General features: G+C 39.6%; 2 protein-coding genes and 2 long non-coding RNA genes across 7 annotated transcripts; 1 reads left to right on the top strand and 3 right to left on the bottom strand.

Moving 5' to 3' along the window:
* Positions 1 to 6,966: 6,966 nt before the first annotated feature.
* On the bottom strand, positions 6,967 to 10,139 carry LOC141578467 (uncharacterized). Its single transcript, XR_012508853.1, has 3 exons — positions 9,877 to 10,139; positions 9,282 to 9,418; positions 6,967 to 8,335 (listed from the first exon to the last, which is right to left on the bottom strand). It is a non-coding gene; the product is annotated as an uncharacterized LOC141578467 (long non-coding RNA).
* Positions 10,140 to 14,409: 4,270 nt separating this feature from the next.
* On the bottom strand, positions 14,410 to 32,160 carry IL22RA2 (interleukin 22 receptor subunit alpha 2). Its single transcript, XM_010965829.3, has 5 exons — positions 31,784 to 32,160; positions 28,103 to 28,238; positions 25,526 to 25,704; positions 17,374 to 17,543; positions 14,410 to 16,392 (listed from the first exon to the last, which is right to left on the bottom strand). Exons 1-5 carry the CDS (start codon positions 31,842 to 31,844, stop codon positions 16,243 to 16,245), a joined length of 696 nt encoding a protein of 231 aa, XP_010964131.2. The 5' UTR covers positions 31,845 to 32,160; the 3' UTR covers positions 14,410 to 16,242.
* Positions 32,161 to 39,163: 7,003 nt separating this feature from the next.
* Positions 39,164 to 58,272, bottom strand: IFNGR1 (interferon gamma receptor 1). Of its 4 annotated transcripts, none has more exons than XM_045524455.2 (7): positions 58,073 to 58,272; positions 49,499 to 49,613; positions 48,671 to 48,834; positions 46,968 to 47,140; positions 45,067 to 45,256; positions 42,111 to 42,193; positions 39,164 to 40,230 (listed from the first exon to the last, which is right to left on the bottom strand). In XM_045524455.2, the coding sequence occupies exons 1-7, from the start codon at positions 58,155 to 58,157 to the stop codon at positions 39,688 to 39,690; spliced, it is 1,353 nt and encodes a 450-aa protein (XP_045380411.2). In that variant the 5' UTR covers positions 58,158 to 58,272; the 3' UTR covers positions 39,164 to 39,687. The 4 variants fall into 4 exon arrangements, with proteins under 4 accessions (XP_045380411.2, XP_010963937.2, XP_010963936.2 ...); XM_010965635.3 differs by having other exon boundaries at positions 42,066 to 42,193; positions 58,073 to 58,268; XM_010965634.3 differs by lacking the exon at positions 58,073 to 58,272 and adding an exon at positions 56,190 to 57,949 and having other exon boundaries at positions 42,066 to 42,193.
* Positions 58,273 to 58,405: 133 nt separating this feature from the next.
* On the top strand, positions 58,406 to 62,698 carry LOC141578342 (uncharacterized). The gene is made up of 2 exons (XR_012508574.1): positions 58,406 to 58,667; positions 61,492 to 62,698. It is a non-coding gene; the product is annotated as an uncharacterized LOC141578342 (long non-coding RNA).
* The last annotated feature ends 9,391 nt before the right edge of the window (positions 62,699 to 72,089 follow it).

Genomic DNA, 72,089 nt, shown 5'->3' with positions numbered 1-72,089 from the left:
AACACAAGAAAGTCTCTTTCTTTTTTATCTTAATTATTCAAGGCACACATGACATTATTTTTATCTTATTCTAGAAAATCTATATTTTAGTATAAAAAGACTTTGAGGATTATTTATCTATGTCTGTATCTATATCCTTCTCATCTACATGCAGGCATGTTTTCCTCATTTGGCCACTACTCACCTTCTAAGCCTTGTGAAAATAAAACTATCTTCCAGGTGAATGAGGAACTTACATTTGTGATACAAAGGCCTTGCTGGGTTAATTCTTTGGCACGCTGCAAGTTAGGACCTCAGGAGGGCATCCTGATTGAGACTGAAGCATATACGTAAATAAATCCCCAGCCAATGCTTGATTTGAATAGATATATGGGAGTTGGGGATGGAACTGACCAGATGCTGGACCATATGATAAACACAGAGGGTCATGGTGTGGTGTAAAAACCGGGCATTTATATGGTACAGCTGGCTGTGCATAATCTTCTACTAATTTATAAGGCAGGAGCATCTGCTCTCTAGCTGCCACTCTTTCCAATTTTCCAACAGCCTTCTCCTTGAGTCTTTTGTTTAATAGAGTCCCCCCCTCCCGCCCCCCCGCGCACCTACATGCTGTAGGAAGGAAGGGAGGGGTCACCACCAGGGGAAAACAAGGAGGTCCTGAATCTGCCTTTCAGAGAAGACTGGGAGAAATACCTCCAGGAAGCCTCTTGGTCTCATTCTGAAAAAGACTTCTTTGTTAGATGGCGGCATTTTGAAAAGAGCCTTTTAAATGGAGAGTCTTGGTTGCCATCATCGGGCTGGGTCTTTCTCTTACAGGGAGAAATTTCTCTCTGCCCCTTAATCTACAAGAGGCACCTTTAGGCCAAATTAAAGCTTCACGTTGCTTTCAGTCACAATTAGTATTTCTACTTAATTTGAATCAACTAGCTTTGCTGGGGAATACGCAGGCAAAATTGGGAGGCAGGAGCCATGATGCCCTCCTTACCTACTCCTCCCCTCAAAAAATGCCTCCCAACTCAGTGTTCTTTTCTTCTGTTACCATTTTTCTTTCTAATTCTTTGTCAGGGCAGGGTAGGATTATGGTGGCGGCATGCTTTTTGTTATTTTCTAGATAGACTAGCCTCGGCTTTCCATTACCTCTCTATTAACCCCGCTGATATATTTGTTGATGGTGGCTTAGAATATTTTTACTTTAAAAGGGACTTCTATCAGTGATATTAAAAGATGCAAAAGAATGGACGTCTTCATGACCAAATTTTGTTTTCTGGGATACATGGGTAATATAGTTTAAAGAGAAGGAGCACTTTACCTTCAAATAATACTATTTTGGAAGAAACCCATTGGTCTAGACTTTAGAAGAGGCTTGTGTCCTTATTCTGCCACTAATAGCATTGTGATGTTGGTGGTGTCACTTAGCGTCTCTGAGTCTGTGTTTCCAGAACTTCACAGAGGGGATAATAAGAATTTCAACTGATTTTACAAAAATGCCTCTTAAGATATAAGACATTAGACAACTGTAAGTGACTATGATTAGATCCATGGACGTGTGGAATATTAGAGCTATATGTAATTTATCTACTTTATGTAAGTAATATAATTTATCATCCAAGCCAGGATACTTTTGAGAGAAAATGGGGGTGAAGACTGCACAGGAAGCTGATATAATAGAAAATTGTCCTGGGAAAACCTGGGCGTATGGTCTCCATTGCCATAAGACGCTCTAGAAGCCATATGCTCTAATTACTCATAAGACCAGCTTTGTCCCTGAACGCTGTACATGGATGGAAGGATGAATGAATGAATGAATGAATGAATGAATGAATAAATAAATAAATAAATAAATAAATAAATAAATAAATAAATAAATGTCTTTCTGTTGATGCGTTGTTATATGTTAGGGAAAAGCAAGTACATTCAAAACACTCAATGACTGTTACATTTGATGACTTTCCAATATTGCTTTTTGATCCAGTATCTCCCTGGAGCCTCCTGACCTCCCCATCTAATAGTATTGATAGAGTGGTAAAGAAACATGCCAGGTGGTTGAGATGATTTCTGCAGTGCTTTGCGCACAGTGGGCAGGGGTCAAGGCAAAATTGTGCCTCCTGATGATCCCTTCTCACCTCCTCCTTCAGCTTTACCCATTTCTTCTGAGGCTACGTGCTGTCCTTGAATGCCTTTGATCTCCCCACCATGTGCTGCTCCAACCTAACAACATCTTTGCTGATGGTTCCCCTGAGTTTTGAGATAATGAAGTTTCTTAAACTCCTCTGATGGTAAGAATCACCTGGAGTGCTCTCTTGGTGATTTTGAGTCAGTAGGTTTAGGGTAGGTCTCATAGATCTGTACATTTAGCCAAGTTCCCTTGTGATTCTTATGATCACATGAGTCTGAGATACGTGGATTTAATAAATATGAAAGTAGAAAGATACCTTTGAGACCATTGAAGCCAGTGGTTCTCAAAGAGTGGCTTTCCGACCAGCAGCATCAGCATCACCTGGGGACTTGTTAGAAATGCAAATTGTTGGCCCTCTATTGAGTAGGAACTCTGCAGGAGGACCCAGTGACCTATACTGGAACATAATTCTCACCTAGCTAAAGTTCTAGACCAGTGATTTAGACCAACAATTTCTTGTTGTCCTTCATTTTACAGATGAGAAGTGTTGGCACTCTCTTCTTTCACTTTGGAACCTTGGGTGTTGAGGGAGGCAGACTGCTGTAATCCCTAGATGATTGTGAGCAGGGTGGAAAGACTGATGGTACGGGGCTATTGAAGATGGGGCATCAGTGAGTATGGCCCTCAACACCTCTCCCTGCTCCCAGAGTGAGGGGTCTTGTCTGTGTCCTGTTGGCCAATGGGACTGCTGAAAGACACAAGGCTTCTGAAGAGCACTCTCCCATGGTAAACCAGAGCCTGGTGTTAGCAGTGACGCCCCACCTAAGAAATCCCCTGAGAACCCAGACACCAAGAAGCTCCAGTTCCTCTAGAGAAAGACATGCTTCACTCTTGGAGAAGTTTCAGCTCTGCTTTCGGTGGTTAGTCTCTGCTCATTCTCAGGGTGGGTGATGAGAGACTTCTAATTTGTGCTGCCCAAGAATGATCTGAAGTGTAATCTCTGGGTGGATATTGATGCCGTTTGACCACACATCTTACCATATCCCACTGGTGAGAAAGAACGAGTGTGCAGCAGGTAGTTCAGACATCCCTGGTGAGCTCAAAACCAGTGTTCCCAAGCCTCAGCCGTTTTACTACAAGTTTCACTATATTTTCAATATTTAAGTACAATAAGTAGTATCATTTATTTAATATTTTTCATTTACTCAACTGTGAAAAACTGTTTTAAAATCATTCCACATTTACAAAAAAATTTATGAAGACAGTACAGAGATTTCCCATGCACCTCTCACCTAGTCTCACTTACTATTATTATTTTACATTAGCAGGGTACACTTGCCACAACCAATGAACCAATCATGAAACATTATTATTAACTAAAAGTCCATACTTTATTCAGATTTCCATAGCTTTAACCTAATGTCCTTTTTTTCCTGTTTCTTGATCCCATCTAGGATACCACATTGCATTTGTCAAAAGGATATGAAATATGTTAAATTTATAAATATTCAAAATAATTCAATTAAGTTACAAAAGCCCTCTTAAAAGTGATTGTTAAAAGTGGTCAGATTTATACACAGAGTAATAAGGTTTATGAGTCGAGCTTAAAAACAAGGAGTAACAAGAGATTTGGGTCCTGACCTAGACCCATTAAACTGTGAACTGATGCAAAATGATGATACTTTGGCTCCTGCTTCTGACCCAGGAGTCTCATGCTTACTGTGAGCATAGAAGAAATGTTGACAAGCCAACTTGTTAGCTTCCAAGTAGGGTAAGATATCGGACCTCTCACAGCTCTTGATAACCTGTGTATTCAAAAGGATATGGGATAATTAAATTTATAAATATTTAAAATAGTTCAATTAAATTGTAAAAGCCCTCTTAAAAGTGATTGTTAAAAGTTGCCAGATTTATAAACAGAGTAATATGGTTTATGACTTGAGCTTAAAAACAAAGAGCAACAAGGGATTTAAATTTGCAGTTTTCATAAATCATGTATTAATTAAAAACAATCACAGTATCCCTTGAATAAATTTTTTTTTCTGGCACAAAAGCCATTGCCATAAAACTCATATAAATAATCCTAAATTGTGTAATGTTGGGTTGCTGTCTTGTGAGAACCCATCCTAGAAATGAATTTACCCTGTTTATGGCCAAGAATGACAAAGGTCTATTGCCCTCGAGGGTATTTACATTTTCGCATAAGACAAACATCTTTATCCAAAGAGTGAATCTCTAACAGTGGAATTTGGGAATCAGCGTGGGACTAGCACTCCTCAAATCATGTTATGAGGCAAGCATCTATTTTGCAGATTCAAAGAATAAAGCTAAGGCCTCTCACTGTGGTCTCTGCTGAATCCTCGGGAACTAAAACTGCCACATAATTGGTGCTCATTAAGTATATGTTAAATGATTGTGGTTGAATGAATAAATCATTCTGGCCAAGAAGAAGCCATGATCATATTTTAGTTTTAGAAAGTTCATTGTGAGTGTCACGTGAAAGTCAGACAACGGGAGGCAATGCTAGATAGGAGACCAAGAAGGAAGTTTGTGGGAAGTAGATCTGATAGACGACACACAACAAAAGCTTCTAGGATTTTGAAACAAAATCCTACCCTCCTCAGCAAAGAACTAGTCAAGTTCTGGAAAACAGCTATTGGCTTATTCCTGGGCCCAGGGGGAGGCTGAAATCTTGACCCTGGGATGCCGTGTGACCATGTGATGGGCTTCCCATCACTGATGGGTGTTCTCAGGATGATCAAGACATGAGGCAGGAAGGGCATAAACCAGGCTGAACCCAAGAATGTTCTTACAGCACAAATATGTGCAGGACCTTGAGAATCAATAGACAAGCTGATTCACTCTGAGAACATGGGACCCTTCTTTCCCAGATACACCAGCCTTCTCCATGTGCTCTAGAGCAGACGTGCGTGTGTGAGGATGGGGTTACTATACATGTCTCAAAAGCATGGGCTTCCTCTCACTGAGGCTGACCTGGCTGCTGCCACTCTGAGTGCCACGGTCAGGGATAGCAGCAAGCAGTCTGGGATACCTTGTATGTTACCATATCTTGGAGGAGGGAGTGCTTTGTCCCCACTGGACTGGATACAACTAGATTTGGGTTTCCTTTCCCAGCCCAGCATGCTTCTATTTGGCCCAGCACCTGTGGATTTATTGTGTCTATTCACCATCAAGTTTTACCATACAACACCGTTCTAACAAAATAACTCTCTTTACAGGGAAAGAGGTAGAGTCAATACATCCAACAGTCTACTTGACATCTCTTGGGATGTTTTAAAAGCAATTTCTGCTCAACATATCCAGCACTAACCTCATGATCTAACCTGCAACACCAGCTGGCCTGCAAAGGCCTTTATTTTCTTTTAGGTCCAGTAAGGCTATTAAAATACTAAATAAGTTATAGAACAGTGGCTGGCAGGATTAGCGAAACCCCAAGAAAATGTTAAAAAATGAAATGCTGAGAATGTGAAGGATAAGAATAAAAAGTAATGCTTAATCTATGCTATTGATAATCATTTTCCTGTAACAGTTTTAATCAGTTTTACAAACTTTGTAATATTTTGTCTTTGGTGTATTTCTTAAGGGATTTAGAGCATTTATGAGTCTTTAAATATTAATAGTCTTTGATTAAATTTTCATAAGTAGTTAAATGTCTGGATAAATCTAATTGGTTAAACTCAGATTTATTTTATTACTTGTGAAAGTAATATGTGATTACTTTGGGAAATGTCGCTTTTTAAAGAATGTCAATTGGTTAATAAATTTAAAGTATTTGTAAATTGAACACAAAACAATGTATTATCATTAAAAACGTATTTTTCTCATATGTTAAAGCCCCTCAAAGATGAAAGAATCCATCAACCCCTTTCTGCTCTGAGTTCCACGCCTCACCAGCACTGGATCCCTCTCAGTTAAGGTGACCTAACTGCCCAATGGTTCTTTGATTCAAAGCAAATATATTGAACAGATTCTGTGCACCACATCCAGTGTGCTGACACAGTGCCACCTGTAGCCTTAAACATCTGTTTTCTTGACCAATACCATTTAGACCACCGGAAACACATCTTCACACAAAATAGCGTGTGGAGTGGTACGTTCTACTCTTTGAGTGTGCCGAGCAGAGGGCTTCAGACTGCAAGGAGGACTTGAGAGTTAGAAATATTTAGTAAGAGACAAGACAAACCGATAGCCAAATCTTCCTTCCATTACACTAATTAAACTAAGTTTAATTAAATGTTAAACTAATTAATGTTTACAAAGCATTATTTTCCAAAAGAATTTGTTTTCGTTTTCCTGCTTCTGTTCACACTTCCAAATATGTTTTCAAAAGCATTTGCAAATTAGTGTAGCTAAGAAACATTTTGCAAAATTGAACACTTCATTTTCTTGCCCTTAACAGTGTACTTTGTAAGTCTAGATGTGATATCATGAAGGGTAATACCTGTTACTTATCTAGACAATTAGAGGGAGATGGAACATTGAAATTGTGAGTTGTGTTACTTAATGTGGACTACTACAAATTTACTGAGATTTCAAAGTATCTGTTTCACCTTAATTTAAATAATTTTGATAATATCTAAAAATCCAGTAGTCGTAAATAGAATTTTATTAATTAAAATGACCATTAATTATCATTTTATTTTACCTTTTATTTTAAAAGATATTCTGAATATTTTAGTGGAAAACAGCTTTTTGAAAACAGTACAACAATAATTTTTTATTTTATCTTAACATTTATTTTAATATGTATAGATAAAATATATTCAAATTCAAGTTTGAACACAATTAATTTTTATTTTTAATCCTTGATTATTAAGAATAGCCACAAGTCAAGAATATGGTAGGAATTTATAATATACATTTCATAACATAAATATAATTTCTTCATTGGCCTAAAGATGGGATAATATGGTGAAACACACAGTAATAGAGGAAAAAACGTGAAAAGAAAAAGATAATAGAAAATCTTCAAAGAAATGTTTAGTTTAAACCTAAGATCTGGAAACTGAGAGAAACTAGACTTCACAGACTCTTTGCTTAATACAATTTTAATTATTGGTCGAAACAATGAAAACGAACATACAAGCATTCTTCCCACATATGTAGCTTAATCATTTCACATTAAGTGTCTGTGACTTCATGCTCTTTATTAAGTGAAGATTTAATAACAGGTTTTTGCCTGGGATTGTAATACCTGCAAGTAATGAGTCTAAATAGAAACTTGTACAATTTTGTGGGAGAGATTGGAAGGTCTTAGAAATTTGTTGATGCCCTGGCTGTCTGTACACTATTCTTTTCTTCAGAGGAAACACTGATCAAATTGGCAGGGAACTATATCTACCTCCATTCTGGTATTGTTAGGTAATATAATAAATTAACTGCAACTAGCCTGTCTTCTTATAAACAAATGGTTTGGACCTTCCACCCATATTTGCTCAAATGTTCTGCTATAAGCTACATTCTAGAAATGGATCTTTAATGAAAAAAATGGTAGTTTCTGAGACTTAGTGGAAAGAACTCTACCAGATACTTCTGCACCTATTGTCACTTCAGAGACTAGATTCATGGACACATGGCTTCTGAGCTAACATTGCTTGGACGACTGTCAGATTACACCGTAGGCCAGGATTTCCAGAGCTCTTTTCAATCCAGAAACAGCTGAACTCCTGAGCACGAATTACTCCCCCATATCTAGTGGAACAAGAATTAAGTAAGCAAAACATAATGAACTGATGGGAAATATCAAACTGATTTTTTGATTGGAATAATGTAAGTATTTGTTTCAATGTTATATTTTGATAAGTATATGATAGATTTTGCTACTTTATCTCTAACTCTTCTCTATCTAATTTAGTAGAACATTTTAAAAGGGTATCTTATTCTCGTTGCCCCCTCAGACTTCAGGAGAACCTTAAAGAGAGAATTCACCCACATTTATATAGCTGCAGGTAAAGTCTGGTGAGGATGAACTTCTTGGGTTTTCTTCTCTAATCTTGGAATAGAAGAGCAATTTGAAAATATCTTTGGAGTGTTGGAGACTGTTGAATGTACAGCTTCTCCAAAATCTTTAGACAGATGTTGATCTTCTGGCCTTGGAGAAACTTCAGTAGGAACACTTTAGGTTTGCTGATTATACCATAAGTTGGTTTCTGTGCATTAAATAAAGCTTCTTGCTGCATCTGGTGCAATTGTATTAGGCTAAAACACAAGAATATTGATGTTACCAATGAAGGAACAATTAATAAAAAATAACCATAATTAGCAAAGGGAAAAGAATGACTCCAAGTCACCTTATTGTCAAACAAGCCCATCCTTGACCTAGCAGGTCATCTTTATTAGGATATTTTACAACTCCAGCTAGATGTTAACTTTAAGAAAACCAAATTAGATATAAATCATTCTCTCTAGGGCAATGCAAATGATTTTTCTTCGGTAGAGATGTGAATGATTTCCAGTGCAAAAGATAAACCTAAAGATTGTAGTTTTATTAACCTTTAGGACATTAACCAAGTTTGTATATAAATTAACATTCTTTCTTTCAATGACTATAAACACTTCTGCTTCTCCTACAATCCTCTGAGTAAGTTTTATTATTATTCTAGTTCCTTCATTCGTGAGTTAAATCTTTAATACGTGCTCAGTTAATGACACACATATACAGACACACACACAATGAAATATGACTAAATATCGGCTAAAATTAAAAAATATTAACAGTGCCGAATATTTGCAAGGAGGTAGACTGGGCACAGCCACTGCAACGCCCACTGCCTGGGGCTCTAATACCAGACATCAGATGCTGCAATCAAAACTACAGCCACAGCCGCCTCTGTGTCGCTCTCCCACCAACCTGGCCGCAGTGGATTCTGCGCAGGACTGCTCACTGGTGACCTAGCTCGGAATTCAAAGTCTGGGGTGAGGTATCAGATGCTTACTCGTTAGTTAGCCTCAGTACTTGCTCCTTAGTTGCAAGGGAGTTTTGGAGAGAACCCCTGCTACTATTTTGTAAACTGGAGGTGGGGGAGTTCCTCAAACATAAAAGAGGGTTCTGATATGAAGCATCTGGAAATAATAACACATGTCTGTACAAGGCAGGTAATTCAATTAGCCAACACATTTGAAAGCATGTCCATGTTGTACCTACCACTGTGCTAGCAGAGGAGAGCCTTGGGCTGCTTTCCTATTCGGTTAGCTGTTACTCTTCACTTACTTGGTGGAAGGGAAAGGAAATTGTGCCCATTCGAGATGAAGCTGCTGAGGCTCTCAGACACAGAGAACAAACTAGTGGGGAGAGGGAAGGGAGGAGAAGCGATAGAAGGGTAAGGGATTAAGAGGTACTAACTATTCGTGCATAAAGTAAGGTACAAGGATAATTATACAACACAGAGAATACAGCCAATGTCTCATAACTATAAATGGAGTATAACCTTTAAAAATTGTCTATCACCATGTTGTACACCTACAACTTATATAATATTGTACATCAACTATAACTCAATTAAAAATAGTTAAAAATAAAAAACAAAAATAGAAAATATAAGTATTCATATATTCATATAATGGAAAACTATAGAGCAATGAAAATAAATTATAGCTACAAGCAACACATAGATAAATTTTACACATTGAGCAAAAGAAACCTGGTACATATGAAAACATGCTGTATGATCCATCTGTACAAATTAAAAAAAAATATGCAAAAACGTATCTATGGTGTTAGAAGTCAAACGAGTGGTTACCTTTGGGGAAGAAGGAGGGCTAGTGGTTGCAAAGATGCATGAGAATGTTTCCTTTGTTTAGATATGGCTGGCAATATTTTTCAATCACAATTCCAAAAAGCTTTTTTAAATTAAAAAGATGAAGCTGTTGAAAGATTAAGTTCAGATCTCAGTATTAGATTAATTCTTTTCCTTCCAGATCAACATGGGATCACTTTTCCTTTTATAGTCTGATAAAAAGCAAAAGTAATGATCTTAACTACATTTCCCTTAAATGAAAGAGATCTATTACTTTTAATAATGAACTTAAGCCATCAGAATACTATTCTTATTAATGGCAGTGGGTCCTCGCCTGCGATTTTCTTGGCAGACTCTCAGCATCAAGACTCCCCAGCTCCAATCTTGCCATTGTTGCAAAACAATTGATGGCCCAGGATCTGGGGTGTAGCTACAATATCAAACATGAGAACTCGGAGGCTATTGTTCTGATGGGAAGTTGACAAGCAATTGTGTCTGGAAACATTCTTCTTTGCTAAAGTTATTTTGAGAAAACAAAAAATAACCTTAATTTTAAACAATGCAAAATGCTGCTTCCCACACGAATATAAAGATTAGTGGTGATGTCTGGTATTGGCTGGGGTTAGATGGAGAAGAAAGCCTGTTCTCAGTGGACATTTTGATTAAGGAATCATCCAGCTTCAGTCTCCCTTATGATCACTTTGAGAAGCAGAGCCATGTTTTTTCACAAAGCCCTGTGGCAGCTCCAAACTCAGCCAATCCTTACAGCACATGATGCCAGAGGAGAGAGCAGGCTTCTCTCCCCCACTGTCGACATCAATATTTGAAAAGAACAGACTGACTTACCTGAGTCAAATCCCACCATGTGACTGTGCTCTGCATGTGCGTGGGGGAAGTGGGACAGATCCTTTTGAGAAGGTGACAAACAGGGACAGGGAGAGGACACAGTGCTCTGGGTGCTGTCACGCAGGCATCTTGGGTTTGGTGGATGAAACAAGGGGTCAGTGTGAAGACAGGACAGGCCGTGCAGTGGGCCATGAAAGCCCACTTCCCACCTCCCGCCCTCCTAGACCTCCAGAAAGATTAAACAGATCCATCTCCAGGATTATCAGCCTCGGGTTCAGTATGATTTCATTGGCAAGGTGAAAGGTCTTTCTGCCCAACATATATATTTCCAATTGCACATCGTGTCTGGAATATTTCACTCAGGGCAAAGCATTTTGTTCCAGATTAATCTTTTATAGATTAAAAAAAGCCCCAAATGCAAATATTTGACAGAGCTGGTTCATTGGTGACAGTGTCAGTCAAGCATAACCGCCTGTTCTCTGTATCTCCTTGGGGTCAGAAAGCAGAAAGGCCTAGGGCTTTTGAGAGGGGAAGGAAGGTCCAGGAGACCAGCCCCTGCCCACATCAGGCCCGGAGTTGTGGGTACTGAGAGACTAGCAATTGCTGAAGACGTGATGAAAAGGACTGGAGTCTTAGCTTAAAAAAAATCTGCATCTTTGGGGCTCTGGGGTCAAGGTCCCTCTCCTTGGACCACCCCTATTCTGTAGAGATCAACTTTGGTGGTTTAGTGTAGGCAATGTCAAACACTTGGCTATGGACTGAGTTTTGTCATTGTTTAGACCCAAAGGCTGACTTTCCTTTAAAGGGAACATGGATCTAACCGGCAGGAGAAAATAAACAAAAGGAAATCCACTGGAACAATAAAAAAAATTTCTATTCTCCAAGTTCACTTATGTCTCTGGATAAATGGCATGTAAGTAAAGGGAGCCATATAGTTTGATGTAAGAATTTTGAAGTAGTTATAATTTTTAAAGGCTTGTCTGGAGTTCATTCTAAATCAGATTTCAACTCATCAGGTTGCTTTATTGTTGCTGTTATGGTCATTGTGGCTCTGCGTGGAAAACACTGGAGCTTCTGTTACAAAATCAATTTCAGAATAGTTATTTGAAAATCAAGAGACCATAGAAATGGTTGACACTTGCCTTCAAAGCATATTGGAGATGGAATTTGCCAAATTAGTGAATGTTTACTAATAAATGTATAGACTTAACGAGTGCTGTCAGGGAGTACGTACCTGCCAACCATGCAGGACAAATAGATCTTGTTGGGCCCTGCTTCTACTTGTCCCTGAAAGCAGACAGCCCCCCCCTACCCACTGCCCAGCTGTCCTATCAGATCTCCTTGTCCCCATGCTCTCTTGCCCCAAAGGTCAACACTTGTCCTTCAATGTATTGACTGACATTAAAGAAAAAAAGAAAGTTCTGAAGTTCAACAGGGCAAAACTAATATTTAAAAGAGAAATTTTAACTAAGGGACTAAGCGGAAATCCATATGTACAAAAACCCAGAGGAATTTCTAGACGGTCTGATAAAAAGTGCTTAAGTTGTTGAGTTAGATATGATTTCTGACCCTACAAATCACAACCTCTCAGAGGCTCACCTATAAAACAGGTGACTGTCTATTTCATAATAATCATGACCTGGTGGGCAAGTGTGAGGGTTAAAGAAATAACATATATGCAAGCGTAGCCTGAGGATAAGCTGAAGCCGGGACCTGCTGAGGACTATGGCTGAAGGAATGACCGTTCCTTTGTCCACTGTCACGGCCAGTTCTCAGGGCTGGGCTGAGACTGTCGCCATTTGCTTGCCCCTCGTCAGCAGGCAAGCCTTTAGCCAGTCTTCTCAAAAGACAGAGGAAAGGGGAACCAGGGGCTATCAAATCCTTGTGAGAGTGGCAAAAAGGACCTCTTACCTGGGGAAGCTTTACTCTGAGCAGCTGGAAGAAGCTACAATCCTGTGTTTTGGTGGGAAAATGTAGGGATCTGGGGAGGTAGGAGTGTGGGGAGCTCTGGTCTGGGAGCCCTGTGTTCTCCTTCGTTATTTAACTCTCTCCCTAAGTTTCTGTATCTTTTGCTATTGAAGAAACATTGCACCTTGTGTGTCCATTGGAATCTTTCCTTCTTTCTCATCACTGTCATATAGACAACCTCTCAATGAGTGTTTACTTTAGAAGCAAGTAGAAGTTAGCTCTTACCTGTAGCGCACTCCATCAGACAACTCAGCCGACCCGAGATGAAAAAGGCTCATCTGCTTCTGACGAACTAGTTTCTCATTGTTTCTTTCACTCACCTCAACCCTATCTTGAGAACACTTTCTAAAATTCCTTCTCATCAGAGTGGATATGTCATTTTTGCTTTCCTAATTTTACCCTCTATCGCCTTTTAAAGGAAATCTGGGACAGGATTTCTGGACTTGACCGTTATCCAAGGAGAACAAACAACACCTAGGAAATGACACTCATTTGGACGAAGGAACAATGACTCTAGGATAGCTCTCTGCTCAGAACTGCCCAACACCAAGGCTCTGCTTGTTTCCATTGTTGCCTCTCTGTAAAAAATGGCTTGTTCTCCACACTGACCTGTGGAGGAAGACAGGCAGCAGACTGCACAAAACTGTAAGAAAAACCTTCCTTCCTCCCATACTTCCAGTGGTTCAACTCTTGTTTCATTAGTTTATCCAATAAATATTAATTGAGCATCTGCTATACAGATATGAATAGAATGAAGATAGAGCTGTGGAAACAAAACAGAGCAAAGCAAAACACGAGGGCAGACCTGCCTTTACATTCTAGTGGAGGAGGGGAAAATAAACAATGAGCAAGATAAATAAGTAAACTATAGTATATCAGCTGATTCAAGTGCTGTGGGGGAAAATGAGGGGTAGAGAGAGTCACAGGGTACAGTTTGTGATTTTAAATTGAATGGTGAGGGAAGCCTCACTGATAAGGCAAACTTCCAGCAAAGGCCTGATGGAGGTGAGGGTGGGAGGCTGTGGATTTCTGGGGCACAGCTTTTCAGGAAGCAGCTGGTACACAGGCCTAGAGGCCAGTGCATTTGTATTTGAGGGCCAAGCAGCAGGGTCAGTGTGCTGGAATGAAGTGAGAGTGGCCAGAATTAGGGAATGAGGTCTGAGAGATTATGAGAAAAGGAATCAGGTCATCCAGGGCCTTGGAGGCCACAGGAAGAACTGTGGTTTTTATCCTTATGAGACAGGAAGCCATTGTGCAGTTAGGAGCAGAAGAGTGACGTGATCAGATTTACGTTCAAAGGATCACCCTGGCGACCCTGCTGAGACCAGACTAGAAGGAGGCAAGAGCAGAGTAAGGAGACCAGCCAAGTGGCTGTAGCAGTTAACCAGATAGCAGCCTGGAATAAGCTAGTTGTGAGAAATGTTATATTTTGGAGCTTAGATCCAAGAGAATTTATTGATGGATTGAGTATAGGATGTGACTTGTAAAGGAGGAAACAAAGATGGCCCCAAAGTGTTTGGCATGAGACCCTGTAGGAGTGGAATTGCCATTTGATCATAGGGCCACATAAATGAAGGCCTTCAGTCCAGCTAAACATTGTTTGCTCCTTTCTGGCCGATGTTTATGTGGGTCTAAGAAGTCTAATGAGGATTTCATCTGATATGCTTCATAAGTCTTTCCTTTGAAAAACCCAAATAACAGATATTTCAAAAAGCAAAGCAAAACAATGAAAAGATTTATTGAAATAGTATGACAATATATTCCTTACACAATGAAGAATGTGACAATTTTCATATTTTATGTGAAGTATTTTATTCTTGCCTAAACATGCCAAAGCAGGAAAGCAGAAATGAAGTAAAAGAAACATAAAACAAAACTTGATGTTACCTAATAACTTTCATGAGGCAACCAAAACCTTTTATTTTTTAACAATTTTTAAAATCAGGCTTCAGGACTATTGAATTTCAAAAACTTAAATGCTGTTGACCACACACAATCCTTATTCCCCACACATCCCACTGCTCTTAATTTCTCAAAAGAATGAAAGGCAAAATAGACAGTAAGCAAAAAATAAAGCATAATTCAAAAACACAGATTAAAGTAATTTTTTATCTCAAGATATACAAAGTAATTTTTTCTGACCATATGGGAAAGCAGTGAAACCAATTTTCTAGCTCTTTCTCTGTCTCTTACTCTCTCCCTCTGTGCTCTCTCCTTTCTGAATAATTTTTAATCAGTTTACTATTGTGTGTAATTGTACATAACCAGAAACACTGACTGTATTTTTGTCACATTTTGGAGCAATGTTCATGAGGAATTGTACAAATGTTGTCCAGCATATATCTCTTCACAAGACAGACAACCATAAACACATATATAAAACTGAGCCCAAAGTGAGGAAGGCAGCTTTCTGAGCCTAAGGCCATAGACCTCCACTTGGTGGGGCCCTGGAGCTGCCAGGAGGTTGCTGGTGGGCTTTAATTGGCCCTACAGTCTCCCCCAGCGCTGGTCCCTCCTCCAAATAAACCTACCCTCCATGGTGTGCTTTCAGCTACAAGTCAACCTCTCTACCCGGTCCTCAAGCAAACCTCATGTCCCCAGTCAAACTGGCATTCCTAAGATCCTTGTTTATAGAGATTATGAAGATTCTACTGGCAAGTGACTCTTCACCAGGATGGTTGAGAAATGAGTATGATATAAATTAGAGTTAAGGTTTCTTTTTCACTTTGTTGCTAAAAATGATTATACCTGATTTTGAGAATAAGGATAAATTCTTCTAAGGCAATGTTAGAAAACAAAACAAAAGCAGAAAAGAAAACTTTAATGTATGTGTTAAATGAGGGAAATTGAATTGAGTGGGCACACTTTTGTATTTAGATGTTATTGTTGATAAACTTAATGTAGATATTAATCCAGAGATCATGAGAGGTTTTTTGTTTTTTCAAATACTGTTCTTATTTACATAGAATAGAATTTGAAAGAAAGTAATGGTTCATTAAGTAGGAGTATTACATAATGGAAAATGAATGTATGAAAAAGTATATTCATATAAAATAGAAATGCAATGGAAAATACTCATTCATCTAAAAATTCCGTTTATGTGAAAGTTGAAATGTCTATGTCAAGTTAACTGTCAAATAAAGAGTAAAAAAGGATTGCTCCAGGATTGCCTGTCTGTAATGCTATTTAAAAAAAATACTAATTCAACAACATTTTAAACAATGTCTTCTCTCCTTGGTTCTTAAATTTTTATTTAGCTGACTTAGAAGGATTGGGATTGTTGTTAGAGACGTTACAATCAGAAATGAAGTTCTGTATTTCATGGAGCCCTTTGTTCTCTGCCTCTTCTTTAAATTCTAATGTCTTTGTGTGTGTGGGGGGGGGTTTGCTTAAATGTGTTTACAAATAAAATAAAGAGGAAGAAAGAATGATTAAACTCCAAAGTGTAACAGTGAACACTGCGTTAAGAAAACACAAAAATGACTTTCAATGAAATTCTTCAAACATGAGCCATTCCATTCACAGAGACCTTTTGATTCCACTATGCAGAGCATTTCAAGGACTTTCCACGCATCTCTCTTCACTTCTCTGACTTCTTCTGTCTAACATGGGCTGATAGATTTCAGCCACTACACAGTAACCAGTGTGAGGTGTTAGAGCTTCAATTTCAACCACTCTGTGGGTGCCTTCATATACCTTTTGCTCCTGTATACAAGCAGGAAAAATGAGATGATAAACGGTTTTTAGTAAGTCATTGACTTGCTCTATTTTTTTTATAAAATTATTAAGTTGTTTGTAACGACTGTAGTAGATGGGCTGTAGGTTTTCTTCCCAGACACACCCTCCTTCTCTGGGGTCCTAGATCACAGACTGATAAAGGGACAGGTCACATGGCTGTGAAGGTACCACATGACTTCTCCCTTAGTGATGCTGATGGATTGACCCCTTGGTCAGAGTCTCTTTTTCAAGAATTTAAACTGTGCAAGAGGGGAATGCAGTAGATTTGGAGACACCTGTAGACATGCAGCATGTGACCTCCAACAGAGTGAGGTTCTTTAAGACTTCCTTTCCCATTTCTCCTTCCCAGTCACTACAAATCCCAGTAGCACTTATTCCTTGCTTCTGGCTGTCCATAAGATTGATACCTCCTAATAAAACTCTTCCTCTCCCCTCCACTTTTCTATCTGAATCAGTTTGGATGGGTTTCTGGTTTTATACAGCCAAAGGAAACTTGTCTTAGATGGACCCCTCCCCCCAAAAAAGGAATATTCAATTAACCACCAAACCAAAATAAAGGCACCAGAGGATTATAATATCATAGCAAAATTGGCACAAATATATAATCCAAATGCCACTTTAAGGTGTGTAAAGTCCATAAAAATGAATATTGTGACAATCAAATGGAATTAAATATTGTTACTACCAATCTTGGCTATGCAGGGAAGATCAAATGGAGACCAGCTGAGTGGCTGAAAAGCTGCAAACACACATATGCACACACGCAACTTCTGATGGTGATGCCAACCACTAATTGTTTATCAAGGAGGGTGAAAGTGAGAAGGAACTAAAAAAAGATAAGGGAAAATAAGAGGAGCTAGAGTAGCAAAAGACAGGACATATTTTATGGCTAAAGTGTTGCTTAAACAAAAGAAAAAATAGCAAACTTATCTATTCATCTGAACTTACCATTTCTAGTGAATTGTTAATTATAAATACTCGGTATACTAGCTCATAGTAACTTTCCACTGATACATCTTTTCCTTTTTCATCTCTATGTGGTAAGTTGGGAGCATGGAGAATCACCAGCAAAGATCCATTAACTCGGGTTATATTCATGACTGGAGGATCTATTTTTGCTGGAGAAAGAATAGGAAATTTTGATGAATGATTAAAAAAATGGAGTATTTCACATGGACACATTATGCATAATAACAAATCATTATTAAATTCAGATACCTGGCAAAAATCATTATGGAGAGACACTGCTGACACCTAAAATATAAATATCTGAGAATTTTCTTTGAAGTTGATGTTTTATTTGCAAAGACTGTTACATTCTGAATCAGCTTTAAGTTGACATTTATCAATCATTTCCATAGCTTGCAGTGATTGTTTTGGAAAATGAAGTACAAAATGTTATTTGGGCTAAGATCTTAGATTAAGGCAAATATTTTGTAGGTCCTTAAAAATGTAAAATTTCAAAGCAGCCTTAGAATCATTTGAAGACTTGTTGCTATAAAATTATTTCAACAGGATTATGTTATACACCATGGAATAGCACAAGAGTGATCGAGAGAGAATTTTTGTTTCTTGCATTTTGGTATCAATACCCAGATGATTGTTAACTAGGAAAGAAAACTAAATAAATTAATAGTCACTGTAATTTCCACCAGATTAACTATAGTAATTCTAGATAAATTTAGTTCTTTAATGGATTTTGTTGTTGTTTTCCTGTTTGGCATTCATGATATATTTTCAATTTGTAGATTTCTGTCTTTCATAATTCTTGAAAATTAGCCATGATTGATCAGTGGAGAGAGAGAGAGAGAGAGGTGCTTTTCTTCGGGAATTTCAGTTCTACATCTGTTAGCATCTCTTATTTGATTTTCCATGTCTTAATTTCTTTTTTATTTTTCTATCTTTTTTCTCAGCAGAGGATTCTGAATGGTTTCTTCAGAGGTGTCTTCCAGTCCACCAATTTACTATTTAGTCATATCTAAACTGATTTTTAACCCCCAAAATCAATTTTTTAACTTCAATTATTATAATTTTTTCATTTCAATGAGCTCTATTTGAGTCTTTTTCAATCTATCTGGTTTTAATAATATTCTGTCCTTTGACTATGTTTTCATTCCCTCTCTTATTTCTTTAAACTTTTTTCTTTTACTGTCTACTTCCAATATTACAAATTCTCAAAGTGCTGGTCTGGCCAGTGCTTGTTTCTGCCAACCTTGCTTGTATTGATCTGCTTCTTTGTTTTTGTATTGTGAGCACATGTTTAAAGTTGACACTTCCTTTTTTGTTGCTTTAGTGTGAATTTTAAAATCTCAAATAAACTTTTTTCTCAACCTATAAGATAGATACAGACAAATGAATCACGAGCATATGACTCAACAAATCTTTACAAATAAACACTCCTCTATAGCTACTACCCAAAACAAGAAACCAGATATTTCTTATTCTGGGTGGTAGCAGAAGCACCCCACAAACAGGAAACACCCCAGAAACCTCCTTTATGTTTCCTCCAATTACTTAACCCCAGAGGGTAACCGTAATTGTCCTGAGTTCTACCGCCATATACATTAGTTTTTGGAATCATACAATATACACTTTGTGTCTGGCTTGTTTCACTCTTTAACTTTAGCTATTCTGGTAAGTGTGCAGTACCAATTTATCGTGTTTCTAAGTTGCATTTCCCTGATGACTAATGAAGTTTCACATGTTTGTTGGCCATTTGGATATCCCTTTTTGCAAAGAGCCTGTTCAAATCTTTTGTGTATTTTTTAATTGGTTGTCTTTTTATTATTAGTTTGTAAGGGGTCTTTGTACATTCTGGGCATAATCTTTTGTCAAAAACATGTATATAAATATCTTCTCTCTGTGGCTCACGTTTTCATCGTTTTAATGTATATTTTGATACACAGAGGTTCATAATTTTAGTGTAGTCTAATTTACCAGTCATTTTCTCCATCATTAGTACTTTTGGAAGTCTGCTTAGCCCCAAATCACGAAAATCTTCTCCCATGTTATTTTATAGAATGGAAGCCAGCAAGCATCCTCTGTAAAGGGTCAGACAATGCATATTTTAGGCTTTGTGGGCCATATATGGCTCTGTGGTAGTTGCTTGACTTTACTGCTGTAGAGTGAAAGCAGTCACAGACAAAATGTAAACAAATGGGTGTGACTATAATCGGATACAATTTTGTTTCCACAGGTTCAATTTGGCCTGCAGTCTGTCATTGCTAAGTTTTATTGTTTTCATCGAGCCAGACTTGATTTTGTAAATGGGTGATGTAGGGGACCGAGACTTCTTGTTTTCCCAATGGACCCAGTCTCATGTATTAAAAAGACCATAGTCACACCACTGAACTGCACCATGGACATAGACCACATGACCTCATCTGTGTGGTGCAGCTTCTGAATTTGGGTTTAAGTATTTGGATTTGCAAGGCATCCCATGGCATCATCACGCTGGCACAACCTCAAGCTGGTGTTTTCTGAAACATGAGAGTTGTGTATATTTGAATCTCAAACCTTTCTGAATTTAGGAAACACTTGATTCCTAACAGAATCAAGACTGAAACATACACATTTCTTTGTTTCCTCCCTTGCCTGGAAGGGCTTTTCCTGGTCTGCTGTTTCATGGAAAGTGCAGCCCCTTGAGGGTAGAAGATTTTATGGCCGGAAACTCCCCACTTTGTGCTGGCTTATGACACTGTCTTCTGCCCCAGGAGTGGCTGTTTCCTCCCACGGTCTAGTTACTAAATTGGGCAAAGGCCCTTGTGGCAGTGGGACTTCACTGCTTCTCCTGTGGTTTCCAGCTACCTTGTTTTCACTCCTGGAGATTTCCTTTATCTTCGTTCATGTTCCTCTATAGAGTTAAGAGAATGTATTATATTTTATCCAGAATTTCTCAGCATTTTAGAAGAGGAGGATTCCCACTCCACCACCACCCAGCTATTTGATTTGGAACCAAAAATTATTAATTCACTTTTCAACTAGGTTGGAAATTTTGCCTAATTGCTTGAAGAAGGAATTCCCCGTTGTTTACATTTTAATCCTGCAAAGTGGTTGATGTTTCACCCCGTATATGGTTTTCATGCTCCAAATTCTGGTGACCATTGACCTCTTACCTATCACTTGCAAGGAGAGAAGAATGAGTCACTGTTCAGTTTTGTAGGCTAGTATGATGTAAAATTAATTTTCTCCTAGATTAAAAAAAACATATTTTTAACATTCTTTTTATATTTAGCACCCCAAAAAACAGAAAGAAACAAAAACCCAGTTTTTCTTTTGTGTGACTCAGAGTTTAGACTTCCTTTAATTGGTAGAAATTAGTTGAAGATAAATACTGTCAAGATCAAACATCATTTGTATTTTTTCACTAAAATATTTATGTTTAAAATGACTAATATTTGTCCCTTCTTGCCCAAGTTATGACTGTTAAAGAATTTTTTTTAATCATATGCATACAGAACTTTTCCTCTGAATTTATCAATTCATTATCTTAGATTTGGGTTGTCTAATGTGTTATTTAACTCTAAATACAGGTGAAGCACATATTTCAAGCATTGGCCCAGGAATACCAGGGAGCCTGGCTCCGGACTTCACAGGGACTCCTGATCTGTGATCTATGATGACGGACTTTGTGACTCAGTGACCATTCTTGGCCCATTCACTGGATTGTGATTATGTTACAATGACCAATTTAAGACAACATGAGCTCACAGCACCGTTTTCCTAATTGACTGCTCTCTTCTTGAAGTATTCTCTTCCTGTGGCATTCACCAATAAAGCAGTCCTCTGATTTCCTCCTATCTCTTTGGCTGTTTTGTCTCAGTCTCTTTTTAAGATTTATCTTCCCTACTCAAGCATTGTACTATATGCAAATTACATACAAATTTGTGTCTCTAATAGACCCTTGGATCTATACAGATATTTTTCTTGGGTGTCTGGAAAGCATCTTAAACTCAACATATTCAGAATTAAACTCATGATCTCAATTACCCTTCACCCTGTCCAACTGGTCTTTTTCCATTGAACTTCATCAAAAACATCTCAGTGATTCATCTGGTTATGCCAACCACAAACTTAGACGTCATCTTCAACATGTCTTTCTCCCTTGACCCTATAGCCAACCCATCACCAAGTCCTGCTAATTTTTCCTACCAAAATGTTCCTCCAACAATAGATTTTCTATAGCCCTTTTCATCACCCCAATTCAAGCCAAATCCCACCTCCCATGGACTGTTACAGGGATCTACCTCACCTGTATCTAATTTGTATTTTTCTGATATATACCCTTAAATATAGCCAAAATGATATTTTCAATGCACAAATCTGATCACATGGCCCCTGATTAAATTTACATTTTTCTGGAGGAAGTCATAACTCCTTAACAGAAAATTCCCATTCATGGTGCTCCAGTCCCACCTCATTTTGTGCCCCCCACCCCCCGCCTGCTCTTCTTCACCAAATGAGTTGTCTTTTAGTCTCTTGTATTTGCCATGACCCCCACAGGGTCTTTGCCAATGCTGTTCCCTTTGCCTGGAATGCTCTATTCTGCCCTCTTTGCAGAATTAACCCCTACTCATCTTTAGGTATCACCTCAAGTATCATTTCTCCAGAGACGCCTTTCCTGATCTCCCTGATTGGGTCCCTCCTCGACCTGGCTTTCATAGTGCTGCATGGCTCTTCTGTACCACCTGTTGTCGGCATCATTTTATGTTTGTTTGTGTGATTATTTTATTAATGTCTATCTTCCTTATTAAACAGAAAGCTCTATGAAGAAAGAGACTTTGCTTCTGCTATGCTTATTATTTTCTTCCCAAGACCTAGTATAACGCCAGATAGTAAGTGCTTACAAATACTTGCTGAAGGAATAAAGAGGCAAGGCGATTATTTAGCCTGAAGTTAGCCCATTCCATTAGAAAATCAAGCCTATTCTAAAACTCCACAACTATTTTAATCCAAGAAATTCTGGGGTTAGATAATTCTGAAATCTTATGAAGCCTCAAATCCTGCTTTTAACTTAAGAGAAAAATTTTAAAAATCTTGCTTTGTCTCTAGATAGACACCAGAAACCAGAAATTCCTAACCAAAATAACTTCCTGCTGCCCAGAAACAGGTCTCAAGTGAGTCAAGATGTCCAGCTGGCTCATTAGGCCTGTATCACAGATTCTAGGAACATACTGTCCTAATGCCTTAGAAACATGTTTTTTAAAACATGTTCTTCAAAAAGCCTCAGGAGCTGTGTAGCAGGAGAGGGCAAAGCTGGAGGGTGAAGGAACAGCCGAGTAGGCAGGGCTCCTCACTACTGCCTCACCAAGTACAATTTGAATTCTTTTATGCCCTGGGCTTCCTATTCTTCTAGCTAAGAGTTACTGGAATAGTCTTTTCTAGTTCTTTTTTTTTTTTTTTTCCTTACTGGGGATAGCTGCATAGAAAGAACATAAGAGCTTCTTAACTCAACACTATCTCAATTTAAATAGAATTGAGCCAGTCTTACCTCATGTCAGCCAATGCTAATCCTGCCAACTAGCCTAATGGATCCCACTTGAGGATTTTTTTGAAAAAAAAAAAAAATTCATGAGATACACTTCATATCCACCAGGACTGCTATAAGCAAAAAGTCAGATAGTGTTGCTGAGGATGTGGAGAAATAGAAACCCTCATACACTGCTGATGGGAATGTAAAATGGTGCCACTGCTTTAGTCTGACAGTTCCTCAAGTAATTAAACAGAGAGTTACAGTGTGATCCAGCGATTCCACTCCTAGGTATATACCCAAGAGAAATAAAAACACATCTATATGAAACTTGTCCATGAATGTTTACAGGAGCACTAGTCATAGTAGTCAAAAGGTGGAAACAACGCAAATGTCCATCAACTGAGTAATGGATAAACATAGTGCAGTATACCCATGTCCTGCAATATTATTCAGCCACAAAAAAGAATGAAGCACTGACATGTGCTACAACATGGACAAACCTTGAAAACATTATCCTAAATGAAAGAAGTCAATCACAAAAGATCACATATTATATGATTCCATTCACATGAAGTATCAAGATGAGGGAACTCTACAGAGACAGAAGGTAGATTAGTGGTTATCTAGGGCTGAGAGGCTGAAGGAGGGAGGGAACAGGAGGGTGATAGCCAAAGAGTGTGTAGTTTCTTTCTGAGGTGACAAAAATGTCCTAAAATTGACTATAGGTGATGGTTGTACATATCTGTGAATATACTAAAAATTATTGACTTGTATATATTATAGGAGTAATTGTAAGGGGTATGAATTCTTTTAAAAAAATCTGGATGGAGGCAGTGAGAACCTATTTCCCTGGTGTCCCGTACTTGCTCAACAGGCTCAGAACAAAGTGGTCATGTGAAAGGAGTGGAAGCCGTACAGACTTGACAACATGGACTTCTGCTTGCCAAGACTGGACCAACACTGCAGTGTGTCCAATTTCCCAGTAAAAAGGACTGGTGCTGAACCCCCAGTGAAGTTCATTTTATTTAGCATATTTTTTTTGATCCCTTCCAATAGGAAGGGGACAAGAGACACTGGAATAGATACTTTTCTGATTTTGCATTTGTTTTTCCTGCTTCAGTGCTTTTATCAGCAGTCCCCATGATCACCCCTCACCATAGATATAGCAAATGCCTTGTTCATGAACATAGTACTCCACGATATATTGCTTATGACAGAAAATCTAGGTCAACATGGAAGAAGTGGTCTCATATCCACAGGAATATTTGGCCTTACCATATACCCCATCACTCAGAACCCCTTGACTTGATAGGAAGGTAGAGTGGATAATTGAAAACTCAGTGTGAGAGACAATATTTTGAGAGGTGAAATTTGAATTGGTATATTCTCTAACCTTTTATCAAATGTATGGTGCTATTTCTTCCATAGATGGAATTCATGGTCTAGGATACAAGAAGTGGAGGCAGGAGGGGCAATTCTCACTATTAAACACAGTGAACCACTCATCAAATGGTTTGTTCCCCATACACTTGATTCTTAATTCTTCTGGGTTATAACAACAGTGGTTTTCAAGAATAGGAAGTTGAGGCAGCCTCCGGACAGTCTGGAGCTCCTTATACCATTTAACCAACAAGGAGAAAATGAGGCCCTTGTGTCATCTAGGGTGACTGGTTCTGATTCTCAAAGGGAAATAGAGTTGTTATATATACAACAGGGTCAAGTATGCTTGGCATCCTCTGGGGTTCCCCTTAGAACTCCTATATTCAGTGATAAAAACTAATATAAGACTATGTTGTGCTAATACAGGAAAGATCAAAAAGACTCAAACTCCTTGAGAATGTACGGTTGAGGTGCTGAGTGAAAAGAAAGCAAATGTTGAGTTAATAATGAGGAAAAAAATTATAAATATTAACTATAGCTTCATGATGAGTTGCAGTAGTGAAGACTGTAATAAATACCTGTATTTTCTACTTGGTTTTGTTTTGCATATCTTTGTACATATACATTAAACACTTTCTTTTTTTTCCCGTAACTTTTGTCTACTATTTTCTATAAGGTCTATTGGTAATGGTTTCTTTCATAATTTGAACCATAGGTTATAATAAAATATATTATTTTGAGATTATGAATAAACTAGAAGAAGAATATACATCATTGAGAAATGAATACAAGAAAGCACTCTGGTTCTTCCCTTTTGGAGAGGTAATTAAAAGTCTTAATTTCTTCAACAAAAAATCCTTCTAATGTGTATTTTCAGGAACTTGACTCTCATGCTCAGGAAGGGCAATATGACTCCTTTTCTGCTATCTAAAGAGACTTCTTTTTTCTAGGAGGCAACATCTCAGCAGTGGGATAGCGTGTCAGCTCTGCAGTTGGATGCAACCAAATGTGAACGCTGACTTGGAGGAATACAAGCTGTGAGACCTGGGTTGCTATTGAAGGCTTGTGATTTCCTGGGCTGTGAAAGGGGAATAGTAAGAGCCATTTGCTAGAGTCGTTCTGAGAGTTAGATCTAATGAGATGGTGGAGTGGACCTCAGCAAAAAAGAGGGCCAGGAAGCTAGCCATGCTCTGTGAGGGCTATTTTAAGTCAGGGAGAGCAAATGCTAAGAAAGTCCACAGAACTCACTTTCCCACCAGGGAGTGAACCGCTGTGTCATGGTCCAGCCTGAGTGGATCCCAGCCAAGGTCGTCCTCACTCTCCCGTAATAAGGTTCCCATATCTCTGACGTTTCATCGGTTAGGTCACAAAAGAACTCTCGAATACCCCAACAGTCCTCTTTATTTTTCCATTGTCTCTGTCCATACCTATAGAAAGGAAAAGACAAAGCTCTGAGTTCCTTTATTTCACTGAAGGAGTCTTCAATTTTTTCAGTCTATCGATTTTTTAGACTGTTTGCAATCTGTCCTTCAATATCAGTACCACGGTGAAAGTTGACAGCTACTCTTAAGTATGTTTTTAAAAATTTTCCTTTTTGTTAATTAAAATGTTATCTTGATGAAAGATAAACTCAAGTCTGATAACTTCTCTATTTCTAGCATAAGGATTTGGGGTTTTTTAGTACTTAGTGAAGGTTTTCTTCTGACGTCTGTACCAACTTCCATTTTTTTGAGTATGAGCTCTCCACATCCTTAATGTCCCTGAGGTTTCAACTGCTTATGGTTTTCTTCACTTCTCATCAGCTAGTTGTTGAGTCATGTGGCTGATTCTGAGAAGTTGCTACCACTTTTCATCTCAGGTGATGCTTGCCCAACAAGTAAGGTCGGTCTCCTTTTTGACAAACAGGGTTGGGGGGAAGGGGCGTTGTAGTGAGGGTTATATAAGGAGTTTGCAGCTAGAGGCTGGGAGAAAGGGAGGAGTGCCCACGAAGCAAAGGTAATGAGGCAAAGAGCCAGCTAGGCTGATTCAGCTGAAGACTGTGGGGTGATGCAACAGCCAAAGGGAAGATGTATACTTCCCCTCCTTACCGGTTACAAATCAGAGAGAAAAACAGTAAGATGGTGGTGGGCACAGAGCAGGAATTAGAGGCTGGGAGGAAAGCTTCCAAAATACTTGTTGAAGGACTTGAAATATAACTTTCTTGACACATAGTGAGGAATATTGTTTGTGCCTGTACTCTGGGAGCTCTATGATGACAGCAGTTTCATTGTATCAGAAGAAATCATAACATACCTGGAGCACAATTTAATGTTTTTTATTGATGAGATACTGTCTTTGCTAGCTGAATTTAGCTGTGATGAATGGCTTCTCTTTTAATGTAATACGTCATTTTTTGTCCTATGCCAAATGGCACGGATATTAACAGTAGACCCACGAGAACTGGGTAGACCCAAAGTGAAAGATTTCAAAAACATAAATCTGCATTGTGCTGTTGAAACTACCATATAGGTAAGAATAGATCCAGGTATTCTGAATTTTATACAAGTTTGGGAGCCCTATTTAAGAAAAAGAATTAAAACTATGAAATTCTTCCAGGGGACCCCAAAGTTTAATCTTCATTACTTTCATGGATAAAATAACTTCTAATCCACTTTTTATGTTGGATCATAAGTAGGCCCACTTTGGACATATTTATGCTGTGTAAGGGAGAGGAAGAAAAAGATCACTGATCTCTACTTCTCATGAGCAGGAAGCATCTCCAACGATGCACGTATCTATTTTTAGAGTGGAGAAATCTTTATTATAAAGATTTGTAAAGTTTACAGTTGCTACACAAAATATATTGAGAAAAGCAGCAGCAGTTAAAGACTGAGAAACTTCTGGAGACAGTCCTTATGAAGTTAGGGAGAGGTTGATTAATGGAAAAATCTGACCTTGGACGTACCCTGTGCTGGAGAGACACGAATGAATTTATGGCATAAAAATGGCTATTTTGTTCCATAGCTGCATCTGAGTTTCTGAATTTCTAACTAGAAAAACCATAAAAGCTAAATTGTAATATCTCCTGTCTCATGTTCAGCCAGCATCTCAAACTATGTAAGAGAAGGAACAGCCTCAACTCTCCCCCTGTGTCCCCACGCCCGCCCCCACCAAAATATATGGGATGTAAGGGCAGGAAAATCTGCCATTTGTAAATTAGAAGTTTCTGTTTCCAAGCCTTGATCCAGGAAAGGAGTAGATTATATCTGAGTTTTGGCAATGATCCACCAGAACTAGCCTGAGGACCACACGAGAGGAACGTGCAGCGGCACGTTCCAAGTTGCGTTCGTACTTACAGGAAACATCCATTTTTGGAAGGAGTTTTCCAAATAGTAATCCCACTCTAAAAAAAAAAATCTTTAAATTTCAAATGTAGTTTACACACTCACATTCACGTGTTCAGCAACTTCTTTTTTAACTATTAATAGTACATCAATTTAATTGAGTACCTATTATGTGCAAACAAATTGCTTCTAACATTCACTACACGAATACGTATTTAGAGTCTACTGTGTGTCAGGCTCTGCTGTGAAGCCAAAGGCTGAGCCTGTAAGGTCTCAGTGCTGGGTCTCCAAGGGATAACGTTGTCTCCCCCAAAGGAGTGTACATCATCATGCATTTTGTGTCACATTTAGGGCAGACAAGACACTCCTGCCCCGACCTCTGCTTCTTCTCAACCCTTCTGAAACTGAGAAAAAAAGCTCAGATCCTAACCCTTCACTGCATTTTAGAAGCTGTAATCTCAGTGGCCATCTCCACCAGCCGGAGCCAGCTCAGATTACTTACATTTTATACTGCACAAAATAGATACCGCTGTTGCCGGTACAAGCCCGCCCAGGCTGCCAGTGCAAAATGTTGTGAAAATTTCGGGACTGAAAATGTACTCGCTGAGGCTTCAGAGACTCATGGGCTGACTGAGTTTCTAAAATAATAAGAAAAGGAACAACACTAAGCATTGTAGGAGCGCCATTGTTATAAGCAGTCGTTTTCAATGTGATGCCTGCATCAGGATTCCCTGAAGTAGCTGCTCTTAAGTGCAGATGGTGAGAGCGGAGCCCAGAAGTCAACATTTTGAATCCTCAGTGTGATGATTTTGACGCATGCTAAAGTTTGCGAACAGTTGTGTTCCAGACTATAAAAAGGCTGAGTGATAAACTCCCACCCCATTCCCAAGCTGGAGAGGAAGAAATAGGAGTGAAAAGATATTGTCCTGGGTCCCTTCCCTGGTGATGATGGAGTGTGATGCCTGGGATGAAAGGCCCAGGCCTGGCCGCTTGCCCACCTTCCTGCATGACCCCTACTCTGGGGCCAGCTGTCGTCTGGGATCAATTCTGCCTCCAGGACCTCAGCCTGGGACTCGGTCCTCTTATCTCTGGTTCTTGCTACAGCTCTGTGTCCTGCCTCATTGCCCTCTACCATTCTCAGCTGACCTGGCTTTATTCCACCCCTGAGGGGCTGCTCTCACCTGCCTGCATCCCTGCTCCAGGTACCTGGTGTATGGCTCAAGGGGACTGGTCCAGGCTGTGGATGGAAACTGCCCAAGGCCCTACCGTGGGGCCTCATGTGCCTGAGAAGAGTCTCAACAGGAGACATGCTTGGAAGGGAGATAAATTCACACTGGTATAGCTGGTGATTTCTTGCTCAATTCATGTGACATGGAGGCCAGTCTCATCTGCATTTAGTCCATTGGACGCAAGAGACCTTTGACAGAATTTCATTCTAGAGTCTGAAGGAAACCAGAATATGTTACCCCCAAATATGCCTCTTTGACATAAAAATGATTTTGAGCTGAAGGCAATTAAGCAGCAACAAAGGTGGGAAAAGCTCTCTCAACCTCCCCTCTTTTCTGCCTAAAGGCAGGACATAAATTCTCCTTTTACTGGAGACAGTCTCTTGCCAGCCCAGAGAAGACACTAGAAGGATCTGCAAATAAAACTTATTTCATTAGTTTCCTCCCACAGATTTACTTTCCTAATAGACTGCCACCCTTGGAAGCCGAAGATTGCTTTCCTTTGTCCTGTCTTGTTCCTATGGTTGTGTCGTTCTCTGTTGAAGATGCCACATGAGCCAGAGTTCTAGGCTGTTATTCTGAGTTTCTCTTTGTTTAAGTTCCCCCAGTGTTGTGCACTGCACGCCTTAATAAACTGTTTCCTTGTTAATCTGAATTTTTGTTAGAGTCCCAGTTGATCTTTTTTATTGAATAAATTGGACATGTAACATTGTGTAAGTTAAACAAACAAAAAAACCCACCACAGTCCCAGCTGAAAACCTAAAATGGGCAGAAGTAAAGCTTTGCCTCCCTGGCAGGTCTGAAATTTCTGCTAAGGGAAAGGCAGGTGGCCAGAAGGAGGAGTCAGGAAGCACATCCTCTGTCTTTTCCCTGATGTCATTTTCTGCCAGCCGACCCCTGGCTTCTCCAGAGTGGCCTCGTTTCTCCTGCTCCGCCATGCTAGGGGTGATCCCCTCCCAGATCTCGGCATTGGCCTTTCCTTTTTCCTATAACTCTCTTCCCTGGATTTCCACATGCCTCATTTCTTCACCTTCTCAAGTCTTTGCTCAAATATCGTTAAAATGGAAGCAAGTACTCCTAAGCCCATGACCTCAGCTCTGAACATTCAAGATTTGTTATTTTCTAATGAAACGGGCTATTTTTTTAGGTATTTGTTTTTAACCAACCAATAGTAACCAATAGTAGAAAGCACAATAGTATTAATCAGTAGTGTTAATACTGTTATTTTGTTTTTGTCTGTTTTAACTTTTACTTTTTGGGACTTCCTTCAGTTCATCAAGTGGTGATGTGTACTTGGAAAGAATCTATTGCCACCACTGGTTTTGCTCATCGCAATCACTACCCAGTTAATCATACTTAGTCCGTAAAACTCCAGAGGCTTTCAGGAGATGACAGATTTCCTGAAGACCCTGCCTAGACTTGATCTGCTGTCCTGAAGATAGGTGGTTCAATGACCTTTATCTCATCTGTCTTCAGATTTCTTCCCTCATTTTGGTAACCCCACTGTAACCACCATCAAAGAAAATAGCAGATCACTCTGGATGGGACACGGGGGATTTTATGAGCATGAGCTCACTGAATCCACCCAACTTTTCTAGGAAAAAGGGACTCTTGCGGTCTTCCTCTTACAGACCAGAACCCAAGCCTTGGAGAGGTGAAAGCGCTGGTGCAGCAGCAGCGAAGCTGATTTCACGCCCAGGCACTCTGCCTCCAGAGTCTGAGTCTCCCCTACCACAGCAAACAGAGAGGACAGCCTTGGGACAGAGGAGCCAGTGGAGGCAGCAAAGCAATGAGAGGCTGAAGATACTTCTCCTCCTCCCCCTCCTCCGCCTGACTGGCGTTCATTAATCACGGAACACGTACAAACATGAAATACACATCAGGCACTGAACTCAAAGCTTTACATCTTCTTTCACTCTCACAACCACCAAATAAGGTAAGTATTTTTATTAGTGCATCTTAAAGATGGGGAAATGGAGGCTTAAAGAAGTTGTGTATCTTGCCCAAGGTGACAAGTCTAGTAGGATGCAGAGCCAAGGTCATTTTGGTAGCACCATATCCTGCTAACTAAGCCCTTGGTATTAACAAAGACCAAAGACATGGTCTTCTCAAATCCACGCATTTCTGGGAAATGGAGGCTTCAACTGTTCTGTTATCAGTCACTGGGCAACTGGATAGTCTTGGGAAAGTTATTTGAGCCATTTACACTGAGAGGTGCCCATCTGTTAACTGCGGGTCTTGATGGCCTTGCTCAGAGGTATCCTGGGGTGATTAGATGCTCTCTGCTCTTGGACAGCTCTCCATGAACACCAGTAGCAAATTCTCACATGGTGTTTATGGTCTCTGTTCTGTGGTAGGCATAGCTCTAAGCACTTGGCATGTATGAACTCATTTAATCCTCACAGTGACCTATAATCCCCATTCTACAGATGAAGCAATCGAGGCACATGTGGTTAAGCCAACTGCCCATGTTTTTTCTAGATAAAAAGATGGCAGAGTTGAAATCCAGACTCAGAGTCTGGCTGAGGAAGCTATACTGGTAGCCACTATGCTATCTCATCCCTTGAAAGAAAAGAAATGCTAAGGAGACAGTGTTCGTTCATCCTGTGTGTAGTTTCTTGCACCCTTTTCTTGCATTAGAGTGCCTCCCCCTTAGGAGCTACGCATTAAGTCCGCATGGAGTTACTCAGGCTGCAGAGAGAAACTGACCCCACGTCTGTTCTGATTATTTCCTGACAGCAGAAAGCTGAAATTTTTACAAAGCTCAGAAAAGCACCATTACCATTTCTTTTTTTCTTTTTCTTTCTTTTTTTTTTTAACTGGAGTACAGTCAATTACAATGTGTCAACCTCTGGTGTACACACAATGTCCCAGTCATGCATACCATTTCCAACAGTCCCCTTGAGCGTACTCAGATGACAAAGCTGAGAGCAAGTAAAAAGAAACGAAGCACTTACCTACCACCCCTGTCAGGGGGAAGCTGAGGAGGAAGCCTAGAAAGCAGTGTTTAGGCGTCATGGCTGCGAGTGTGACTGGTCGGGACACCAGCGTTCCCCTCAGTGAGCGGACAGCTCTGGATAGAAGAGGAAACTAGAATCCTCCCACCGAACATCCCCTTTTTGTTTGAACCATGGTCCTTGAAGCAAATCCAATTTCATTTTGTTCATAGATTTGACTGTCTTATTGTTTGGGTGGAATAAGGACCAAGAATCACTTCAAAAACCATTTGCCATTAGGTCACTTTGATGTGGAGGCTTGTTTTGGTTGAGAACTTTGTTAGGTGAGAAGAAAGGAAAACACTGAGGACTGGCAGACTGGAAGGCAGGGTAGGGCCAGGGATTGTGCAACGTGCTCGCAGGTGAGTGAGTGAACCAACCTGTGAGGCCTTCAAGGAATTTGGCCCCGGGAGGCGGGGCGGGGTGGGGCCTGCCAGGGACAGGCCTTGGCTGACAGGGTGATTTTAATTGATGGGCTCGGTGACTGCAGCTCCCAGGGCCCCAGGCAGGGCTTCAAGCAGGTGGGTCGGGTCTCTGGTTAATTCTTCCTTTCTCTCCTTCTTGGAAGCTTCCTGAGTAACCTCCCTGGCATTCACTGCACACTCTCAGCAGCCCTGCCCCTCCGCGGCCCCGGCCTTCTCCGTGGCCCCGGCCTTCTCCGCGGCCCCCGCCTTCTCCGCGGCCCCGCCCCGCCGCAGACACTGCATTCCTCGCAGCCTCTCCCCTCGCTGTCTTCCTCCACCTTCCCAATCCACGGGGCCCTGGGCCCCACTCAGCTAATGCCTCTGCCTTTTACACGCCCACCCTCAGCTTCCAGCAATCTGATAAAGCTTTTGAGCCCATCAAACCAAGTAATTCCTTAAAAGGATGAAGGCGGAGAAAAATCATTTTGAACGACATCAAATCTTATTCATATCTTCTTGGAAATCTAATCGAACTAGGTCATCTGTTCTTTGCCCATGATTCACTACATCAGTTTTCTTACCAACATTTTTTAACCGCATGTTTTTAGAGGCACTAAAATTATACATAAAAGCACAAGAAAGTCATAAAAAAGATACTTTTAAAAGAGGATTTTTGGGTCAAAAGAAGAAATATATTCTGATTTCTTTTTCTTCTTGGGTAACTGCTTTCACATTCTTGGTAGAATCGCCCCTTTTAGTAAGAAATTGTGATGGTTGTTGAGCAGTACCCATTCATTCATTCAGTAACATATTTGTTGCCCTGCCATGTGCCAGACATTGTTCTCTGCAGCAAGGATACAAGCAGCAAATAAAATAGACATTGCCCTACCATCCTGAAGCCGACTTCTACAGAGGGAAGTAGGTACCCTGCTGGAGCAGGATGCAGGGGTTTGTGGAGCTAACACGTTTTTCAACACCTCTGCGCTGGATCAGGCTTCTGAATCTAAACTCCTTATTTCCTCCAGGTGAACTTTCCATTGCTTCTCAGCTGACTTAGGCTTTTAAAGAAGAAATATGCAGCCTATCTTAGGTTCTCTTTGCACCATCTGGGTGCCCCCTGTCGCCTAGCCTTCTCAGCATCATATAGTATCACTTATATGTGAAATCTAAAAAAAATTACACAAATGAACTCATTTACAAAACAGAAACAGACTCACAGACATAGAAAACAAACTTTAGTTACCAAAGAGGAAAGGCAGGGAGGGATAAATTAGGAGTTTCAGATCAGCAGATACAAACTACTGTATATGAAATAGATAAACAACAAGGACCTACTGTGTAGCACAGGGAACTATGTTCAATGTCTTATAATAACCTAAAGTGAAAAAGAATATATATATATGTATAATTGACTCCAACACACCAGAAACTAGCACAACATTGTAGATCAGCTGTACTTCAATTTAAAAAAAACCAAACCCTAAAAAAAGTCACAATGCCTTGTTCTTCACTTATAATATTCATTCTGTAAAGAGATAGAATGATGTCAGAGAAGATTCAGCCAGTCATTCCTTTGTTTATTCAGTCAAGCAAATCTTCACTAAGCATGTGCTGTGTGCCAGATGCTGGGCTAGGTGTGCGGGAGTGCCAGTCCTCGGGGGCCAACAACATCTTCAGCCAGGTCTTGGTAATGAAGGACTACATGTTCCTCGTTCTCTTAAGAAAAGTGTTTCAAAACTGGTATTCTGGATGACTTCAGTGGGGTTTATCCAAGGGGGTCAGATGGACTGGGTTTCTGCTCCATACCCTTTCCTTCATTCTATGATTGAGTTAGCAGCAAGATATCTTTTAAAGTTCAGTCACAGATTATAACTTGGACACCACTCTTCTCCTCCTCAGACCTACGGAGAATCACATACCTGTAGTACCCACAACCGGGAAACTATTTGTTCTCTCTTATCAGCTGGGCCCTCAGTAACTCTACTGAGTAATACTTGTGACCTTTGAGCACTTCCGTGTTCTGGAAATAATTGCTATGCGTTATAAAATAGCTTATGGACTTGAATTCAGGAAAAAAAAAAAAGGAACTTCATTGTTCAAGTACTGGCAGTAAGAACAATGACCAATCTGATCAAGTTTAATCTTGATTAATTTTTGGACTATGTACACTAATAACATTATTTAAAAATCTCTATTCATAGGACTTGGGGCTTCATTAAATAATGTTTTCTGCCCTTCACTCATATTGTCCTGAATAAAAGATGCTATTGATTTTTCTTTGACTGTTCTTGATTTGGTCTTTTACTGACCTCAAAAACCCTGTTGGGCGTAACCAATCTTCACGCCCAACCACTAGCACATGCCTGTACATTGCTCTGACTCTGGAAAGATTTTCATGGCATAACTAGAGTCCAGCTGGTTGTCACTCCCTCCGCTGCACCTACTTGGGTCCTTGCCACCATCATCTCTTGCCTGGGTTGTGGCCACAGCCTCATTTTCCTGCCTCTGCCTCTGTCCTCTCTGACAGGCCGAGTGTCCCTTTTAGATCAGAGCCTTTGCTCAGAATCCTCCAATGTCTTCCCATTTCTCCCACATAAAAGTCAAAATTCTTATAGTCACCTACGAGGCACTATATAAACTGGCTCTATTCCTCTAAATGCATCTCCTAACTTTCTTCCTGACCCGAAGTGCTCCAGCCCTGATGGCCTTCTTGCTGTTTTCTCGAACACACTGTGCACATCCCACACTGGAACCTTTTATTAACTGTCTGTTCTTGAATGCTCTTCCTGGGACATCCAGGCTCATTCCCTCATGACTCAGCTGGGATATTATCTTATCAGTGAATCCCTTCATGGCTACCCAATGTGGCAGCTTTTAGCCCCACCCTTTTATCTGCTTAATTTTTCTCCATCACACTTATCACTTGATGGACTCTGTTTTAATTCATTCTTGTTGTCTACCTCCCCAACTAGAATATAAGTTCCATGAGATCAGGCACATTGTATGTTTTGTTCACTGCTTCCCTTAGGAAGGATGCCCAGCATAGGGTAAGCACATAATGCTTATTAAATGAATCGGTGAAAAGAAATGTGATAGTAGCAGTCAGCATGAATTTGCAAGACTCAAGTTAAAAGAACAGGAAGACTCTTCTCTTTTTTTTATGGTCGGGGGTTGGGAGTCCTGGTGGGAGAGGGCTGAGATTCTCTGATCTCTGAGGTCACTGTGGTTCAGACACAGGCAACACTGCCCTTTACCGCATCGTGTGGCGCTGTTGCCAACCCTTCAGTTGGACAAATTAATCTGTGTGACCTGGGAATTACCTGCTCCTTGAAGGTTAGAGAGATTTCCCTGAGAAATAATCTGGATGCTCTTCTGGGCGGCACATGGGGGTACATAGGCGTGGCGTTTCTTTGGCCATTTCCTAATAATTCTAATTCTTCTATGATCATTAGTCTTAGATTTTTTTATCTCTTCTAGGTTCAGTTTCTATAAATCATATTTTCTTTAGAAGAGTGTCCACTTCATGCTTTTACGTTTATTTGCAGAGGGTTGAACAAATTATTCCTTTATGATGAACAAATTTCCCATTTCTCTGGTATCTCTTTTATAATTTCCTATTTTGTGTAGTGATATTTTGTCCCTTGTTTTCTTATTTTAGTTAAGTTATCTATTATTTATCTTTAAAATTTTTTTCGAGGAAACAGATTTTGTGATTAGTTACATGTTCTACTTTTTAAAACATTTTCATATCTCAGTCATACCTCCTTTTATCGTTTAAATTTATTTCTTCTGTCTTTTTTCTATTTAATTTGTTATTTTTTTTAAGAAAAACTCCTTGCATCAGGTATTTATTTCATTTGTTTTATTATTTATTTTATATCAGTACAAGTATTTACACGAGAAATTTACTCTGAAATGTCTCCCATAGGTTCTCCCCTTGGCTCTTAAATGTGATTTTTTTCCTTAAACATTTCTGCAATTTAGATTACTTTTTCTGATCCAAGGGTTTTTAAAGAGAGAACTAAAAACAAACTTTCCAAGTGGAAAAGCTTTTAAATTTCAATTCTCTTTGTTGTTTTTTCATGATTCCCAGGGAAGAAAAAGATGCTGGTTTTAGCAACCATGTGCAATTTGGAAATCCCCTGTCTTATTGCTTTGCTTTCTGGGAGTTGAAGGGCAGAGAAGATTAGTATTAATTTATTATTCCTGAGCAAAGAGAAAACATGGCCAGACAGTCAACAAGATATACACTGAGCTTCTAAATAAAATTTTGAAATCCTCATGAACCTCACAGTAAGGGAAGTGCCTTTTGCATTTTAATGACTTTACATACTATTTTATTATAGCACTATAAGTAATCACCATATCTTATTACAGTGTATTTCTAGCTCCACCTAAGGCTATTTCCGGAGGTAGCTGCGAGTTGTCAAAGTTAAAGAATAACATGTATTTGAAGACAAGTGGAAGGTTTAGTGTTCCTTTTTTATAGGAAGCCAGAGATGTCAGACCACAGTGGGGAAAGCCTGGACTTTGGAGTTAGGTGAAACCTAAGTTCGATTCCCTCAAAATACACTTCTCAGAACTTCATCCATTTGTAGTGGGGTCCCCATTCTGGTACTCAAAGACTTATAGGATGTCTTTTCTTTCTTTTTTTTAAATCCTCCCTCCCTAGAATGCCCAGACAAACCCAGAGCACTGACTAACTTCATTTGATTTCTTGTGGTCTCTGAACACATTAAACATCCCATGTTCCCCAAAATAGGCTCTCCAGCTTCATCCTGCAGAGGGCGCCTGCCTCCTCTTCCAGCCTGTGTCTTTCCCTCAGCCAAACAGACACCAGCAGAGGTTCCTGCCTAAGGTCATGCTGGATTCCTGGCTCCCATATCCCAGCTCTTGGTGGACTCCTTAGCTTTTGAGCTGTACCCTGCCCCCACTCCACAGCTGCAAAAGGTACCAGCCCTGCCATCCTCAGTGTTTCATGTGCATTCTGAGTTCCTGCTATATTGTATTCTTAAGATACACCTCTTTGATTTCTAGTTTACCTAAAGAACAATTTTTACCTTTCCTGTGACCCAGTTTCCTCCCTTGGAAAAAAATGTATAATACTTGCCTCACCAGGTGGCTCCGAGGGTCAGTAAGAGAAATCTGGCTAACGTCTGGTTATAGCAGAAGCTTGATAAACTTTAGTCTCTCCTGCAGGCTTGATGAGTTGATAGCTGTCATGGTGTTTCTCATTCAAGCAGGAATCCTGCTGTGTGGAAAGAGGATCCCTAAGGATAGAGGGTGAGTCATATCTGGTTTGGCGCTCTCCCTGCAGGAAAACAATGTGGGTAAATGATGGAAATGAACAGTTCACTGATCTTGGCACACTTTCACAGAACGTGGCAATTGGTACTCAATAAAAAGAAGAGCTGGGTGTCTTTTGGCTTACCTTCCTCTATCTGCTTAATCCCTCCCCTTTTTCCTTTAGTTTGTAACTATTTCTAAAATAGTTCTACTTTTCTAGTCTCTTAACACAGGTTAAGTGTCCCAGAAAACATTCTCTATTCAAAGGTCTCTCTGCCACCAAATGTGTGAATAAAGACCAGCAGACAGCTGAGGATTTACTGGAGGAAGTATGGGAGGCCGAATCCCCATTCCATCGCCCCCCGGGTAAGTCACTTAATCTGACTAGTCACGATTTCCTCATCTTAAATGGGTACAGCAATTCCTCCTGACAGGCAGTTTTAAAGATGAGATGAAACGGGGTATTTTGGAAACAGTTGATTGTATTTTTTGTTTGTTTGTTCATTCATTCCCGATTGGTATCTCTAGTAGAAAGTGACCAAAAGAGTCCAAGCTGTAGCACGTAGCAGCATAGAAGGGGGAAATGTAGAGCAAGTACAGTAAAATACAATAAAAAAGACAAACAGCCTAGAAAGAAATGGACAAGGGACGTTAGTCAAGTCGCAAAAGAAGTACGAAACATCTAATGATATAAAATATGCTCAACTTGACTAATTATTAAAGAAATGCATGTAAAAGCATTATTTTATCTGTAAGACTGGGAGAGAGGAAAAAGATTATCAGTTAGAATTAGATAGCATAAACAAACAGGTACTCCGTTCACATTGGCAGTAATGCCTAATACAGTCCTTATGAAGAGCAGTAACTATTACCTTATCCTTGGCTATATCCATTATTTTCGTATTTCTGCTTTTGCCCAGTCTCATGTGTGCATTTTTCATGTCTTCAGGATTTACTTTTCATAATTTTCCCACAATAGCGATTAGACTCTGTGAAGAACACATATTTTTATGGAATGTTATGTGCATTCCTATAGGTTAAAAAAAGCAATTCATAAGACACTATTCCCAGTAAGTGAGCATACTAGTACTGTTTTCCCACTAATTAAACTAGCTCCTCATTTTAATTTGCACTTTTAAATGAAAAATATTTTTTCCATGGTTTGTTAATTTGCTCGTGTAGTTTGCACTTAACTGGTTTTTTTTTGCTGTTAATTCCTATCCTCTTAGTAACCCCCAAGAACGTTTGTGTAATATAAACTCTTGGTTTGCCTCTTGTTGGGGATTCTCTCTTCGTACCTCATACTTTTCAGTTCTTCCTCACCCACTCCTGTAGCTTTGACCCCCATGTTTACGCTAGAGACTCCTCAAACTTCATGCTCTGTAGCTAAATCTGCTTTATTCCCCAGAAAGCTTGGAACACAAAGCCTGTGTGTGTTCTGCACACCGGTTGCTAAATATTAAAACATAGATATAAAAGGGCCCATTTTAAAAAATTAGTCTATTTTCAGGACTGTTTTAAAGATATGAATAATTAGAAAGTGATTCTAAAATATTAGTGAATGGAAACAAGCAAATGAATAAAATATTAATATTTTAATGCAAATGAATAAATAATATTAATTAACTGCCTAAGTGAATAAACACAAAAATGAATTTTAGAATTATTTTATTTAAAAATCTCTAAATGTGTTCCATAAAAAATATATACAAGCTATGTACACACTCTATTAATTGTATTCATTTCAATTAAATTTTAAGTACAATTTTCAAAAGCATTCAGGTTACTTCTGAAAGCCTATATACATAAACTACCAAAAGCAAATACCACTATGAGGCACAGAAAAAAATCCATTTAATCTCTAGAAGTGGTTAGAAAAGATCCTGGGGGTATCATCTTCTATCACAGGAAGCAGAGTTATTAGAGAGCATTCACTGGCACGGTTAACAAATCTAGATGGAAAGGTTCCTATGTGACCTTGTTTGTTTTTGTTTTTTGTTTTTTTAGAGTCTCTGCAGTCTTCAGACCAACTCTGACAGTTTCAAACAGGCTCTTTTTATACATTTATCTAAACCATGATACTCCACTTGGTTGATACCAACAAGACACAATTTTCAAAGCGAGAAAATTACGTGGGAAAAGCACATTGTACAAGCTGGTGCATCTTGGTTGATCTTATGAAAACTCTTTGGAATCCGCTGTAGGTCTGTAACAAATCAAGGACTCTTTAGCACCTTCGTCCACAAGCAGATCCACTAACACATGTGGTTTATCATAACCAAAGGAGGTGGTAGTGTTTCTCAGCGTTATGGGCTCTTGCCCTTCTGTCTTTATTTCAGTTTTATTACTTTCTGAGTCACAGCAGTTGTTCAATATCACAAGGCCACCATCAGAACCATTTCTGGAGTGATAGGCATTTAAAGTGATGCTGCAGGGTTCAGACTGGTTACTGCTTGAGTGGACAGAATTCTCTCTCTCTACTGAGGTCACAGGGCTACTAGGGAACAAGTCAGAAATATTTTCTTCAGTGGTCACCACTTCCGTTTCACTAGAAAGATCTCCGTTTTCCGCTTTTCCTGGATTGTCTTCAGTATGCACGCTTGAAATTGTCCCTGGAGACAACTGCTCGTTTTCTAGGGCAATTGGTTGGTAGATGATGGGTGATATATATTTTGGCTCAGGTTTTGTCTCTAAAGAGCCATTTTTTACCACAGACAGCTAAGGAAACAGAAATCAATGATTAAAAATAATTATTAAACTTAAGTGTCTATCCAAAAACAAAAACAAAAACAAAAACGATCTAAGGGTAATGGGTGAACACTAAATGACATATTTAGGATAACAATGTAATAGAATCTGATGGTTGCCTTTTCCTTCTTTTAAATGAAAATATATTATATCAAGATGAAAAACAAGCTTTTAGCATTTTTAGAAAGTCACTATCTCACCAACTTTTTGTGTACTACCTTCCATGTGTATGCATGTTACATTTATAACAGGAGTACAGCTCCTTATTTCACGTAGTATTTGCACCATCTGCCTTCATAATTCTAATTTTCATTGGCTTAATAATTTTTTATACTGATGATTAAATAATTTATCTAAGTGTTAAGGTGTTTCCAAACTTTAACCATTTATGGAACATGTTGGAGTGAATATTTTTATACATCTTTTTCTTTATGAAATTTTTTAAAGAATTAATTCTTAGGAGTGGGATTAGTAAATCTAAGAGTGTGGTGTGTGTGTTAATGGTGCCACTACTTTGTATGCCCCTTGCACGCTTATCTTCCCACAAGGCTATAATTACCATTTCCCAGTGTACAGCGGTTGTATTACTCAGGTACTAATGGATATTCAGGTTTTTCCTTCTCTAGTGAGTGTAAAATAGCTGCGAGGCTGGTTTGTGCTTCACTACTAGTAAGGGTAAACACTGTAATTCACACGAGTTGTCTATTAGCTGTTGACAGTTCTTATTATCCCCTCTACTTAAAGGTCGTGTTTCCTACCAAACTTAAACACGCCCTTTGCATGTTACAGGTATTACCCCTATCATACTTGATTTAAATAGTTCTCATTCTATTACCTTAAAATGCTCTTTTCCTCATACAAAGGCTTTTAAACGTTAGGCATTAAAATGTCAAACTTCTAGTTTGGTCTCACTGTTGGCCATCTTTCCTTCTACACTCCAGCCACAATGAAGTGTTTCTCTATTTGCAGATTTTCAGAAGTGATGCTTTCTTGACATTGGGCCTTAGCGCATACTGTCCCTCAGTACCTGGATAAATCTGTCCCTCAAGACTATTTGGACATCACTGCCTCTGGAAAAGCCACGACTAATCCTGCCCTTCAGATGCAGACAAAGTCCTCACTGGCATGTATGTAAAACCTCTAGCTTTAAACCTATCACACTGTTCACCCACTGAATACTTCTCTTTTTCTCCCACTAGACATTAAGCTCCTTAATAGACTTGTCTACCTATGCTTTTGCCCCATGCGTTAAAAAGTACCTGGTGCATAGTAAAAAGCATGTGGTTTTGGGTGTGTGGTAGATTAAGTGATTTATGATAGGTGACATGCTGCTGAACATCCTTCTACTTTAAAAAACAAATTTTAAGAACTATCGAAAAGATTCAAATTAACATTTTAGTTGACCCTTGAACAATACTGAGAGTTAGGAGCACTGAGCCTTTGTGCAGTAGAAAATCCACGGATAACTTCTGACTCTCCAAAAACTTAACTACTAAGAATCCACTGTTGGCCAGAAGCCTTACTGATAACACAAATGATTGATTAATATGTATTTCATATGTTATATGTATATCTACATATATTTTACACATTTATGACATACCTAACTTTTCCCTAATTTTGGGAATATTTCTAGACTACGTGGTTTGTCTTTGAGTTTTTTCAAATTGTCACAAACCTCCAAAGCATTTTTCAATAAATTCATTGAAAAAAAATTCAAGTGTAAGTGGACCCTCACAGTTCAAATACATGTTGTTCAAGGGCCAACTGTATATAATTAAAGAAAAAATACTTAAATACACTACCAAGGATTTGGGTAACATGATGTTTTCTTTCTTAAGTGGATTCACCTTCTTGATGAGACAAAACACAACTACCGGGGTAAGTATCAGAAAGAGCAGTAAAACAGCAACAATCGGAATCCAAACAGGATCTGAGAAAAGAGAAAAGTCACACATTAGAATTACGACGGACACTGCTCTATCCATCAAACAGTCATAAAGTCTTTGTGCTATTCTTTAACAGATCTACACCTCAGGTAATTAATATGGTCAGATTTAAAGATCACTGACACAGAAGTCAGGAGAGATGAGTTAAACTTAGCTCTACCTCTCCTAGGTATCAGTATGATTCTTCCCAGCTTTGAGATTCGAAACTTTCTGCAACTATACTGTCAGGATACAGTGTGGCTAAAATAGCTTTTTCATAACAATTTCCTTACAGCCCCAAATATAGGGTGTTTCCAGAGCTATGCTTTTCTCTCAGTTGAAAAGGCAAAAGAAAAATTTCAAAATATATCTCTTTAGAAATAAATTCTAGCAACGTCTATAACTCCTAAAATAATTTAGTCTCACTCTTCTGAATTGTTACATTTTGCATTTATTTAAAAACTACAAAAACCTATAAATATACACAGATGCACAGTAAATATACACAGATACATACATACACACACACACAGGAAAGTTGCATTGGAATGAAGTCTCTTTGAATGCAAACTAGATAGAAAGAATCATATAAACCAGGGAAGATTTGTTTCAGAGCACAAATTATCTATAATCACAATTGTTTATTTTTCTCTGATGCTGCTTTTTATTTTCACAGCATAATCGTCAGTATTTTTTTCAGAGTCCTCTCTTCCAAGTTAACAGAACTTTAAGTATTGTGGTCGTGTTTGCCTTCTTTCATGGTATTTCATCACCTTTAATTTCTATTCCAAAGTTACTTCCTTGAAATACTAACTCTGTAAGGTACTAAAATGAATGCCGGTATCACACCTGTTACAGAAGGTGAAAAAATTAAATTATTACAATAGTAAAGATAAAATAACCACATAAGCAATATAAGCACCTCACTTAGAAGCACTGAGCAGGCAGGAAATGCTGCTCATGAGCCACGGTGGTGCCATCATGTGGCCACAATATAAGCCCACCTTATACTTCAGGATTTTTTTTTTTTTAAATAAATCTGGGGCATTTGTATCATTTCAAATTTTGTCCATTAATTAGGATTCTCCTTTTCAAAACAGCAAAATGTAAACTGGCACTAAATTCACTGCACTGCATCATTTAAGTCACATACGTGAAACCCTCATATCATGGCCTAAAAATTTTTAGTATTAATTTTAGGTGTTTGGTCTGATTCTTCAGCCTAGATTTCCATTCTTCAAAAAGATATTTGTATTATATAAATTTTTGTACATTTTTAACCCTAGGAAATATATTCTAAAAACATCCAAACAATAAAAAAAATATACATATGCCCCCAAAGACAGTCACCAAAGCATGATTTATCATGGAGAAAATCTATAAATAATCCAAAAGTCCAAAAATTAAGGAACACTGAATAAACACAATCTACATGATAAAACATTCTAAAAACATTAAAAATAATATTAATAAAACATGCAAAATAACATGGAAAATATTTATAGTATATGCTTAAACCAGTATATAAAATTACATATACTATACAGTATGATCATGATTATGTTGTAGAAAAGGAAAAAAAATAGGATGGAAAAAACCCAACTGTGAGTAACTGAGTATTCACTTGGATAGTAGAACTACAGATAATTTTGTTTCATTCTGGCTTTTTATGTTTTATAAATTATCTATAATGAACACTTAAATTTTGTAAGATCAAAGAGCCCAAATTTTTGTTAAGGTACCTGCCAGTTAAGAATGCCAGTTCTGAAGTTCTATTATATGCATCCCCCTCACACAAAGAAAAGATAATAAAATAAAAAAGTTATTTTAACATGTGTTATAAAAATGACCCATAATCCATCATGTAAACCAATTATTTATTTTTTCTTTACAATAGCCAAGACATGGAAACAACCTAAATGTCCATTAACAGATGACTGGATAAAGCAGCTGTGGTATATTTATACAATGGAATACTACTCAGCCATAAAAAATAATTTAAAAATAATGCAATTTGCACCAACATGGATGGACCTGGAGAATGTCTTTCTAAGTGAAGTAAGTCAGAAAGAGAAAGAAAAATACCACGATATCACTCATATGTGGAATCTAAAAAAAAAGACAAATTAACTTATTTATAAAACAGAAACAGACTCACAGACATAGAAAACAAATTTACAGTTACCAGCGAGGGAAGGGGGAGTTTCAGATTTGCAGATACTAATTAACAGATGTAAAATAGATAAACAAGTTTATACTGTATAGAATAGGGAACTATATTCAATTATCTTGTAGTAACTTAAGGGGAAAAAGAATATGAGAATATATGCATGTATATGTATCACTGAAGCATTGTGCTGTACATCAGAAATTGACACACACTGTAAACTGACTACTTCAATAAATATATATATATATATATACAAAAATTTAAAAAATTAAACCAATCTATATTTATTTTTGGATGTTAATTTCCAGTGCTTCGCATGTTACACAATTTAGTCAATGAACATTTCTGCTTTTTAGTTTTGAAACTTACAGTCCCCATAAAGAACATTTTAACGGCTATATAGCATTTTGCTATACTGAAGTAAACTGACTTAAATTATTATGCATAATCCTGAAATGCAGACATTTATGCACATAGTTTTATGTGTCTGTTATATTTGTTTTCTTTCCTGGGCCAAAAGGTTATCACATGACTTTCTAAATTGGTTGTTTTGTATCTTTTAATCCCTGAGAAATGACCTTATTTTAAATTTTGAACTCTGGGGAATGGAACTACTGAGTATTTTTCAAAAGAGAGAAGATTTATTGAAGTGGCAAACTGCCTCTTTGCACATTACCCTGTACTTAGGGGAAAATGGCAAGAACTTACTTTGTGTGCTCTTCTCATCAAAAATGGTAATACAAAGTTCTTTGGACTTCTCAGTTTTAATATCCCACAAATCTGAGACTCCTTCTGCTGAAACACAGTACTCAGAATTCAGTGAGGACACCTGAATACTTAAGAAGCATGGAGTCTCATTACAATCATCTATCTTCTTCATGTATGTTTTATCTGTGGCCTGTATGGAAAAAAAAAACAATGAAAATGCATGGCTCCTTCTAATCTGCAATAAATAAACAAATAAACAAACAAACCATCATATTTATTCTGGTCAAATATCTGAAGAAAACATATATATGATGAATGTTGAACACATCTGAAAATAGTGTTGATATCAAACAATAAGCCAGTTTGTTACTTCAACATGGCATGATGCTATACATCCATTAAAATGTTCTCTATAGGGATTATAAATTTAAAAACTGAAACAGAGATTATAAATTTAGAAACTCAAATAGCAGGAATATTCATTATTAGTTGCCAAACCAACAAATGTTCATTAGTCCTTTTCCTACAGTGCTAGAAACTTAGCTGGTGAGAGATACCAGCATACAGGTATCATGCAAAGGCCCTGGGCTTTGTCGGCAGTGATGCACAGAAGGGAGTGAAGCCACCTCTGGGAGTTTATCATGGATCACTGATGCTAGGGCCTGAGGACACAAAGGTAGGGCAGTGGTCCCTGACCTCAAATAACTTATGATAGAGTGTGGAAAAGAGATAAGAAAGAAATGTAAGAGAGTAAGGAGTCCTGCACAGTATGGATCTAGGAATAACCAGACCACAGAAGAGGAAACAGTCTACTGTGTCAGGAAAGAATCCCAAGGGGAGATGATATGCCAGCTGAATACTGAAGAGTGAATAGAAATTTTCCAAAGTAGAAAAGGTGGAGAAGGGCATTCTCTGAAAGAGCATGGTACCTGCAGGGAGCTAGGAACAACAAACAGTTGGCCAAAGCACAAATGAAAAGTTGGAGGGCTTGGGAGACAGAGGGCTGGAAATGACATGAGACCAAATCATGAAGGCTATGGAAGAGAATTTAGATGTTACTTTGTAGCTAATGTAGATTTGTTAAAGGGTTTTAAGCAGTGAAGTAATATGGTTAGAGTCATACTTTAGAAAGACAACTCCGTTAGCAACCAAAGTGATGTTTTAAAACCTAAATCAGATGCCATTCTTCTGCCTAAATCTTTCCAGAGGCACAGTGTCTCACTCGGAATGGAAGTCACATCCCTCCAATGCCTTCAGAGAAGTGGCCCCCAGTAAACGCTCGGACCTTTGTTTTCTTTTCCACAGTACTTAACTGGAGTTTTGTCTGTACTGTTCACTGCCATTTCCTGGTGCCAGAAGGCACGGGGCACGTGCCTGACAAACACTGTTAAATAAAGGAACGGCAGTGCTGTGGAGACTGGATGGAACAGGAAAACTCTAATCAAAGTGTGGTCCGCACACCAGTGCCGGAACGAAATCACATCCTCACAGCAGTAGTGCTAGTTTTTTCTTTCAAGAACAATGATTCCAATTAGAGCTTCATATTACTTTACATCATTACCTTACTACCAATGAGGAAAAAAAGATTAAAATTTTCTCATCTTAACTACTAGAGAAATGGAAATACACAGGTTGATATCGTAGGTTAGGACCATGCTGTTAAAAGAGGCAAAGAAAAAACTTAAAATATACTCAAGTGACCAGTGTTAAAAATTAACTCCACTTCCAATTCCCTTCAACAGCATTCATATATATTTCATCTTTCTAACTAAAATTTATGATCCGTGAATCTTGCCTGAATGTTCATAAACAGTCTATTTTCATCACACCACATGTGGAAACAACTTATGCTAGCAATAGAAAAATTTCCAGCTTGAAAAAGATGAAACAGAAACACATACTTCACTTCCATTTATCCTCACAAACACATTGTATGTGAATGTGTAACAAGAATTTTCATCATCATACACGAGTTCTGGTTCATTTCCATTTTCAGTAATGAAAGGGTGAAATATATCAACAATGATTTGGTCTTCCTTCTTTCTGATATCCAGTTTAGGTGGTCCAATTTTCCCTGGGGAAGGGACAAAAAAGAAGCAGAATTTGTACCAGCCCTGGAATGTCACAGCGTATTACATAACATTACCAAAATCAGTCAATCAATGTACTCTTTTTGTTGTTGTTGTTGTAAAGCAGGACTATATTTAAACCATTCCACAAATATCTAGAAGATATTCTAACTGTCCTTAATAAAGAAATTTTAATAAATCTCAGGCAACAAGTATTCTTATCTCATCCAAGCTCCTCTTTAACAGTTTAAATTCATTTCTTGTCCTAAAGAAAAATAGTTGGTCATGAATCTTGGTAAAAAGCCTTGACATAATAGAAGCTCTATTATTTTTCCTTTATCTTTGATTCCTTAGATTAAAAAACATTAAATGGAAGATCTGTTTTCTAAAACACATTTCAGAAAAGGCATTGTACTTATCTTTGAATCCTCATCAAAACTCTATACTTCCAACGTCTATGGGTGTCTGGCATGAAGGCTCTATAAAAGCTTGCTAGATACATTCAACTTTTACTTTGAAAATCAGAACTCGATATTCACTGATTCAACAACTATTTATTATGTGTGTTTGATGTCTGGAACTTCGTAGGTGAACCACGGTAGAGTATCTATTCTTCACATACTGATCACACACCTGTGTGCCAGGCAGGTCTGTTTTTACTCACCAATGTATCCACAGGGCCTAGCATACTTCCTGGCACATAGTATACCCTTGATACGTTTGTGTGGGGAAAAGCTGACATATACAGACAGTATAATTATCAGATGACAAAGGCGTGGACCACACAGAATAAAACTACCTCAAGGGCAGGTAGAGGAGGGGCCTGTAGAAGAGAACAGGTGGGCACAACCCTAAAAGAAGGAGTGGAACCAAGGCAGTGGTTGAAGTAACAAAGCACAGAAGCAGAACAGGGATGAAGGTGAAGCTGGCAGGCCAGGCACGAAGGGGCCAGCAGACCAGGGAGGAGTCCAGTGACCAACGGCTTCTTTCAGCCAGGAGCGAGGGTGTGAGTGCTACAAGGCTAAGGTTAGCCGGGGGGGAGGACTTGGCACTGAAGAGGCCAGAGTTCGAGGTGACAACAAAGACCAGGTACACCACGGGGACGGCACCATGGATGCCTGAAGCGTGAAGAGCTGGAAATCACTGCGGCTGAAGAGATTATGGAACTCTTATTATTTTAATGTATTAAATCGGTATTCAAATCCCCACAGGCCTTGAGGACTTATGGTAGAGGGGAAGACTGCAAACAGCTCTCGAAGTCCTTAGCGAATGTAATTAGGAGGGACTGACAGAAGACAGCGGGGAGGTGGTGCCGCGTCCAGACAGTGGAAATGTAGCGGTGTACAAGGAGCAGAGTGAGGGGACCCTATTTTGTGGGACTTGGGAGAAGAGGAAGACACGAACTCCCTAAATCCCTCCAAATGTTTCTGGGGCACTGTGATCATTTTAACTGCTAACAAAAGCATATATATACAGAAGACATGGGTAAAGCACTTTTCAAATGTAAAATTTAGACATGTATACGTTCTACTCACCGTGTCTGCATAAAATAAACTCTTTTGACTCTGCATAAGCTGATTCTTTTTGTCCAAGCCTAGCTTTAACTCTAGCCCAGAGAGAACCTGATGGATCATTAATTAAGGAAAAGATATCACAAGAATGAAGAGAGGTATTGCAGGCATCAATCCATACTGGGTCCCTAAAATGAAGACCGAAGAAACACAAAGGTAACTTTTATTGTTAATACATAAACTTGAACCATCACTGTCTGCATCTTGCTTTTCATTCACAGCAGAGTAAGAATAGGATCGAGAAGCTAGGCAAAGTAGGAAGCCTTTACTCTGCAAAGAAGGTCTATAAATTCTCTTACAATAATAAAGAGGCTCAATTCAAAATAAGACCTGTACAAACCACATTCCACATGTAATTTTTAAAAATCTCCTCTTTAAACAAATCTAGACTCCATGCATAGTCATTACTTAATTACAGAATCCAGCACATTACAATGAGTCCTAACATTGTCAACAAAGTTTGTCATTTTTCTTTCTACTCCACAATACATACACTATAGGAAGTAAGATGACTTCACTATTTTTAATACAAAACTGTGAGCTTTATTTGTCATATATTAAAATGTCAGAAGTTAGTGCTACTCCTCTACTTCAATTTTGACAGGAAGAAGAACTAAGAGGCAGGAAGTATTCTGAAAAGAACTAATTTGCATCCTTATTAGTTCTGGAAGTCTAAAAGCAGCTCAGGAGGTTCTGCTACGGGGGAATGAACAGTGACAGAAGGAGGCAGTTATGAAATGTGCAAGGACCTAGACAAAAGCAGAATGAAAAAGATAAAAGACTGACACTCACTCATAGGCCTTCACCTGTACAGTAAACACAGGGGTCCATGGCATGATCGGGTAATCCCAGAGTAGAACAGCATTCAAGTTATAGGCCTCAAAGGTCAGATTGGCTGGAACTGGCACTGTAACAGATTCAAAAAGTGGGACAGATGATAGTAAGAAACTAACATTAACATTAGAAAACCTTAACATAAGACGCCACGTTAGCCAAATATGTATTTGAAGGAAAGCAGTCACTAGAATAAATACATTTATTTAAATTAAGATATTTCTAAAAATTAATTTTATGGAAAACTGTATAGAAGTATTCTAATTTATTTTGAATTACTGAAACAACATTATACCTAAGGGAAACACAAATACAGTACGAACAATAAATTCCTATAGTGTTCTAGGAATTTTTATAAATAATTGTACTGCCTGTTGCGATAACAATCCTCAATTATTTAGTCACTAGAATTTTCTATATTTGAAACCACAGATTGTATGCAATGTCTAGAGAAGAACTGGTTACACTAGGGATGGCCACTCTCACTGTGTAATACTACCCAGGCTCCCACCCCTCACCAAGTACCATCACACACCTTCACTGCCTTTTCTCCAGGAAGGAATAGATGTCTAGTGATTGCCTGATGCGGCCATTAACCACTCCAGTTTCATCAACATTTTGTTCTCTAGGGTGTGCAGTTTTTTGTTTTTTTTTTCCAAAACATATCCTGTATTTCTTCCTGCCTTTGCTCTTTCAAACCATTTTTGAAAATGTTTGTTGATGAGACGTGAAAGTGTCACAGGAGAGAATAAGCAGAAGTCACTTTAACATCTTATAATCACACACTACCAAAACCATAATCTCGTTACTGAAAGCAGCCATTTTTCCCCCTGCTCAGTGTAAATGTGTTGTCCACCATCCCTTAGAAAAGTGACCGCACACACATCTCCTCCCTTCCTCCTTTCCTCTCTCTCCCTCCTTCTTTCCCTTCTTTCCTTCCCTTCTTTATGAATGAACATGAAGGTATATAATGAGCAATATGACCCAAAATTTAAGATTATTCTATCCTACCTATCTGGAAAACACCATTAAACATCATTTGCTTATACAACTGAAATAAATAAATGAATAGCAATGTGGTCAGGTACAGTGGCTTCCAAACTAACTTACTCTAAAAAATTCGAAGGGAGCCAGAAGTCTATACTTTTTAAAAGCACAGATGATAGCAATGATCACTGAGGTTTATGTCTAGTGGACAGTTCTAATAAGATATTCCCTGGGCTGGACATTGAGAAATCTGGGTTCTTTCCTTGCTATACTACTAAAGAGTTATTTCAGATTTTCTCATCTGTCAAGTAAGATGTTAATTTCACATACACAGGATATTTGCTTACTGTTAAAGAAAACACCAATATTTTTTTCCCAAACCCAAAATTCCAATATTTGAACCCAAGCTGGTACATTGTCTTAATTTACAATTACTTATCACCTGCATTATCTTTCCCAGGCAGAATATGGATCGAGAGTTATTTAGGTAAAAAATCTGGACTCATGGACAATTAGATTCTACTGCCATCCCCCCTCCTTTTTTCTGATTATTTTCTCCTTTCTGTCAGTGGTATTCCACAAGAGGTGATTTTGTCCCCCAGGGGAAATCTGGCACTGTCTAGAGACATTTTCGGTTCTCATAACTCAGTGGTAGTGATGGGGAAGCTACTGGCATCTAGAGGACAGAGGCTACAGATGCTGCTAAATAGCCTGTAAAGCACAGGACAGTTTCCACGTCTCAGCAGTTCAAAACACCAACAGTGCCAAATACTCAGAAATCCTGCTTTACACATTCATAATTTTAGGAATCTTTTTTTTTTCTTTTTTTTACTGAGGAGGAAAAACTAATTTAAAAACAGAATGCAATGAAATATCACCTCACACCCATCAGAATGGCTATCATCAAAGTCTATAAATAATAAATGCTGGCGAGGATGTGGAGAAAAGGTAACCCTCGTGCACTTGGTGGGAATGTAAACTGGTGCAGCCACTATGGAAAACAGGATGGAGGTTCCTCAAAAAAACTAAAAATAGAACTACCATGTGATCCAGCAATTCCAATCCTGGGTATATAGCTGAAGAAACCAAAAACATTCATTCAAAAAGATACATACACCTCAGTGTTCACAGCAGCATTATTTACAACAGCCAAGATATAGAAGCAGACGAAGTGTCCATCAACAGATGAATGGATAAAGATGTGGTATATATACACAACAGAATATTACTCAGTCATAAAAAAGAATGAAATTTTGCCATTTGCAACAACACAGATGGACCTGGAGGGTATTATGCTTCACAAAATAAACCAAACAGAAAGACAAATATTGTATGCTATCACTTATTTGTGGAATCTAACAACAAATGGATGACTATAACAAAACAGGAACAGACTCACAGATACATAACAAACTAGTGGTTACCAGGGGCAAGACAGGTGTAGGGGATTAAGATACACAAACTATTATGTATAAAATAAATAAGCTACAAGGATATATTGTACAGCCCAGGGAATATAGCCAATATTTTATAATAACGTTAAATGGAGTATAATCTGTAAAAATACTGAATCATTATGTTATACACCTGAAACTAATATAATATTGTAAGTCAACTATACTTCAATAAAAGAAATAAAATAGATAAATCAAATGAAATAGAATGTTTTTTGATAAGCCAATACATTTTATGGCTTCCTGCTCAACGAACAGCTTTGGTTCCTGCCAAAATGTCTAACTTCCATATTATTTACAAAAGCAGTAGAACAGTTTGTGCCTAAAGGTTGAGATTATGAAGCTGGAAGATGTCTCAGATTCAAATACTCACTACATACAATACGTCCTTTCTGCAGTCAGTGATCAGACATCTACCATTTCTCTACCTGATCTTTCTGGAATACTGCTCATGGCTGTTGGCACCTATCATCTTTGATTCCCTAAGCAGTTTCCTTGCAGATGAGCCAGGAAGCACTGGTCTTGCCAGATTTAGCCCTCAAACTTCTCTTTTGTTTTTGGTAGAGTTCCCAGGGCCATACACAGCAGAGGAGATTGAGGCTTCTTAATAGGGTTCCTTTTTATCCTTTTTCTTGTTATATATTCAGATGAAAATAGTTGAGGCTTAAAGAAAACTTCTCTTCATAATAAATTTACCTTATGTCAATAAAAATATATGTAGAAGTAGTAAGAGAGTATTATCTATAGAGTTTAAGATCCTAAGAGAATATTTCATGAAGTAGAATAATTTTACAGATTTCCTAATCTCTTAAAAATGCCCAAATAGTTTTTGGTAACACATGTTGTTTTTGGAAGTGGATTTGGAAGTGCAGTCAGTTATGTGGAGTGTTGTATCTGCATACCACCCAGAGTAAATATTAGCTCTTTTCAGATCTACTTCCAAGAACTCCTCTAGAACTAGCAGCTGGGGATTAAATAAAACCAAACAAAGGAGAGAAGAATCACTTTTCATAACACTCTAATTACAATGCAGAAAAAAGGGAGAGTTCTGTTTATAACCAACTGTTTCCTCATGATAAATAAGAAAAAAGAGCAAGGATATGAAAAAAGAGCAAGGGTTAGATGCAGATCAGCAAGTGGTCAAGCAGAGCCACTAGATGGGGTAATGGAGGCGTCACCGAGGCCCCAACCCAGCGGCCAGGACAGCTCTGCCATCGTTACTGGGGAAGGTAGTAGGATGAGAGATTTCCTCTGAATGGAAGGTGACAGGAGCATGGGCTGCCACCTGCGCTCCATCCCATAACCACCGAAGGTGTCTGTGCCTCTATGAAAAGAGGGACAGCCACAGTAGTCCTTCACCAGTTTTTACACAATAGACATGAAGACTGAATCAAGGATGCACACACTGATGGCAGAACAGAGCTTCTACTCTGTGGGCACCATTCGACAATCTGCTTACCAACCTCTCTATGAAGGACAAACTGAGAAGCACAGAGAAGTAAGGATACAGGGGCCAGTACTAAAATTGTCTGGGGGGATTCTAAGTCATCTGACACTAAAACTCAAAAACAAATGCTCCAAATTTAAGCATCTAGACCCTTTTCTGAATGAACAACTCTTAGAGAAAAGATCTAACACCTTCCCCATGTTAAAGGTGTGGGGCCATGGATGTTTTCACAAAAGTTTCTGCTTATACTGCAAAATGAGAAATGGCATGAGAAATTTAGGCAGAAAAAGTGAAAAACATCAAACCAAGACTTTTTCATTTTTTTCAGAATAATTATGATTACAATTTATCTCCTGAGTGGTTTTATAGTGACTTTTTCTTAATGCCTTCCAACTTTTTCTCTTAGCAAATAACAGTATCCTCTAGATTTAAGATGAATAAAGACTTTTGAGAATTTTTGTACATGATGTTTCAAGTGTTCATAAAAGTTTTAAAATGGAAACATTTCAATATTTGGGGGCTTTGAAAGGAATCATATCCATTACTTTGTGAAACCAATGGAAAAAGAGTCCTTCTTCTACTTCCTTCTATTACTTTCTTGTACTTTCAGAAAAAGAGTATCAGAACTAAGGGTTTAAGTGAGGACATTTAAAATATTTGAGGTCTATCTCACCGTCCATGTAAGAGTTCCTTAGCTGGGTCAAGACCCTTACCTGGGTCACAGTCTTGCCATCTTCCCTTCTTGTCTGTCTTCAGGTTTTATCATTGACTTTCTCTTAAAACGTAGAGCCCAGAAGTAATGCAATTAATGTGAATGAAATACTTTTCCTTCTCTTCTTTTTTTTAAAGAGATGGGCATGTCAAACAGTGGCTTATGCTGAACTTGTAATTAACTAAAATCCCCCAGATCTTTTATTCAAACCCACCACCAAGTTAGGGCTTATCCAGTAAACATCTCCTCAGCCACTTTTCTGACCTGAAATTTAGGGTTTTATTATTGCTTCTGTTTATTCAGTTTCATCTGGTTGGGTTTGCTTGGTATGCCAATAAATTCTAATTTAACCAGACCGACCAAGTCCCTGAGAAAAGTCATTTCTCAAGATTAATTCCCTTTTGGACTAATTAATTCAAAGTTGGAAAAACTAAAGGTCTTTTCAGTCTATGAAGAACAGGAAAAAGGTGGGAGGGGTGAGCTGCTGAACTTAGTTCAAATTTCTTATACTGATCTAGATGAGTTTTTTAAAAACCCAACACAATTTCCCATACATAACTAAAACAATATTTAAAAATTTGTGAAAATAATGATGCACATTATTGAATGATAATAACCAATATATATTAAACATTTACTACAGGACAAGCTATGAGCTCAACTTTGTTATGTATTATCTCAGTTAAGCACCAAACTATGAGGGAAGTAATAGTTACGTACATACATATTTTTGCCAAAGAGAAAAAAGGCTTATAGAAACTATTTAAAGACTTGATGATGTGTATAGTTTTGTTGGTTTTAATTAACATAAGCTGCCTGAGCATCATTTTTATGACAGTTTAATGAAATAAGGGGGGAAAAATCATATATAAATAGGAATTGGAGATGACTGTTTTCTGATGACTTCACAAGTATCTGCTTTGAGTAATTTTGCCTTATTTATTACACTAACCCAACCACATGAATGCCACAGCAAAATCTGAACAATGTATTAAGTTAAATCATGTATTTAGAATGGACAGGACTGAAATGAATATCCAGTATTCTGATTATTATGTATTGAGATAATTTAAAATAGTCTCCCTTAATAAGAAAATTACTGGTAAACTGATTCCTTCCTGTCAGGAACTCATTTAATTCTGGTTCAGTTCTCATTCTGATTCTTTATCCAATTAAAATGGAACCATTAATTATTCATTTAGTTCCCAAAACAACTGCACTATTGCTGTGTGCTGCTAAATTTTATAAGACAGTTCTTTAAAGGGTTATTTTTCTCTTCAATTCTTTAGGTTTTCTTTTATATAGAACCAAAATGAGGATCTTTCAAAATCCAAAATCTGAATCATGAATCAGAATAACGTGAAAAAGAAAACTATTATTAATATCCCATTCAATAAATATAACTGGAATGCACTGATTTAAGTATTCTGAATCTCTGAAATAAATATAAAATCTAAAGAAAATAAAGGAAAATTTCAACACACCCAGAGCACTATCCTAAAGTCAGAGAGTAAACAGACCCATAGCTGAGAAGCGGAGAAGGGGAGTTAAGAGCCCCGCATCTCTGCTAAAGCAGCCTTCTCTTCAGGTGGTACCCAGAGTGCAAGAACAAACTGGAAGAAGGTAGCGGACACCTGTGTTTGCAAATGCTGGAATGCAGAAGGCCACAGAACATCTCTCTATGGGGGGCAGGCAGGCAATTCTCCTCCCAGGGCCGGCTTTAAGGACTTACAAACTATGTAGTCACAAGGGCCCTGATGCTCGAGAGGGCTCTGTGCTCAGCAGGAAGGGTCTTGCACTGGGTTTAATGCTCTGCTCTAGCCAGGAACCTCAGTCCTCCTCTTCCTCTCTTCCCACGTCCAGTCAGTCACCGAGTCCTGCTGACTCTGCCTTCTAATTTCTTCTTCTCCATTTAAACTGCCTCTTCTCAGCTCCTCCCAGACTTTAGCAGCAGCCTCCAAATTGGCCTCCCTCCTTTGAGTCTACTCCTGAATTATTTTGTAACGGTCTTTCTAAATGGCATGTCAGATCCTGCCTAAAATCATTTACCTCAAGATAATCCAATGGCTGCCCACTGACTGGAGCACGGAGAGTGAGCATATTACTTTGTTGGCTCAGCACCTGTACTTCTTTCAGAAGCATGATTTCTTCTGGGAAGTCTCTGACAGCCACTCCCTGCAAAAGGATATCCTTCCCTTGCGAGCTGGTGCCTGGCCCAAGCTGGGTGAATCAGAGCCTTCTTCAGGGATTTTAAGGTGGAGGAAGCTGCAAGATGTCAAAACCCAAAAGCTGTCAACATCCATGATTCCTGCCAAGTAGGGAAGGCTGTCAACAGCCAGAGTCAGCAATAAGAAATGGATGGTCTTGGCAGTTTGAATTTCTGGTTCAGCTTCCTAAGGCCCTGCTGGCATCTTTACCTTTCTGTTCAACTCTCGCTTTGGCTTCTCTGAGCCAATAAATTCCTCTTTGTGCCTAAGTTAGCCAGTTTGCTGTTACACATGACAAGGCACATCATTTATTGGTTCCCACCTCTCCAAGTAACACAATTATCCTTACATTCTCACATACATATTCTAAGTAAAATGCTTAATATTCTGCTAATTCAACATGCTGTTTCATAGCCCTTCCTCTGCACATGCAGGTCTCTTTGTACCTCCCATTCCAACTCTGGGGTCAACTTCTCTGTAAAGTCTTTCCTCACTCCCTTGCTCAGAGCTAGGCACCCATTTCTTGCTTTCCAGTAACCTACGTGTAACTTCAAGCTCTTATCACAATGGACTGCAAGTGCCCTTGTGGGTGACTAACTTGCCCTAGGTAATGGCAGAATGCAGAGTTAAGAACTTGGACTCTGGAACCAAATTGCTAAGCTCCCCACTGAGTAGCAGCAACCTCTATACAATCTGGATACACCTCCCTGTGTCTCAATTTCTCATCCATAAGTGGAAACACAACAGCGCCTGCTTTATAGGGCTTTGGGGAAACAAGCTGTGATAAGAACTTTCGACAGTGCCTAATAGCTTTTAGCTTTACAGTCATGATCCTTGAAGGCAGAAATGGAATAACTCCCATTTTTTGTATTCCAAACACCTGGCAGAATGCCTCTTCCAAGGAATGACTATTTGCTTGACCTCTAAGGAGTAAGCCAAAGGAGAGCTGAGATGAATGAGAAGCACAGCTAGCAAGTGTCAAAGAGGAAGTCATAATACAGAGGTGCAGACCCAGAGTTTGATAAGGGTGGAGGCTTCGTCTCCCTGACCTCTTCCAGGCAGCTGCTAACTGCGTGCATTGAGGAGACACTCAAGACTGCAGGGCTTTCTGATAATCGAAGTTTATCCCTCTTGCAGAAAAGGTTTACTGATTTCCCTGGAGCCCCTAATCACCATTACACCGAGCTTTAGAAAAACGTTATTCTCAGCATTTGTTTCCTGGGACATCTCAATAAACAGGCGGAGATAAACAAGGAACTAAGCTCTGTGAAGAGACCTACTGCCTGACACATGGGCTCGTGAGTGCACGCATTGCACCACTTCCAGACTAGCACGTAAGACGGCCAGTTACTGCCTTTCAACAATTCTCAGCTGGCGAAAGAACGTCTAAGGCTACGGGGACTACCCTACGAATATTTTAATCCTGAGTTGCGGCCACTGTCCACATGTTGACCAGAAAACTCCACCTATTTAAAACTGAATTAAGAGAACTGCTAGGCGTGTTTTGCTGTTTTGGCAACAACGGAAAAGGCGAGAGGAAGGGAACTGAAGGTGCCAAACCGCGGAGACCTGGCGTCGCCCCTTAGGACCCGAAGCCCCGGGGCGCTGAGGACGAACGCAGGCGCGGCCCCCCGGGAGGAGCGTCAGGCCAGCGCGGCTCCTCGCTCCCCTCCTGCCCCCGTCCCCGTCCCCACCCGGCCGCGGCCCTGCCGCGGGCGACAGTACCCGAGGACAGCTCTGGATCCGCGGTGCTCATCTCAGCCAGGCTTCCGGCCTGAAGGTTAAGGGCAAGGAAAAGGAGAAGAGCCATGATGCTCGGTACCGACTCCGGTGCGGCCCTGAACAACTGCGGCCGTCCCCAGACGCGGCCCCGGGGCCTAGGCCTTGCGTCACATCCGCCACCGCGGACCAGCCCTCCGGCGGGAGGCGGAGCGTGGACGGGAAAGTAAGATGTGGACCATGAGGTGGAGACCAAGACGGGGAGGCGGGGCTAGGCCTGAGAGGCCGGCTTTGACGGGGAGGCGGAGCCAGAACGGGTGACGGAGCCAGGGCTGGGAGGCGGGACCAGAGCGGAAGGCGGGGCCAGAGCGGAAGGCGGAGTCAGAGCGAGGGGCGGAGTTAGAGCGGGTTGCGGAGCCAGGGCGGGGAGGTGGGGCTCGCTGGGGGGGAACTCGGACTTTTGCCGGGAGGCGGAGGCGGCCTGAGAAGTGGGGTGTGGTAAGAGAGGCAAAACTACAATGGGAAGGCCGAGAGGGGCCGCCTCCAAGGAAGCTCGGCGTCAGGGCCATGCAATCTGTGGTCGCGCGACCTTGGCTCGCAGGTTTGTAAGCAACTTGTGTCCAAAGGTTATGTTCTTTCAGCTTGGTATTACCTGCCCGGTTTCATCTTCCTCTTTTTGCAGTGTTTTGGGGTTGCAGAATTTTGCCCTAGGCCACAACCCAGCCACGGTCTTTATCTTACAGTACATTAGACTTCTGCATCAAGGTGTATGGAAACTTGAGAGTTTAGGATAGAAAGAGAGCTTAGGTGCCTTCTCCAGTCCCTGCATTTGTATTTGAGAATCCCGAAGTTTCGCCGGTGAAATGGTTTGTGCAAACTTCCCCAGCCCAAATCGAATTGGTTCAGCCAAGAACTACTTATTCTTGGAGGAAAAACGACTTGAATTACCTTTTCAGCAATTAAATATCGAATAGCGGTTTATTCAACAGCCTCTCACCACGAGATCTGCCCTCTTTCCTCTCTGACCACATCTCATGTTACTCTGCGTCTCACCTATTCTGCTCCAGCCACACTGGCCTCTGCTCTTCCTAGAACACTCCTGGCTTGTGCTCAGATACAAATGTAGCTAAAGACCTCACCTCTTCAAGTCTCTGCTTATCATGGCCTTAGGAAAACTTTGATATTACAACCCATCTCCCCTGCTTTTTTTTTCATGGCACTTATCACCTTCCCTCACACTCTACAATATGCATATTGATGTTTATCCCACCCCGCTTCTAGAATGTAAGCTCTGTAGGGCTGAAATCTTTGGCACTCATTTAGTGTTTGTTGCATGAAAGAAGGCATGATTACACTAGCACTCAGCAAAATTTCAGAGAGAAAAACCTTATGAAGATGCTGTACAAACAAGAGAGGACATATTAGCAAGATCATTTTATTTATATTAATAAACCCCTTAGCTCAGTATTTCAGAAAATAAATAAACATGTGAACTGCCTGGGATCTTGTAAAAATGGAGATTTGGATTCAGTTGGTCTGATTCAGTTTGGGCCTTAAGAGCCTGCATTTGCAACAAAATACACCAAGAATGCCAATACCACTGGCTCTAAGACCACACTTTGATTAGGAAGGCTTTAGCTCAAACTAAGTTTTGGGGCCTATTTTGTTTGATGTGTTTATCTAAGTTTGTCTTAGTTTGGGTTGTTTGTCTTAGTCTGGGTTGCTATGGCAAAATATCACAGACCCAAGTAGCTTACAAACAATGGAATTCTATCTCTCATCGTCTGGAGGCTAAAGGTCCAAGCTCAGAGTGCCAGCATGGTCAGGTGAGGGCTCTCCTCTGGGGAGCAGATTTGTAGTTGTTTCCTCACATGACAGAAGAGGGAGGGACGTCTCTTTTATAAGGTGTTAATCCCATTCATGAGGGTTCCACCTTCATGATTTAAGCACCTCCCAAAGGCCACACCATTTAATATCATCACCTTTGGGAATTAGAATTTCAACGTATGAATTTGGGGGCACATAAATGTTCATACCATAACACTCACTATATAAAATCACCTTCTACTCATTGCAAGGATGCAAGGATAAATAAGAAGTGAACTTTGCGGTTTAGGAGTTTATGGAGTGGGACAGAACATAATATTCAATTCAGTTCAGTAAATTATTTTGTAGTAGCCATCACAGGTTGGGTTACCCATGAAGTAGACTCTGAAGGGGAGATTAGTCTGCAAGACATGCTCTTGGAATTGACCCCTATGAAAAAGAGGTGGAAGAAACAGGATTGAGCAGAGGGAGAAGATGGTCTATAATGCCATCCTAACAAAGCCTTCAGCTGGCCTTCAGAGCTGGGATGGACTTTTAGAGGTATCTTTGAGTTAGCTTGAATGGCTGGAACTTCAACTCCCAAAGATGATTAGTCATTAGATGCAAACCACCCAGAGAGAAGACATGATTTGGGGCTGCCTGTTTCTTTAACCGAGGCATTCTCTGAAGAGGACTGGTTGCTGAGGGTGCCTGCCAGTAACACTCCCAGAAGCAGGGAGAAGATGGGGCTAAATCTTCTATTGCTGGGAAGAGCTTCACAATCATTGTCCACCACAGTACCTATTTTTCTGAGGCACTGTGCTGGTTACTTGGAGACAAAAGATATTTATTAATTCGTTAAATATTATTGATTGCCACGGTGTGTGTCCAACACTGTTGTATGCTGAAGTATAGACCCGAGCGAGACAGGTATGGCCCCTGCCTTCATGGAGTTTAGTCTACTGAGGGATTTGACAGGCGTTAATCAAGCTATTACACAAACAAGTACTGAAATTGTGGGAATTGTTATCAAGGAGAGCAATGAATTAACAGGAACATAAACAGGAGCTTAGTCTAAGTTCTAAGGAAGTTCTTTCTTGAGGCAGTTACAATTATGTTATGGCCTGAAAGATAAAAAGGGAATTAGCCTGAATAAAGCCAGGGGGATGCGGGGGTCAAAGGCTAGTAAGAGAGAGAAGACAAAAGTAAAAGATATTTAAAAATCCAATATATAAATCTTATATAGCCACACACACAGAAGGCAAATGAGCAGTGCCAGTGTCCTTGGTAAACATCTAATGCCTCATGACTAGAGAAAATTCAAGTATATGTTGGTCCCTGCTACATCCTCAGGTGAGGTTTTATATAAGACCAAGAAAGCCAATGTGGGGTGAGGGGTGGATACAACCAAGGCCAAGTGTAAAGGGACGTACCGCTCAGGAAATAGGCTACTTTTTGTAGGCCACACTCGACGTGGCCTAGAGGAAGTTAAATAAAGGCCAAATAACATAATTTAAGAAATCAAAACTATGTTCTAATGAGAACAGAGACTGGCTGTGCAGCACGCACTGTGCACTCGTGGCTCCTGGCACTGTGCATTTCCTTCCTTTTTTCTCTAGAGCGGAAAATGCCCGCCCATGTCCCTGTAAAGGAGACAAATGGAAAAAATCTGTGGCTAAAGCATTTAGCTCCAAATTCTGATTGTTCTAGAAATTCAAGCAGACCCTCCGCTACCTTCTACCTTCACATTCTTTGCCTCCACCCTGCCTCTTAACTATGTTTTTGCCACTGTGTGTCTGCAAACACGTAAGTACTGAAATTGTGGTAATCATGACAAAGAAAAGAACAGGATTATTGGGGCATCAGTCCTCTCTTCCGCTAGAAAGCAAACTCCTTATTTTCTTCACTGCTGTATCCCCTGCATCTAGGCCAAATGCCTATCATTCCATTAATGTGTATTGAATAAATATGTGAACTGACAAAACAAGCTATGAACAAAGCTAGCTTGTAGGATTGTAGCAGGTATAGTTAAACTTATGGTTGATCAAGCTATGATTGGGTTACTGATGAGAATTTAGACATGTTTGGATATCATACTGGTACCAAACCAAGTCCTCTCCGTTTTTATCCTGCACGCAGCCCCCTTTTGAGGAAAGCTGTCGTGCTGACATCTGATCATATCAGATCAACCCCTGACTCAAAGGCAGTTATTCATAGTCTGCAGAGTCTTCGAGTAGATGTCTTGTCTTGGAGCCCTGCCTAAGATAGATGCCACACACTCGATGGTGACGGTGGCAGACATCGTTCATTGGCTGACTGCTAAGAACGTTTCTCCTTGCTTCCTTCTCACTGTAGAGGCTATAAAAGCTCAATAGTCACTTCCCCAACCTTCATGGCAGCTAAGCATATTCATATGACATAATTTTGGTCAGTGAGACATAAATAGAAGTCTCTGTGCATGTGTGTGTGACGGATGCAACAGGAGAACTTGTTGGCCTTGACCTTTCTCTAGTCTTCCTGCCTTAAATGTAGACATAAGATGCCTGGGTCTGCAGCAGCCATCTTGCAACCAGGAGGCAACACAATTAAGGATGAAAAACCAACAGCTAAAAATGGAAGAATACAGAGATGGAAAGCCTGAGATGTCGATGTTTGCACTGAATGGCCGAACACATGTCTGCAACCAGCTACCTCTGGACTCTTGTCAAAGGAGAAAAAATAAGGCCCTATTGATTTAAACCATTGCCAGTTTGGTTTTCTGTTGTTAAACTGACATTTTTTTTTCTCACTCAGTGTCAGACCAACCTAAATAAATTCCCTTTCAGAGAGCTGGGGTGTAAACCACAATGGACGGGAAGATGGGCGTGGGAGGAGGGAAGAAAGAAAAAAGAAGAAGCAACAGACTCCGGGACAGAAAGTACAGCACTAGCATAGTAAGCAAAGAAGTTCCCTCGCTGAGGGGAGAAGAGGAGGCCTGAGACTTGGAGCTGCTGCGGCAGCCCCGGGCTTCGTAGCACTGCTGTGTACCCTGAACACGGCTCCCTCCTGGCGGCCCCGGAGGACACCTCACTGGTGACTGTTTCCCCTTTTGACTTTCCTGCACATCTTCACCAGAATTCCTTGTCACTAGAGGACATCTGAGTGTCTCTGTCCTTGCAACTGAAAGAGCTCACCTAACATAGTCTCTTGCCGTCTGTGGTCAGTCCCATAGAGGACAGCTACCATGTGTTTTTAGAAAATATTTCTCAGTATCACCCAAAACACTGGGCTGGATAAGCTGTTGCTGAGAAGAACCAAGCAATGTAAAGGAGCATACATGGTGCCTCGCGGTTCCTCTTTCAGTGCTTCTTCCTCTCCAGGTGCTTTCCCACGTCACGCCAATGCCCTCTTGTTGCTTTTCAGATACCGAGAGTCCTTCAGCCTTGAGAATATCTAGGATTGCCCTGGTTCACAGGGCTTCAGCTAAGGTTTCTCTCCACCTTAACCTCTGATCGCCATTTAGGTAAATGGTTCCATAATCTGCAGGCAGATCCTCTTAGCTGGCTCTGGGTAAAGATGGGTAAACAGAGTAATTGATAGACATCAGCATTTGATAACCATTTTTGTGTAAGCACACCTACATATCTTAGCATTATAACTAGCAAAACAGTGGATTTGCAGTAGTGACATTGGAGGTCTTGACAAGAACATAAAGAATAAGATATTTTGCTCTGAAAGAGGGTTTTTTTTGGTAACTCTGATTATAACAGCCCATTTTCTGAAATACAGGGCACACTTGGTATAGGTTACTGCAAACTAGCAGTTCATGTACTAAAGTCAGCCAGTAGACATGTTTTACTTGGTCAGAAGAGATGATTTTGTATTCATTGGCTCTAGGCAGAGTATAGATTCCTTTTAAGTTTTCAATATCTACACTAATTAATATTATCCTGTACACCAACACTGGGTTTCTAGAGCAAAACAAATTATTATTGACTTACGCAAAAGTCATCCCATCTCCTCTTTGTCCCCGTTCTTACCCCTGGGGCTATGCAATGAAAGCCAGATGTCATCCTACATGTAACAGTGTCTACTGCAGCTGAGCAGCTCACTCCCTCTCAAAGCAATCTGCACATCTGTCTCTCCCTTTCTGAGAAGCTAAGTGAAATCTGCTTCCTATTGTAGACAAATACTCCTTGAGGACGCAAAGAAGGGAAATGGATTCTTACCTTTGGGATGTAAATAAATATATCCCCATGGAAAATAAGATGAGAGCCTCCAGCTTTACATCACAGGAGATGTCTGCATGGCCCCACAGGGGTGGGGGCTTCATTGCTCCTTGACATTAAAAAACCTACTTGGCTCTAGGGAGGAAAATCTCTCTGGAATTCTCATGAGGGAATCACTCATAAATTTACTTTCAGGCTTGTTCTTTTAGCTCAGATCCCAATTGTCAGTAACATTTGCTCAGAAAATAGTTAACTGTACAGAAGCATACAAATTTTCTCTACAGCCTACTGTTCCCCAGTTGAACCACAGGCTCACTCTCTTGATCACCTGATGCATTGCTTGATTTATGCTACCTTCTGGATTCTTGTAGGTATTTGAGTTTGCGATCTCTACTTTACATCATTCTTTAATTTAAATCAACCCTTAATGAAAGCTTTCCACCAAGCTGTCATAATCAATACTTTGATCAAAGAATGTATATGTGCTACCATTCAGACCTCTAAAAAGAGAATTGAAATACATTAAGTTTGTGTGAAAGGAGAATTTATAATATGATTCTTTGTACTAGAAATCAAACCAAAATGAAAAGATAATTTCTTACTACTTACTATATAGATTGAATATCTGTGTCCCCCCACCACCCTGAGTTTATATGTTAAATCCCAACCCTTAGTGTGACGGTACTGGGGGGGGGGGGGCTTTGGGATGTGATTAGGTCATGAGGGTGAAGCCTTCAACAATGAGATTAGTGCCCTTATAAAAGAGACCCCACAGAGCAGACTTGCCCCTCCCACCATGTGAGGACACAGCAAGCTGATGACAGTCTGTGAACCACGAAGAGGACCCTCACCAAGTTTGCCAGTGCCCTGGTCTTGGACTTCCTGGCCTCCAAAACTGACAGAAATAAATGTCTGTTGTTTATAAGCCACTCAGTCTATGGTATTCTGTTACAGCAACCGGATCAGACTAAGATACTCCTCCAGATTGTGTAGAAAACAATCTTTTCTACATGTATCCCAGCTGCTGGTTAGGAGTGAGCAAGACAGTCTTTTCTTCAGTCAGTCCGTCATCAGATGGACAGTTGATGAGAGAGACAGTACAGTGCCATGACCACGCATGAAGCCTCTGAAGCTGGTCTACCTGGGTTCATCACCATTGAATAACCCACGTGGCCTTGGGCAAATTACTTAACTTCTCTGTGCTTTGGTTTCATTATCTGTAAAGCGGAGATAGAATTATGTATGCCACATAGGATCATTGTGATGGTTCAATGAGACAGTTGTCAACAGTGCTTAGGCCCATGCCTGCTGGGTAAGTAAATGTTAGCTGTGTATTATTATTTGCTAGATACTCCCCCCCACCCTCCACCCAACCACAGTTATTTAAATAAGAATGAGCTATAAGGGGGGAGGGTATAGCCCAGTGGTAGAATGTGTGCTTGGCATGCATGAGGTCTCAAGTTCAATACCCTGTACCTCCATTAAAAAAAATAAATAAATCTAATTACCTGTCCCCCTCCTCCAAAAAAAGAAGCTATAATTTCTTTTCTGAAGGAACTTATTTTATGAGAGATTATTGTAAATTGAAAATGGCATTCCAGCTTTGTTTTGTAATAGAAATTTGTAATAGCTCTCATGAGAACACAGCAGGGAGTGGTTAGTTCTACTCAAAATGGTGAAAAATAATCAGGAAATTTTTTACAGGAGGAAGGCATCTTTGAACTAAATCTTGAACCCAGTGTTCATTCTCACCTTGATCTCCTAGCAACCACCAAATGGTAGAAAAAATAAAATAGATAATTTTAACAGTACGTATTTTCCTATTGCCTACTAAGAAATGACTCTATCTTGGACAAAAAAAAATGCTTACTACCTTAGATTTCAAAGATACAAGTAACAAATCTGTAAGCACCATCAGTTTACATTTCCTCTGTTTTTGCCCTCTATAACTCCTGCACTTACAAGCTCACAAACTCTGCACCACCACCACACCCCATTCCTTAGTCATTCCTTGAGAACTTTGGCAGTCTGGTCGAAAGTCATAACAAGAATTTGCTTTTTATTTTTTAATTGAGGCATAATTGACATACAACATTTTATTAGTTTCAGATGGACAACATAATGATTCAATATTTGTATATGTTGTGAAATGATCAGCACAGTAAGTCCAGTTAACATCTATCACTATACATAATTACAAAATTTTTTTTCTTGTGATAAAAACTTTTAAGATCTTAGCAACCTGCAAATATGCAATACGTATTGCTAACTGGAGTCACTGTGCTGAACATTACATCTTCATGACTTAACCTCTTTTGTAACTAGAAGTTGGTACATTTTGACCCGTTTCGCTTACTCCCACTCCCCACCTTTGGCAACTACCAATTGTTTTCTGTTATCTATGAAGGGCCTTGCTTATTAAAATCAATATATAATGAAATTAACACTATTCCTTAGGCCGCAGGAAGAAGGAACGATTTAATCGTGACCTAAGTGAAGATGTTAGCATCATTTTAAAAATCTGCATCAAAAGAAGAATAGTTACGATGGAAACACAGAAAAAACATGGAGTTCAGGGCAGCAAAACTGTTAGTGGGCCCCAGCCAAGTCCCAGAGAGAAAGGATGTCATTTCCTGATCATACACGTCTCTAGACACTTTGCAAAAGAATACTGCGGTTAATTAAGAGTGTGGTAAACCAGACTGCCTGGTGCTGAAATCCCAGCCCCGTCAGTTAGTAACTTGGTGAACTTGTGTAAGTTATTATACCGCTGTGTGCCTCATTTTCCTCATCTGTGAAATGTGGGTAATGGTCATACTCACCTCAGTAGGGCAGATGTGAGATTTCAGCCAATATGTGTAAGAATGTTAGTGCAATGCCTGGCACAGAGTAAGTGCTTGAGAAATCATAGCTGGTATTTCTCTTTTCTCAGCATCATCTGGTCATAGTTTCACCATCTTTCCTCTGGCCCCAAATCCCAGCACATTCTATACACAAACTCACTCCATTTTGGCATCCCTGACATTAACATTGATTATTTAGTGAGGCTGAAGCTGAGATTCTGGCTGTGGTGTTAGGTGTGATGGAAGACATTTTCACATATTGATGCATGTGGACGTCACTCTGGCTTACACATGATTTGGCTTGAACTTTACACTCACTAAAACAACCTGTCTTCTGGCCTTCAAACATGCATTGTACATCTGCTTTAATCATTAAAAGCAAGAATGTATCTAAAAATAAAAAATGGAGTAAGTATGGTTCAGGCATCCAAAATGCAGCCAGGTGGCCATCAAGGATGTGGTTTCAGACACGTTCCTGGATTACTGAGAACTTGAGTTTTCTGAACTGTATCCAACTCAAGGACACCACCAGCCATTCTCAAAATACTGTCTGCTAGCAGCTGCCAGCTGCAGCCTCATGGTCGCAAGGTAACTATGCAACCATTTTGAACCTCAACCAATCCTTGCTTAACAAGCACCCTTATTTCTTGCCAGCTCCGATTAGAATTCTTGACAAACAATTTATGTAATTTTGTGGTTATTACCTCTATAAGCCCGCCCTATTTTTTAGTCTAGGGGAACACAATTCAAGTGTTTCTTGAATCCATGTCTCCTGAGCCATATGGTCCTCAGTTTGGCTCAAACAAGACTCTTTTCTATTCCTATTATAGATTGTTCATTGATTATTTCTGTTGACAGGTGAAAACTTGCTACAACTCCTCAGAGTGCATAGAACAAGCTGAGGATGGTCACAGAATACTGAGGACTTGCTGACTATCTGAAATGTTCAGGAGCCTTTGAAACAGGTGCTGAGCCACATGCACTGTTTCTCTGACTGGGAACCTCTTGAGATGACCTTGGACCTGCCTGCAACTGGGACTCAGGAACATAGACCCTGATAGGAAGGACTGCAGGGAGAGGCAGCTGGCCTCTGAGAGAAAATCTCCATGAGAAGGAAGTCTGGTGGGAGACAGATGAGGGGCAGCAGGGCTGGGCCGCTAGTGAGGGCCTCATCTAATCAGTTGAAAGTCTTAGTAGAACAGTGACTGACCTCCCTCTCCAAGAAGGAATTCTGCCAGCAGACAGCTTTCAGACTTGGACTGTGACATTGGCACCTAGGTCTCCAGCCTGGCAGCCCACTCAGCAAATCTTAGACTTACCAGCCTCCATAATCATGTGAGCCAATGCCTTAAAATAAATCTCTCCCGACTTACGCAACCGTGTATAGTGTTGCACAAGTTTAGTCGCTTTTTTTTATAGACTGTGCAGCTAGTACTTTCTTTGCAAGCCTGGGAGAGTGTAGGGTCTGCTCTGAACATTATGGTTGTGTCTTGCAACCCCCACTCTGCCCTCCCCTACTATACAGCAGTTACAGGTTTGGGGTTGAGTTGCCCCACCCTACCTGCTAGGCCCACCGACATGATGCCATGATGCAGGGCAATTTGCTTTACTCAAAGTCCACCAACTTAAATGTAAATCTCATCCAAAAATATTCTCATAATAGCATCCAGAATAATGTTTGACCAAATATCTCAGCACTATGGCCCAACCAAGTTGACACATAAAATTAACCATAGGTATTAAATATAAAGTTGGACTCTGAGCACTTTCTCAGGATAGTATAATCTACTGGCTCATTAGGTTTTTTTCCCCCCATGCACTCGGGTATTGGTTTATAATATGGGCAGAATTGAGTCTTCCTATTGCAGTTAATGGTACTTATCTCTGAGTGGGCTGAGGAAGAAGGTAAGGGCTGACATAAAACTAAATTCCCAGAAGCAGGCCTGGGAGAGTAAGGAAAGACCCGACTTCCAGGCTGTACAGCTGCACTTGGACTTAACTCCCTCTAAGAAGCAAAACATCCACAAAAATGCGAATTAGCAGAATGTGCTTCAGGAAGAAGACAGTTGGTGTCCAGTACAGTTTTCGCGTACATTCCTGGGCATTGACCTCAGGAAAATGGGAAATCTGAGTGGGAGGAGAAATGAGGGAAGTGAACAAAATCCTGCCCTCGCCTTGACGGACCGGGGGCCCCATTTCTGACTGGGTGAGGGTGGCGCTGAAACACCCGGTTCTTAAAATTTCCAGCACGGTCATTGCAGAACAGTTATTGAGATGAAGACTGTACTGAGTTATTATTTAAGATATTTTTATGTTTCTTTTAGGTAAACAAATGAAAGTACAGAAATAACAGTCTTTGGATGGTTAAAACCTGCTTGTCATTTTCTCTGTCGAAAAACATTGAGGAGACTTTGAATTAGAGCCTAGAAGTTTATGTAGCTTAAGCGCGAGCAAAGAGTTTCCTTTTTAGAAGGTGTTAAATTCTAATCATTACTTCATTATCACTTCAAAAGATTTGTGTTTTTCAACTCTGTGGTTTAAAATGTATGTGTTAATGTGTCAGCAGTGAAGAGGAGCAGCAGAGTTCGTTGAGCGCCACCGACCACTGGAGTTTTTAGCTTGATCACCCACTGTATACACGTTGCTCTGGTCCAAATTTATGTGAACGAACACTTCCCTTTTACATGGATGAGTTTTGGAACAAAAAGGAAAAATGGATTGGGCATACAATCTATTTTTAAAAGATGAAGATTTGGATTTAAAAATCTGTAAACACAGTGTGGTTTGGAGATTAGGAAATGAGAAAGAGTTAAACACCTAAAGATGTTTGAGAGCCTAGACTTGCCACCAGCTACCTGTGGCTGTGGAATGTTTTTAATGTGGTTGTTCCAAACAGAGGTGTACAAAATGCTGACTGGATTAGGAGTCAGTACAAAAGAAAAAAGTAAGATATATCATTAATATTTTTTAATATTGATTATATATCAAATGATCATATTTTGAATATATTGGATTAAATACAACATACTGTCAAAATTGATTTCACCCATTTCTTTATGCCTTTTTATACTTATCTAATGTGATTACTGGAGAATTTTAAATGATGTATGTGACTTGCATTAAAATCCACCGAGCTAGAAAATGATGTCCTTTGTTTCTGCCTTTTTCTTTACATATCTGTTGTCACCATGGTGGTCTCAGGCTCTTTTGCTTGGTAACAGCAACAGCCTGCCATCTGCCACCACATCACTTTCCCTTGGCTCCATCATCCTTTCTTGCTGCTCCAATCTTCCTCAATAAGCATGTCACCTTGTGCTTAAGACTGACAGTAACTCCCCACTGCTAAGCCTAAGGTTCCAAGTCTTCTTTCTGCCTGGACTTCCTTGGCATCAGGCTTTTGCGGAAATTATATATTTTTTAGTCTGCAAAATAAAATTTGTTGGAAGGATACTGGTGCATCTCTGGGGGTTCAAAGACTGGGTCTTGGGAAAGGAACAGGGATGAGAGCCCCGTGGGCTACTCAAGAGAGTCATTTTAATGGTTTTCTGTTTCTTGTGGCTTTCTGTTTCTTGCACTTGGTTAAAGAAGCCATTGGATGGGTTTTGATGTTTACCCATGAATCTGTTTCAGCTGTAGGTGGAGAATGGCACATGTCACACTCTGATTCTAAAGTGGAGATGTCTAGCTTGGGTCCATGGTCTGGTGACTCTATCCAAAACTTCTTTTAATCTTCCTCATTGCAGTTGGCCTGAGCACATGGGCCCTCTCTCCAGTACTGACTGACTGATAATGACAATAGGAACAGGAACTTATTGTTTGCTTTACACTGTAGGAGGCACTTTCAAAGAGCCATTGTATTATTGGGGTCCCACAACTGTGAGCTGTAGGTGGCACCAGTATTGTTTATCACCATTTTGTAGACCTGGTTACAGAGGTGCAGACCACCTAACTGACTTCCCCAAGGTCCCAAGCCAGGCTCCTCGCTTGGCTCATCCTAAAGGCTGGGCTCGTGGCCAAGTATCAGGACTCTCCATTCTTGCACATTTCCTGTTGCTGAATTTTCTCAAGAAACTCCCTTCGGCTCTGAGCTCTGCAAGAAACTTTATCTTTAAAAGCTACCAAGTAACCTGATCTGCGTCCTACTGAATGCACTTTGGCTCATGAGAAGAGGAAAGTGGTGCACAGTGCTGACTAGATGAGTCATTGTCCAAGACTGAGGAAGCAAAAGATTTATATCTTGGGGATTTTTGGGAGGATGATGGGAGTTTCTTGATGTTAAAAACAAATAAGCGGAGAGAGGAGAAACTAGACTCAGGCTCTTATTTTCCCTTCCCTCTTTTCATGTAGTCTTCCTAGTACATTTCTTAGTTGCCACACATCTTACTAATTTTAACAACTTTTTGTTAAAAATGTTAAAATTATTTTTATTTCCCACCATTGTAGTTTGCTTTCTATACTCTGTCCTTCACTGACTCTGTGTGGATGCTGATTATAAGCTTCACAAGGCAGTTAGTTTTTTAAGAATCCTTTCCTGTTAGTTTCCTATAGCTTCATTAGTGGCCTTAATGAAATAAACCTCTCTGAGGTTTATCACTCCTTTCCTCCATTTCTGCTTGGCTGTTCTCATCCTCTGCCAGCATTGTACCCATTTGCAAGGGAGGGTTGTGAAAGGTGACTTTGCCTCTTTGACAGGAAGGAAAAGCAATATGTTTTCTCACCAGTAGAAACACATAGATGAGTCATGTTCATAGCGTAATTCTTCTCTGCATGAAATATTTCTGAAATGTTTTCTTGCCAGCCTTTAAATGCTTTTCTGTGTTCCAGTATTATCTGTGAGCATCTGGAGGATTAGTTAGCGTTAAGGTCTGAATTGCTTGTTTTTTTTGTTTTTGTTTTTTTTTTTTTTTTAGCTTAGTTACTTGCCATGGTGAAATGAATGAAATTCTCTACTGAGAAAACAGACGAATTGAACAATGTTATGTTTGAGCATAGTTTTATGAAGACTTGACTACTGTTAGTCTTTAAGCTTGTGCTAATTGAAGCATCCTCTGTACATTATACCTTGGGACTACACAGACTCTTCTTTTGCACTTTAACTTAATATAGCAGAAGCTTGACACGGAGCACACTAATTAATTAAAGACAATTCTCTTTAAGATTTTATTT

This window comes from Camelus bactrianus, chromosome 8 (assembly GCF_048773025.1).
Source record: "Camelus bactrianus isolate YW-2024 breed Bactrian camel chromosome 8, ASM4877302v1, whole genome shotgun sequence".
In the NCBI taxonomy this organism is placed as follows: Eukaryota; Metazoa; Chordata; class Mammalia; order Artiodactyla; family Camelidae; genus Camelus; species Camelus bactrianus.
This window is presented reverse-complemented; position numbering and strand designations above follow the sequence as displayed.

Excerpts from the sequence above, each read along its gene's own strand:
- IL22RA2 (XM_010965829.3), bottom strand. The coding sequence starts at position 31,844 with ATGACGCCTAAACACTGCTTTCTAGGCTTCCTCCTCAGCTTCCCCCTG. Across the intron at positions 28,239-31,783 it reads CCCCCTGACAGGGGTGGTAG|AAACTCAGTCAGCCCATGAG; the intron begins GTAAGTGCTTCG and ends TTATTATTTTAG. Across the intron at positions 16,393-17,373 it reads TTAACAATTCACTAGAAATG|GAGCAAAAGGTATATGAAGG; the intron begins GTAAGTTCAGAT and ends GCTTGTATACAG.
- IFNGR1 (XM_010965635.3), bottom strand. The coding sequence starts at position 58,157 with ATGGCTCTTCTCCTTTTCCTTGCCCTTAACCTTCAGGCCGGAAGCCTG. Across the intron at positions 48,835-49,498 it reads GTACAGGTGAAGGCCTATGA|GGACCCAGTATGGATTGATG; the intron begins GTGAGTGTCAGT and ends TCTTCATTTTAG. Across the intron at positions 45,257-46,967 it reads TGAGGATAAATGGAAGTGAA|GCCACAGATAAAACATACAT; the intron begins GTATGTGTTTCT and ends TTTTCCATACAG.